We start from the raw sequence: 71,078 nt of genomic DNA, 5'->3' as shown, positions 1-71,078 counted from the left end.
CTCCCAGTATGGTTCATCGATTCCCCGATTGACTTGCGGTTTCGGAAGACTCGTGAAGTAGGCCTCTGGCCAGGTTGCAAATAGGTTGTACAAGGCGTTGTCATCGCCATCGCCGTAGTGAGGCTCTGGATCGAAGGCGGCATGATATCCTCCAGCACGTTGTTCGCCGCCATGGCGCAAACCGACTGTGGCCATGCCGCTGCTGCTGTTACTTTGAACGCAATTGGGCTGAATTGAGAGCGCAAACTATGCTTCGGCTTCTCAGCGAGAAGCATCCTACTGATGGCGACAGAGAAGTTGACGATTCATTTTACTCCTACAAGATCAAAATGGCTGGGAGAGAGGAATGAGCAGCCATCAATTGGAAGGCTAGTGGGGCCGAATTGCCTGTTTGGGAGCACCAGCCACACGGCGCCAATAACGCGGCGTCTGTAGCAAAGTGGTTCGGCGCCCATAGTCATTGCCTTCTTATATAATCCGGCTCGGGTGGCTTTGGCATTCATGTACATGAAGCCATCTCCAGTGTGGCGGCATGAAAACGCAAGTGCCGAAATACCGCGTTCGGTGGGGTATGGCACCGGCAATTAGATGGAGCGCAATGCGGTAACGGGCCGAATCGCGCTACCGGGCCGAATTTACAGCGAGTAAGGATCAGCGGCAGATGTATAGGCCCGGCCCGCGCGGGTCTCGGCAGTCGCTGTGGAATAAGATTCGCTCGTGATCCCAAGACTCGCTCAGGACCTCCACACGGTTTGCTACTCTCTCTCTCCCCGGGTGCGTCATATGATACAGTGGGACAGGATTGCACTCTTTTAGCCGGATCAGCTTGGTCTGAAACGGCCCGATTATAGCTCATGCGCATAAGACATATACCCTTCCATCGGAATCAATTGCGTCTGTACTTTGCCATGCCGTGTTTCTGCTTCCAACCATTCTCTTACGAGTCTCCTGTTGACTGCACATTTGGGGGACTGCCCCAGTGGGCTGCATAGTTTAATTGGCGCAAACTTTGCTATTAAGCGGCCAATGTTTGGCTGTCCTTGGTTGGGGGGACGGTGGGCGTGGCAGTGCTTGGATCTTACGTTTGAGGCTCCCTGCATTTGCTACCCATATATTCAATCCTGCGGACAGGGATTTCGAACCGAACACGATGTAGCTTAGGGTCCTCTACGACTATGAGTGACAGTGGGCGGCCCGTGGTATTGTCCGCCACAGATGACATGTGGCGGGTGCCGGGAAATTGAAATGGATCGTGCCAAGTTGAACAACGAGTAACGTCCGACGCCTGACATATAAGACGGCCGACAACCCTTGAAGATTTCATTCTGGCTGGGTATCGTTACAAAATTTCCTAAATCCCCTAGTTCGCATCATTTTACTCTCCCAGCGTCGCCATGAACGTAGGCACGATTCTCATTGCGGCCATCTGTGCCTCTGCCTCTGCGGCCACAGTCGCAAGACGCGAAGATGCGGCGGAGTGCCGCCAATACCTTGGAAAGTGCAGCGTTGATTCGGATTGCTGCGCGCACTTACAATGCCATTCTAGCTTCCGCTGGTGTGTCTGGGTAAGTACGCTCAACTCAGCTCGATGGCGTGGATGGGCTAGCTAACTAAAGTAGGATGGATCTCTCAGTTAGGATAGCACTATCACCCGTGTTGTGGCAGAACAATGTCCGGCGGGGATATTGGGAGGGGCCTGCTGAGTGGTCTGGAGGTTAACAGCTCCCATCGTACCGAGTTCTTCGTCGAGCATCTTGCGCAGTCAGCTCTAGACATTATTCGACTCCAAAGTTGGCGAAGGTTCTTGTTTCAAGCGCCGTGCAGTGATATCCTGCGCAGAGCATCCCCGAAACGTGCCCGTGGCACTTCATTGCTAGTAGGCCCATGCAGTAAAAGTACACATGGAACCCTGCAGTCAGTCAGCTGCTCGTGCGTCCATCAAGCCAGATTGCTGTAGCGTTATTCTAAACGTCCAGCCGCGGGCGTTCTACATCTCGGCATGCCCCTTCTGCTTTGGATTGATACTCTCCACGAGTGTTGCGTACAGATATAGAGTGACATTCCGTTTGTTTAGACGAGGAAGTCTGCTAGGCTTGGTAGCACTTCCGGGGCGGATAAAGTTGCTTTGCCTTGGCAAGGTGGCGCCGGTGATGATGGAGACGATGATGATAATTATCATTTAACGTCTAGGCGGACGTCCCTATCGAGACAAAAGACGTGCTGAGCTAGGCTCTATTTACTGCATTGTTCCCCTAGGATGGATCACCGACTGTAGGCGTAATCGATTCCTGTGTATTCTCCTTCGCTCGGGTACACGCCGCGCTGCACACCGGACGCGACTCCTCGCGTAGACGCGAAGACCGCCATAATTGATGACCCATCCAACATAGGTTCGCTTCTTTGGCGCTAAAGTGCTAGGCCCTTCCCGGTGAGGGGACTTAAGCGCCGCCCACCTCGCTGGTCTCTTGTGATTGATGATCGTGATTCACCGTTTAGGACCATAAGCGCAAGGCGAGGTCAACCCTCAATTTTGCTAGCCAGAATCTTCTTGCGCCCCGTCTCGCGGAAGAGAATTAGCTACATCTGCCCAGTCAACCTCCTACACGGCACTCGGAACCAGTCGAATAACCCCGGTGGGTGAGGGAGGGAACCGCAATAACTCTTGCGCCTTAGGCCCGGCATGGCCGACCCTCCCGTCTCTCCGTCGACGCGGCAGCCTCGTTGTTCTGCAACCATCCGCATCTTCTGTAGCTACGATCTGGCAGTCACAATCGAAAATTCGAGGAAGCGGAAGTAGTCATGCTGGAGAAGCCCGGCAGGCGGGACCTCTCCAAGTCGCGCGCCTGGAAACCAATATCTTTGCTGTCATTGCCTCGGCAAAAGGCTTTCGAGGCACATCGCTCGCCGCATCGCCTGTGCCTCGATTCACTATGGCGCCCCGGGGCCTCAACAGATCGGTGCGCTCTCAAAATGGCCGGCAATGGAGCTGATCGCCGTCCTGTACATCGCCCCAATCTACCGTCTAGGAAACTGTTCCAATAAGGGCAGGATATTTACCGGCGGGGGGGGGGGGGGGGGGCAACACTTTCGTTTCTAGAGCGCGCTCGAATCACATTAGGCCAAAACCAATTTTAAATAAAATGCAATAAAAACTAAAAACAACTTGGCTGGTATCAAACCGAGTTTTGCCGGGGGAATGTAATGTAATGTAGTTTATTTACGCCCGGAGGGATTATCCCTAAAGGGCCATAACGAGAGGCTATTTGCTCATTCTGCCATAAAAGCCGTACACCTAAGGCCCAACAATTGTTTCCTTCCTTGGCGCCTGCAGCCTCATTCCGCGATCTGACTGTCCTGCCCTGAGGTCATTCCCCCCGAGTGCCCAGCGTCCCATCCTCGGCAGCTGGAGCTTGGTCGGTCAGTGCGAGGCTGCGCGACTAGGATGTTACGCGCTTGGTTCCTGTCCAGTTGTCCAATTCATCGCAGATCCGCCTGTTCACATGTCTGCATCCAGCCTTCCTGTTGCCATTGCAAACTTGATCGTCGTTCGGACAGCCGCCATGTCAGGCTGCCATCGCTCGCCATCCGATCCAGACTTGCCTCCCAGGAAGAAAGACAAGTTCCCCATCTTAGTCCGATTGTACCGTATCATGCCTTCTCTTTCCGAGTTCCAGCGCCTGCAGCGAAATAGGAAATGCTCGACTGTCTCCGGTGCTTGGCCGCAGCTGCATTGGTCCGTCCCTGTAGCCCTGATGCTGTGCAGGTACCTGTTGAGCCTGCACTTTCCTGTTCGTAGCTGTATCAGTATCCTGGACTCCTTAGCGTTGAGAGTGTCGTAGATGGCCCGCGTGTGCTGGCCCGGAAGCGCTGTGTCAATACGTTGCGAATACCGTCCTACCCCAATGGGTATTCCTGGCCGCTGCTGTTGCTGTTGGCCGAGCAGCAGCCTCGTTCTCGTGGCTCGTGCTTGATAGCTTGCTCTTTCCCGAACGCACCCTTCCTCCGTAGCCTCGCGGGCCGCCTCCTTGGCCACCGCACCCGGGCGGAAGCCTTCATGGCCTGCCGGCGCCCAGAGCACGGACACAGGCACATCCTGCAGACGTGGCAGCCTCGCCAGTCTGTAAACCTCTTGGATTGCGCGCTGCCCGGATTGCTGTCGAGGCTGTCCCACCACTTGAACGGCTGCCCTGTTGCTGCTGACGATGACCACCTTCCTGTGCGGCAGCTTCACCGGCACGTATCGAAATGCCCATGCCATTGCCTCCAGCTCGGCCGTGTACGGGTTCAGATCCTCACGTGGGCCTAGCGTGACCGAGAATCGGGCCAACATATCTCTCTTGCCCTTTGCCGTCACATACTCCACGTAGCCCCCCATACCCACCATTCCTCGCCTCTCCGAAGAGCTCGTCGAGATCACCACGCCGCGGGCCGCTCTTGCAGCCTCCGCTGCTTCGTCTCGGTCCACGTCGCACACGACGCGGATCCGGCTCTGCCACGGTGCCATGGCAAACTCTTGTATCACCTCCAGCCGTTCTCCTGCTCCGTCCCTATACCGCATGGCCATCTTCTGCATCGGCGACGTAAACCGCTGACATATCCTCATGCTCAGCCTCGCCAGCGGGTGTTCCCTCGGAAGGGTGCGTAGGCTAGTCCACGTCTTGGCGGCAGCCCTGGTATGCCGCTGAAGCACTGGTTCAATGTTCGCCTCTGCCTCAGCCACGACCGTGGCGACGCTTCCAAACGCTCCAGTCACGGCCTGCGCTCCGACTGCTTGTGCTTGGCTTAACCAGGCCGTCTCCCTCTCCCCGCAAGCGTGTGTCCACACGTTGGAGGCGTAGTCCATGGCCGGCGCCACGGCAGCTGTGAACAGCTGTCTGGCCACCCGCGGCGACAAGCCTCGGAGTCTCTTCAACTGCATGGCGACAGATAGGCCCTTGGCAGCTGCCTCAGCGATGTGCTGTTTGTATCTGAGCTCCGCGTCCAGCACCACTCCCAGCACCTTGGCGGTGTCCTTCGGTTGAACAGTCTGTCCATCAACCACGAAGCTGCCCTGGCTGCCCCGTCTAGCCGATCTCGTGAAGTGGATAACGGCTGTCTTGTTGCTCTCGAAAGTCGCACCGCTCCGCCTGGCCCAGGCCAGGGCTCGATCGATGATGGCCTCGATCCCGGCCCGGTTCGCCGCCGCTGACTTCCCTGTCACCCAGGCCGAGTAGTCGTCCACGAAGGCGATCGCGCCCTCCGTCGTACCGATGCTCGTCTGCACAAGATCCGCGTTGAAGAAGAGGAAGAGGATTGGCGACAGCGGAGACCCCTGCGGCAGGCCCGCCTGTGGAAGCGGTTTCTGGGGGGAACGGTACCCGTTGACCTCAATGCTGGCCGTCCGTTCGGAGCAGAACGCGTCTACCCACCGAACCAGCTCCCCAGGCAGACCTCTCGCCGCTAGCCTCTGCAGCAGCCTCTCCTTGAACACGCCGTTGTATGCTCCCTTGACATCAAAGCTCACCAGGCTGAGCACCTTGCCCATCCTCCACGCTCTGTAAATGTTCTCTTGCAGGAGGAGGAGCGCTTGTTCCGCTGAGCGCCTCTTTCTCGCGCCGAAATGGTTGGCCGGCAGCAAGCCATGCGTCTCGACCGCATACGATACTCGCTCCGCCACCACCGCCTCTAGCACCTTGCCCAGCGTTGAGAGCAAGGAGATTGGTCGCCAGGCTCTCGCCGCCGTGTAGTCATCCTTGTCGGGTTTCCTTAGCGGGATGATCCTCGCGCTCCTCCACTGCTCAGGCAGCTCGCCGCTTCGGAGCGATAGTCGGAACAGGTGCAGCACGCGTTCCTTGACCACCGGCCACAGCTCTTTCCACACCATCGCCGGCAGGCCATCGTCCCCGGGCGCCTTCCACGGCTTGGCGGCCATCACCTTCCTCTCCACCTCTTCCATGGTCAGTTCCGGCCACGCCACCGGTGGTCGTTGCGACCCCTCGGGCTCGGCCTCGATTTGCGTCGGCAGCGGCGGGAAGAAGGTGCGGAGAAGCTCCTCTGCCTGATCCTGCCGGCCTATCGTTGTCGTTCCGTCCTCCTTCTTGAGAGGCGGTACCTTCTCCTCCAGGCTCGCGGATCCCCTCGTCCCCAGGTATTTGGACGCTTTCCAGATGTTGCCGTCCTCGGCCAGGAACTCTTCCCAATGCTGCCGCTTCTGCTTCCGCACAGCGTCATGGTATTCCTTGGCCGCCTCCTTGGCTTGCTTCTCCAGCTCCTGCGCTGGCGAGCCCGCCCTTCTTCGGGCCCTGGCCTGGTTCCTCCAGAACGTGTAGATCTGCCGAAGCCGGGTCAGGTCCACCGTCCACCACCGTTTCGCATATGGGCTTGGCCGTGCTCGCGGTGTTAGATCTTGTATTGCCTCGCTCACAATGCGCATGAACCGGTCAGTCTGTCCTTGCAGACCCCAGGCCGGCCAGCACACCAACTTCAGCTCCCTCGAAATCCTGTCGCGGATCGCCTTCCAGGGGGCGTTCTTGAACAGGAACCGCGGCTCGACATCCCGGCAGGGCGCGTCAATGCCAAATACCGTCTGGATGGGCCGGTGGTCTGATCCATACTCGGTCGGGTATATGGCGCATTTGACCCTCTCCTCCGCCAGCTCCTCCGTAACCAGCACCAGGTCAATCGTGCTTTCCAGCCCAGGCTTCGGTCCCTGCCACGTCTTGGTACCGCGCGGCAGGAGGCTTTGGAGGCCATGATCATTCATGAGGTCGATGATCGGCTGGCCTTCTCCTTGTCGTCTCGTTATCGTGCCTTCGCCTCCCCATAGCACATCATGACGGTTGAAATCTCCCGCCACCACCACATCCGTTCGCTCGCCTGTGTCACTGCGAAAGCGTGAGATCAGGTTACTGACCTCTCGTACCGCTGCCAGCAAGGCCGACGCGTCGTTGCATTGCACGTAGACCGAGACCACCAGGACTTGCCTGCCCTGGAGACGGAGGACGGCCGCAGTCAGATCGGGAGACGACACCGCCACTTGCTCTGACTCCAAGTCTCGTCGCACCCAGAGCATGCTCCGGATCGGCCATCCCACCGGATTGGCGACGCTCGGCACCATCTTCGTCCAGTTGCTGTGGCTCATTGGGGCCGTCACCACCGCGCCGTCAATCAGCCGCGCGTACGGCTCTGTCAGCGAGAGGACTGCATAGCCGCTCAAGTCCGCATCGTTCATCACCCCGAGCTGCACCGTGTCCCGCTTTCGCACTCTTCGGCGGGTTGCGTACTCGGCAGTTTGGACTGGACGACTCGTGGGGTCCGTTGCACAGGACGCACTTGGGTTCTACGGCCCGGCACTGCCCGTGACCATGCCCCGGCTGCGCACACTTTCCGCAAGCCCTTGGCTTCTTGCACGAGAAGGCCTTGTGGCCGAGCTCCTGGCAGTTGTAGCACTGCACCGGTCCGACTCGCGGCTCAAACACGTTAGTGTAGGCAGACTCGCCGGCCAGGTCGAAATACGTGCCGTCGAGCAGTCGTTTCGCATCGCTTCCCTTGGTCACGTAAATCACCATGGACCCGTACGCCTTGCCGCAGTCTCTCTTGCTGAGCCATGAAATCTTGGCAATCGTGACGTTGTTCTCCTTGCCGAGAGCTTCGGCAGCTCCCGTCAGAACATTCCCGTCGCTGTCCAGCACCGCCGATCGATTGACGCTGTCGACTTTGACCGGGTAGAGTTGATCCCTCAGGACACGCGCCCCCGGCACCACGACCTTTTCCGCCGCCTCCTTCACCCGCCGCAATTCCGCTTCATCACGACACACTATCCTCACCCGGTTTGTGTTCCTGGGGTCCTTGATCACTGCTGCGCATCTCCACGCCTCGTGACCTTCCCTCACCTTGACTTCTGTTTCGATTGCTCGTCGGATGTTGCCTACCTGCGCCTCGACCTGGTTTTGCTCCTCAACCCTGGACGTGTCAATCGTACAGTGCAGAGTGTCGGTGGATGAGGACGTGGTGGTGCGCATCGAAGAAAGCGACCGTGGGCTCGTAGGCTGGCTCGTTGGCGGTGTTCGCACGGCGTCTGCGTAAGACGCCCGCGGACCGCTTTGCGCTTGGCTGTTTATCGTTGGGTTCACAGACGCCTGGAGGGTCTGCAGCTGTTGCCGGACCTTCTGCAGCTCTTCCTTGGTGTCGACTACCTCTTGTTCCAATTTGTGGATCAATCGCTGTTGGTTAATTGACCCATTTTCGAGATCTTGCAGTTTTCCCAGTACCTTGGATAGCAATGACCTTTCGCTTTCCTCGTCCGCGGTTTCGCTCCTGACGACGAATGTCGACCCCGGCTCGGAACCGGTAGATGAAGATCGCCTGACACGCTTGTTCGTTGCTCTCACCGCGTCTCGGGCCGCCTCATCCCCTCCCAAGCTCCCCTTCTCACTCGGCATCGCCAGACGAGATGATCGTCTTGGTGTCGCGAACCCCGCTCGCCCCGCTTGCCCCGCCAGCCCCGCCGGCCCCGCCGACTCAACGTCCCCCTCAGTGGAACCCGTCATTGTGCAAGATTAGGTTCAACACCACAGCAAAATAATCGACAGCAATCGTCCAAAGAAGGCAATCTGACTTTTCTTCTTCGTCTTGCCGGGGGAATTGCTATACGGGCATGACGTTTTGGCTACACGGGCATGAGTCTTACACGGGCATGACTTTTGTGACATCTGATTGGATATGTCCCACTTTTGTTAGTGCATCTGGATTCCAGCAATGTGTTCATCCGTACCCGCGTCTAAGAGCATCCTGTAACGGTCTCAACTGAGTGTGTTGACAACTAGCTGAGCGACTGCAACGAGTATCCTAAAGCTAAGGAAAAAGGAAAGAAAGAAAGAAGAGAAGAGAAAGTTGCAGAAAGGAACACGAGCTTTTGAGCGGAGCTCCGGAGCTGGTGTGGATCCCGGTCGAGAGCGGAGCCGAGACCCACACGGGCCCAGCCCGTTACAATACCCCCCTCCTCCTCCCGTTTTGAGGGGGTTGCCTCGATCCAACTTTCCCATGAACCGCTTCATACTGAGCCAAGGCTGTCGTGTCTGCGACAAACTTCACCGGTTCCCACGTTGGTTCTACCCAACCAACCCATTTGACAAGCACCTTCCACTGCCGTCCCACCTTCTTCCGTCCACGAACCTCCTCTACCTCCCACAACTCGCCGTCATCCGTGAGGATCGCCGGTGGTCGATAGTCGTCCGATGTCTGCGACGGAAGCGGATCGTCCGCTGCTAATCGTAAGAGAGACACGTGGAAAACGTTGTGGACTCCAGGCGGCGTGTCAAGTCGACATGCGTGCGACCCAACTGTCTCCAGGACTGTATACTTGCCCGAAAGCCAATCCAGCTTCTTGGATGGTCGATTGGACCGAATATTGCGCAGTCGAAGCCATACTTTGTCTCCTGGCTTGAACTGGTCTGAAGGTTGCCGTCGGGTGTTGGTATTCTCCTCTTGTCGTTCCTGTGCCGAAGCCATGGCAGCTTGCGCCCATTCCGTTGCCTCTTGGAGCTGTTGCACGATGCCTTCTGCTCTGGCCACGGGCGACTTGCCGTCCATCCGCAGCTTCTCTTTAACTTGGATGGGCTCGATGTGGTAGCCGTGCGTGAGAAAGAACGGGCTCTGTCCCGTGGAGGTTGCCGTGCGATTGTTGATGGCCATGGCGGCCGCCGGTAACAGCTCGTCCCAATCGTCCTGCGCATACGTCGCGAAGATGCGAATGTATCGTTCGACCTCTTGATTAGCCCTCTCCGTGGCGCCATCTGTCTCGGGATGCCAGGCCGTCGACAGTCTCTGCTTGATGTGCAATAGCTCACATAGTCTCTTCCACATCCTGCTGGTGAACTGCGTTCCTCGGTCGGTGACAACTGCCCCAGGGATACCATGGTGCTGAACCACGTTTCGCACCAAAGCTTTGGCCGTCGTCTCTGCCGTAATATCTTTGAGCGACTCGAAAATAACGCTCTTGGACAAGCGATCTGTGACGACCATCAAGTTGGTGGACCCGTTTGACCTCGTCGGCGGCAGGCCTGTCACAAAGTCGATTGACAACTCCGACCAGATCCGCTCAGGGATGGGCAGCGGCTTCAGAAGTCCGCGCCGCTTTTCCCTCCAGATGTTACTCCGCCCGCACACGTCGCAGTTCCTCACAAATCGGCGGGCATCTGCATCTAAGCCTGGCCAGTAGAACCGTCTACTCAACAGGGACTTGAGCATGTCCCGTCCCGGATGTCCCGCGAGTGCCGAATCGTGCGTTTCCTGCATCAGTCGGGTGCGTAAGGGCTCATAATTAGGCACCCAAATCCGTTCTCGCCAACAAAGTCGCTGGCCGTCGTCGATGGAGCACTCTGACAGCATAACAGGCAGACCCCACTGCGATGGTAGTCGTCTCTCGCCCTGCTGTACCGCCTTCCGGATGAGCCAATACCGGTTGTGCTGCCTCAGGCCATCATTCCATAATCTTTGCAGCTCCTCGTCTATGAAAGGGTTCTCGACTGACTCATCTTGCTCGGCCGGCGCGTCACCAGGCTGGTCAGTGTCTCCCTTGGTGACATAACCGCTTTTGACTCTCGTCACCAGACCACCTCCCTTGATTGGCTCGAGCAATTGTACGCGCCGTCCTCGGAGGCGCTCATCTTCGGCGCTCTGTGGCATGTCCTGTTCCCGTCGCGATAGTGCATCCGGCACCACGGCTTCCTTACCCGGTCGGTGCTTGATCGTCAAGTTGTATCGCGATAGTGTCTCAGCCCACCGTGCTTGCCGCTCACTCAGCGGTTGCTTCTTCGTGAAATATTGTAGGTTGAGATGGTCCGTCATGATGGTGAACGACGCGACGCTCCTTAGCTCGGCGTCCCAATGCTCCAGGCAGCGAATGATCGCCAACAGTTCTTTGTCGTGGATTGGGTAATTGCATTCCGCCGGCGCGTTCTTCTTCGAAAAGAAGGCGACGGGTCGCATGATGCCGTCATCACCCCGTTGCGAGAGTGCGCCTCCGGTGACATAACCAGACGAATCTGTCTCGACAACTGTTTCCCTGTCCGGATCCCATTGCGCAAGGACCGGTGCGCTGATGAAGCGCAATTTTAGCTCCTCAAATGCTGTCTGACACTCCTGGGACCAGGCAAACGTAGCATCCTTCTTCGTAAGCGCCGTCAACGGTGACGCGATATTTGAGAATTTCGGGATGAACTGCCGGTAGTAATTTGCAAAGCCCAGAAAGCTTCTGACTCCCTTCACGGAGCGTGGCGGCTGCCACTGTTGGATTGCTTGCACCTTCTCCGGATCCACGCGGATGCCCTTTCCGGCTTCTACAATGAAGCCCAAATACTTCACGCTCGTCGCTTCAAACTCGCATTTGTCGATGTCGATCTGCAGTCCCGCATCCTTGAGTCGCGCAAGGACTAGTTTGACTTTCTTCCGATGATCAGCGAGTGAGCCGCTCGAGTAGATCAGGATGTCATCAATGTAGGCCGAGCAGAACTCATCGAGAAACTCCCGTAGCGTGTGGTTGATGTAGCGCTGAAAAGTCGCGGGTGCCCCAGTCAGCCCAAATGGCGTGACCAGCCATTCGTAAAGCCCGTATCGCGTGCGGAAAGCTGTCTTCCACTCGTCTCCCTTCTCGATGCGTACTTTGTGGAACGCAGCAATGACGTCCAGCTTCGTCAGCCATTTCGCCTTCGACAGCGACCGCAAGGTCTCCTCAATCAACGGTAGCGGGTAACGATCTTTCTTGGTGATTGCGTTCAACCCGCGGTAGTCCACGCAAAAACGCAACCCTCCGCCCGGCTTGCGCACAAAGAGCACGGGCGCGGATGCCGGCGAACTGCTCGCGCGAATGAATCCCTTGTCGAGTAACTCGGTGAGCGTCCTGCGTAGGACAATCAGCTCTTCTCGTGACATGCCGTATAACGGTCCCCATGGCGGCTCTTTCTCTTTGCCGTTTGCATCCCTCTCTAAAATAATCTTATGATCTGAGCCGGGTCGATGCGGTGGCAAGCGGTCTGCCTGACCTCGGTCAAACACCGACAAATAGTCGTGATAGTGCGTCGGCAGCTTCTCTCTGGCGTCGGTCTTCTTCTTCGGCGCCAGTGCCTTCTCAATGTCCGCTAAACTTGCCGAGAAAACGCGCAGCCCGCGCTGGTCCTGTTTCTCCTTCCTCGCTCGTCGGACAAGCCCTGCGAAGGTCGCTGCTGGCTGTCCGGACAGTTCGTATCGCTCGTAGCGGTTGGGGTCTCTTTCTTTGACCCAATGATCCTGTGAGCCGATGTGCAGTAAGCCCTTCGAGGGGTAAAGGGCAACGTCCTCCTTGTTCATCCAGGTTCGCCCAAGCATGACTTCATCAGTCTGGTCGGGGATAATGTAGAAGAAAAATCGCTTCTTGCGGTATCCATCGATGTCGATGTCGGCGTAGGTCACGCCCCGGATAACGCCAGGCAACGACGTGCTTACCTCGTCCAGCGTTCGTGGCGTGATGGGAATACGCGGCAGGCGCGCCTTGCGGACTAGAGCTTCGTTGACCGTCCCGTAGCACAGACAGCCGGAATCGACGTGGGCGGTCGAATAATATTCTCGGTTGATCCCTATGTTGACATAGAAGGGCGGGCTGTCCATTTCGCGCTCCAACTGTTTCCACTCTGCCCGGGCCTGCTGGTGCTCCTGGCGGCGATTTTGGCCAGGAGCTATTCGTTTCCCAAATCGTCGTCCGAGGCAGTCTCATACTGACTGCTTCGCTCGTCCTCTTGCTCCTGGTGGTCTCTCGTCTTAAGTTCGACCCTGGCAACCTTTGTTTTGGGCTGTGGACGCTCCGGCTTCCCCGCTGGCTCTGGCTTCCCAGCCGGGCGCTCCCGCGGTCTCTGAGTGCAGTATGCGGCTATATGGCCGATTTCGTCGCACCGGAAGCACCTCCTCTCGTCTCGCGACCAACGCCTACTGTCCTTACGTTCGTCTTGTCGAGCACCAGTTCGTCCTATCTTGGTAGACTCCCAATCCATTTGTTCCGGGCTCTCCGTCCTCGATGATAATGCCAGCTTGGGTTGGTGGTAATGATTCGTATGTCCCCAATTCGGGTTCGCTTTCCCGGGATTTCCAACCTTCTCCTTCCTGTTCAAGCCGTCGAGCCTAGAAGATACTTTCTGTAAGGTCTGGACCCAGGCTGAGTACACTCTCCGATCTAAATCCGTATAGACTGTTGCGAGACGTAGCTGCTGGTTGAGTGCCCCTTCGAGGTAACTTATCTTGACATCCTCCGGCCAGGCCGCACCGCCCGAATCGGCCAATTCTCTCTCGAACCTCGGCAGGAAAGTAGCGAACGACTCGTTCTCTCGCTGCCTGAGGGTCCGCAGCCTTTCCATCGCCCGCGCTTTTGCATTGGGGTCCCCATAACACTCTTCCAAATATTGGAGGTAATGATCCGGATCCGACATTCCGTCGTTCCCTCCTGCTTCCACATACGCTATGGTCATCCGCTGCGGTGCGCCACCGAGCCTTGCATAGATGTAGGCGAATTGATCGGCCCTGCCACCTATGGCTCCTCCATCCACTCGAAGCTTGTTCTTCATTTCGCTGAGCCAGGCACGAAATTCCAGCCGGTTTCCTTCGAACCGCGGGGGATCCGGCAGAGTCGGTTTCCTCTTGGCTGGCGCGACTTCAGTCAAGTTCGCTCGACTGCCTTCCGACTGTGCTGTATCGACGGATGGTGGCGCGCAGGGCGTCTCCGTTGGCGTGGCGACAGCTGACTGGAGAGCGCGGATTTGTGTTCTAACCTCTTCACGGTCTGCTTCGCGTTCTGCACGCAACGCTTGCAGTTGTTCCGACATTTGGCTCATCATTTGCATGAGCATTTGGGAGGTTCGCTCCTGCGAGCCTCCATCGTGGTTGTTAGCCTCCATCGGGGAAGCTGTTCGTCCGGTCGTTCGTATCGAAATCTTTCGATTCAGGTCGGGTGTTTCGATCAGGCGAGATGTTTTCGATTCGGCTCGACTTCCTATCCCTTCCTGGGATCTTCTGCTACTCGTGGTGCACACGAGGCCTCTGCAGGTAAGCTGTGCTCCGTTGCCCCTAGGCAAGAGCCTTCCGCTACTCGCTATCCGAACGAGGTCCTAGCGGGAATCCGATACCGCACTGCTCGCAAGCAGTCTTCTGCTACTCGTGTGCTGCACGATGTCCTAGCACGCATCCAAAGCTCGGTCGCCCACAGGCGAGAGCCTTCTGCTGCTCGTCGCTTGACGAGGTTTTCGCAGGAACCAGTACTCAATTGCTACTTGCGCAAGAGTCTTCCGCCAATCGTCGTAGATGGCGGGCACGTGGGCTAGCCGCGGCTGCCCTACCTCTGCTGCTCCGTACGGGACGAAGTTACCAGCCTTCTGCTCTACCGGCTTGAACACTCGGCAAGCCGAGCAGGAACCCAACCAAATGACTCCGGTCAAATGGTTCTCGCCTCTCCAGGCACTCTCCTGCGCCGCCGGTCACGCACACTGAAGCGGTGCCGGCGCTGCTATTCCCGCTTGACGCGTACGTCGCGCGGCGAACTCCGCAGCGTATTGCCAATGATCGAGATCAATGGTGCGCTCGTGGAAAGGAGCTTTAGGATAATGTAACGGTCTCAACTGAGTGTGTTGACAACTAGCTGAGCGACTGCAACGAGTATCCTAAAGCTAAGGAAAAAGGAAAGAAAGAAAGAAGAGAAGAGAAAGTTGCAGAAAGGAACACGAGCTTTTGAGCGGAGCTCCGGAGCTGGTGTGGATCCCGGTCGAGAGCGGAGCCGAGACCCACACGGGCCCAGCCCGTTACACATCCCTTGCCCAGAAAACAATGCGACGCGATCTAGTAGTCCACATCTGATGGTTACAAGCCTGGCAAACGATCCGAACCTTGGTGGTAGATACTATTACTATGCCTCAATCCTATCTTCGCACCGCTTCATGGCGCAATTCAAGAAAACGAGCACGAACACCTAGCCCAAGGGAGGAACCGCGTCCTCCAAAACGACGGCGGCACTCACGACAGAGCACTCGCAGCCCATCAACGACTGTGGATAGCCCGCAGTCGGCTGCTAGTGCCGCAAGTATTGGCCAGTACTATGGATTAGGCGACGAAGATGCGCTCGGAAATCTTTTTGCATCTTATCCGCAGTCGTTCACAACCGCGCCGCACCCCCACGGGTCGCAGGGGCTCCATGAGTCGTGGTGGGAGCTCCGTTTCGACCATGATATATATCTTTCGAACGATTTCCTGCCCGCACTGCCGCGATCACAGCGAGTTAGAATCCCTATACCTGGGCCTGAAACCGATCCGTTTGCGTCCGACTCTCCGCCGCACTCCGCTGCAAGCCCCCCGCACGCGACGGGGGCTGGGTTCAAATCAGCCTTGCAGTTAGCACGTGAGGTTATCGGCGAAGGGAAAACACTGACCACAGAACTTGCTCGGTCCTATGAACGCGTACGCCAATGGCGAGAGAGGTGGGGTTGGTCACCACTCACGTCCGATGCATACGAATCGCCGCCGCCGTACTCCCCGCCTCGAGTCCCTCGACCAAGATTATCCACTCAGTCTCCCGAGGCACCATCGACCCCACGGCTGGTCGAACACTCTCAATCTCAGCAATCATCGTCGCCCACTCCTGATCCTATCCCAAATCCACCAATCCCAGGCGATCCAGCGCCGTCGGCCGAAGTGCTCTTCGACAGGGTGAATGACTTCGCAAAGGCCCATGGATTTGGTATTGTTCGACGGCATGCCTACTCACATAAAGGTCGGAAGATCAGATACTCAATCCAGTGCGACCGATTCGGGAATCCTCGAGCTACTGAAGGCGCAGGGATCCGGCAACGCAGATCCCGTAAGTGTGGTTGTCGGTGGATGATAATTGCCGAGGCAAAAGAAGAGGGCAAGTGGCTTTTGCGAGAGCACGCAAACCCTGAACACAGCCAGCACAACCACGGCCGCAGCATCGGGCCATCAGCACATCCTTCCCATAGGAGGCTCACTGCAGCCATTAGGGCTACCGTTGAATCAACAAGCCGCAGAGTTGGGATCCGGGCCCGAGATGTACGGGCCGTCGTCCAGGAGCAACATCCCGAGACTGTTTTCACGCGGAAAGATATCTACAACGCCAGAGCCTTCATAAACTGCGACAAACTCGATGGTTATACGCCTACCGCGGCTCTCATTAAGCTCTTTGACGAGAAGAAAATTCCCTACCTTGTTAAGTGGGCCGACGATAATTCGAACCGCCTTCTCGGTATTGTGTGGACATTCCCCTACTGCCTCAAAATGTGGCAACGATTCCCGGAGGTTATGAGCTTCGATAATACGTACAACACGAACCGCTTTAAGCTTCCGCTGTTCCAAACGACCGGGCAGACTTGCTTAGGATCGGTCTACAATGCTGCATTCGGCTTGATCGACAACGAGCGACGGGAAGGATTCCAGTTTCTGTCCGAAAGCATTCGGCAATTGACAGAGCGGCACCTAATCCGACCCCCGGACGTTATCATCACCGACTTCGACGACGCAATGAAAGCCGCCCTAAATGACCAGTTCCCAGAGGCACAACAGCAGCTGTGTATCCATCACATCATTTCTAACGTCCTGCTTAAGGCGAAGCAGAAGTGGGTCGCAGACGCCGAGTCTGACAGTAGTAGTAGCAGTGATGATGCCCGCGATGAGAAAACGGCCTCTGCACAAGCGCACGCAAAGCTCAGCCCCAAAGACCGACGGTTCATCCATGAGCCAGTGCCGGAGGATATCCCTCATAGCTACCGTGGCGTGCTCATGATGTGGAAGCATGTCATGTTCGCTGAGACGCAAGAAGCTCACGAGAAGGCGTGGTCCGAGCTATGCCGGGAGTTTGATGACCAGCGGGCTATCCTACGTTACCTCCATGGAACGTACATGCCCGTTAGGGCTCAGTGGGCGCGTTGCTTCATCCGCAAATATCGCAACTTTGGCATCCGTGTCACCTCTGGTACAGAAGCGAGCAATAACAACGTCAAGAGCTACCTTCTGAATGGCATGAGCAACCTCTATCGGCTGGTTGAGGCGATCCAGGACATGCTAAGCGACCAGGAGCGTGACTTCGCTCACGCTAGCGCAGAGGACGAGGTGTTGACTGCCCGCAGGTATCTCGGCCCAAGCTCAGAGTACCTGGGTGATTTGCCAACCACGATCTCGTCCAAGGCAATTGGGCTGATCGCAAGACAACATCGGACAGCAGAGAAAGCAATGTCGACAGGAAATAATCCATTTCCTATGTCATTGGGAGAGTGTAATGAGGACTGCTCAATTTCGGTAGAGCTTGGCATCCCTTGCTGTCACAAGATTTATGCCAAGATGGGAGAGGGAACATCTTTCAGTAAGTGGGACGTTCATCCGCGGTGGCACTTAAGAGAGTCGAACTCTCGAGATCGGTACCGGCGAATCCTCGACCCCAAGATTACCACTGCTCTTCGCGGAAGGCCCAAGAACACTTCACAGGCTGTCCCGGCGCGGCTGGATATCGGGACGGGCAGCCAGACTGGCATGGCTCATACGCGACCCAGGCACTCTAAACGGCCAAAGCAAGGTGCAGGGATTCAGCACGGCACGACACGGGCCAGGCATGCTGTGACCCAGCAAGCCAGCGGTCAGGCCACTCAACAAGCGACACACCCATCCCAGCGCCAGACACGCAGACAGTCCTCTGTGCTGGGAACGGGAAGAACAACAGGAGTGCGTGCGAGCGGACGCAGGACACAGCCAAGCATACGAAGAAGAAAGAATCAATGGGAGCTGTTGGGCAGTGACAGCGATGACGAGGTTCTTCCTTCTATAGTTGTCAGACAATAGAAAAACAGAGAGTTGCCTGGTTGAGTCATGGAGCCAATTTTACACGACCTTCTTGAAGCGCTGCGCGGTCGAAATTTGGATAGGCGAGTTGTCCGAAACCGTCAAAAACCAGTTTGCTAAGGTTTCAGGTACTCATTCTTTGTCAAGAATGTACCTGGCGGGCTGTCCAATTAGATGTCACAAAAGTCATGCCCGTGTAAGACTCATGCCCGTGTAGCCAAAACGTCATGCCCGTATAGCAATTCCCTTTGCCGGGGGAAGTTATAATCGTTCGCCTGTGATGCAGCGCTGCCCTTCAATCAATCCATACCAATAAAGGGAGTCGAGTTTCAATCAAGTCGAGCCCATGTCTCCGAATCGAGGCAGACGAGGAACTCCCGCCTCCACGTCGTATTCGCTAGGAACTCTCAGAGAAGGAGTTCGGCTATCTCTGGGCAGTGTGGCTAACCTTCAATCAAGTTCAATTTCGGCTATCAAACTCGATTGGTTTTACTCATCTCAACTTGATTGAAGCTTGACTTGACCACTCAGCGAACTCGATTGACAACTTGTCAAGTACTTGATGGACCATGCGTAATCAGGTATTTCGTATAGACCTTGTTGTGTCGTAATTCCGCACAAAGTCTTGGACGTAATCCAACTCTTCTACAACATCTCGGCTTCAACTATGTCATGGCCTAGGCCGTTGCGCCTGCCGGTAATAAGCTCACCACCATCAGAGAATACCCGCTCTGGCTCTGCGCTCATCGCTGGCGTACTGAAGATGTTAAGAGCAAGCTTGCTAAGAATGGGCCATACCCGACGTTGGTCCAGCCACCACGCCAGAGAATTCTTAACGCTCATGTCGTCCATCGACAGCACCTGCTTTATCCATATTTCCCACTAACTCTTCACCTTTCTCCTCTTCCCACGACGTGGTCGATCTGTTGTATGGCCCCGAGCATCGAATCCGTCGTCAATCGTCGGCGATGAAGCAGGAGAGGTCTCAGCTTGGTCCATGTGCTCTGTGACAACCGTGACTGCAGCGAAGTGGTCGTAATATGCAGTGAGCCCCCTCTCTGCCGACTTAATCCCAATCCTCTTCCGTCGTGACGCGGATTTTTCCAGCGGGTATTGGCGCTACGCCCACCTCAGGAAGCGCTATGCTGAGTGTGAAGTGGTCGGAGCTAGTGGCTAGATGGTCCTCCACGACTGCCTCCGACAACGGTATATTTGAGAAGGCAAGGTCTATGGTATTCCCATGCGGGTTCGTGGGCACTTCGGTCGGATTGAGCAGGCTGAGACGATTCTCTGCTGCCCAGTGAGCGATGTCGTCGCCACGGCCATCGAGACGACCGGTCTGCCAGCTGTATTGTTTAGCGTTGAAGTCTCCAGCTACCAGGCACCTACTCGGCGGGCTCCACCTCAGAATGATGTCAAGAGCTCCGTCGAGGTCAGGCTGTCGGTAGCAGTTGACTATCGTCGTATTGTTGATGGTGAGCCAGAGAATGTCACGAGTTGTCGCGGGGCGTCGTTGATCAGCCGTTAGGCCGGGGCGTCGCCGGACGTAAGTCATGACTCTCGGTCGGGTGGTAGTGTTGGTCCAGCTATCGACCAGAGAAAAGGTATCATATGCTGGGTGAGTTTTAGTGAGACAGCGGCCATCTTTAGCTTCTGTCCACAGCTCTTGCAGCAGGACAACATGGTAATGCTCGGAATCTGCAAGGGCAAGGGTGCAGTCGTGTGCTGGTGGGATCTTGCCCACGTTCGCTTGGAAGATTCGCAGAGTCTTCCTGCCGTTTTGTGGAGTACGGGGATGTCTCGTCATGGATCTTGCGCGATGGGGTCGATACGTCGCTTCTTGGAGGGAGAGGCAGGTCTGCTCGCGGGCCGAGGAGTCGTGTCCACGATGATAAATGGCGGGGTTATAGTCATGGTTGGGCTGAGAGTCGAGGTCTCGCTCTCAGCTCTTGAAGTGTTGGCTTCAGGCTCGATTTGGCTGTCGTTGGGCTGGGGAGCGCTGGGGGGCGTGCTGCCGGGCATGCTGCCGGATGTGCTGCCGGGCGTACTGCCGGGCGTGCTACCTGGCGTGCTACCAGGAGCAGAAGGGCTAGGGCGGTCGTTCGTCTCAGGAGCGCTCAATGGCGCCGGTCTGGGTGAGGGGTTCACGGTCTGAGGCGATCCTCCGTCCGGTTGTGAGAGCGCGTTCGCCTGAGCCTTGCCTTGCCTTAGCTGGGCCGATAGCTGGGCACCCATTTCTCGGACGCGGGTTTTCTCCTCCTTGGTCAATCGGCGGAAAGCGCCATGGGATCGTATGGGACGTGCCGGGCATTTCAGGAAATCTGTGGCATGCGGTCCGAGGCAGTTGCCGCACTGCTCCGGCGCTACGCAAGAGGAGTCGTCGTGTCCGGCCTTTCCGCATCGCTTGCATGTTGGTCGGCGGTCACAGCTATGTCGGGCGTGGAAATCCCAACATTTGTCGCATTGGCTGGGCACGGTCGGTTTGTCAATGTATCGGGCCAGTCTGCTGGAGCCAAATAGCCTCCAGGGTTTCTGGGTGGGCTCGAGGAAAGATACTATGAGCGTCTTATTTGGAAGGTCATTTGAGTCGTGTCTGCTCGGGCGAATGCTGACGGGTGTCAGCCCGGTTTGGCAGGCAATTTCGTCCTTGACTGCTGTGTCGTAGTCGGCTTCATTGCCCTGCAGGTCGGTGAGTCTGCGAGGGCAATGGGATACGACGTAGGTGTACCATTTCTTGCTGACTTCGACGGATTTCGCGCCCAGGTCTTCCGCCCATTCGGACTGGCGCTGAACGATGAGATCTCTGGTGGTAGCGTCCGCGGTGCGAATAGCCCAGCCCGAGTTTACGGGAAAGGCTGCCGGGATTTGGTGGAGGTCGATGCCGGCTTTCGCGGCGATGTGGGTCCGGATCGTGTACGATTCGCAGTTCCTCGCCGGTGCTTCGGCGTCGAGTCGTACGAAGACCCGGAGGTCATCTTTCGGTGGGGCGGGGATTGGTCGTCCCTGGAGACGTATGTCGGCTGGTTGTTGTGGTGCGGGCGGCGGGGCCTCAGCAATGGGGGTGGTGGCGTGGCCCGCAGGGGCCTGGAAAGGACTGTGACAGGCGGCAACGCTGCTGTACGTCGGCGCCGCCACGGGCGGCAGTATCGAGACACATTGGCGCCAGAAATCGAGGAAGCTGGTGGCGAATTGGTTCGCGAAGGTATGCTCAATTGCAGACGTGAACTGCTTCGCGGCCTGGTCGAATGATTCGCAGAATGCATGGAAGACTGCTAATTTGGCGTTGTAGGCATCCGTTTGCTCTTATGCGACCCTGTCGGCGCCTTCGACGATGGAGACGGGCTCCAGGATGGGTTCTAGCGAGGGCCTATACGACGCGGATGCAGGCTGCGCGCCTTCTATAGCAGTAGAGTTGGAGAGTCGGAGTAGAGGCGAAGACGGCGTCTGAGACAATCGCCGTGGCGCCGGCGAGACTCCGATCGGTCGGTCCACGTCCGGACAAACTGTTTCGGATCTGGGCAGCACGAGCCCGGCCGGCGAAAGTAAGGGGAATGTGATTATCCAGATCAAACGGATCTGAGCCGGCATGCGAGCCCATGGCAGTTGCCATGGCCGCTGCCAGAGCCAGCGCAGCGCGCGGCCCGGAGAGTTAGAGGTGCAGATGTCAAGCAAATTGGTGTGAATTACGGCTGCATGCCAAAAAAGTATGATGACAAAGGAAGGCTTCCGTTGGCCAGATGTGGAGAAGAGCTGACGGAATAGGTTAAGGCCTCAGAGAAGGAATGGTGGCGCTGCGATTTGAGTCATCAACGCAGACATTCCTCAGGCTCGTGCAAAAAGAAAGTTCAATCTAAGCCTCCTTGGCCCGCTATCGTCAATGTATTTATGTGCCGGTTCATCACCATGTCCTCCGAGCTGTGTCGCACTTTGTCAATGTCACTACCATGCCAGCCAACCGTTGATCAATCGGGTTTCACGTCCAAGCATGAGACAGACGCACAGAAAGACCCGTACTGGCTGTCTGAAGTGCAGGCAGCGACGCATCAAATGCGATGAGTTGAAGCCACAATGGTCCGCTGCCGTCCATTGACCTGGGCTATTCAAGACCTGGGGAATTAACTGGTTGAAACTAACGCTATTAGAAGCACACCATGTCAGAGGCTGCGAAGTACACGACAGCAACCTACGGGATGCGACTATGAAAAGAACTTCGCCGGTGGGAATACCAGTCGTGAGATAGCCAGCACATTGGCCGACCCCTCTTTGGCGGGATTAACCTGCCAGGTTGTCATGTCTGCAATGTCCGAATTTGGGTGGCCTACATCAATATCGGAGGATGAGAAGGCGATGCTCTACCACCTCTGCATCGTACGAAAGCAGATCGAGTCGACGTTGAGCCGCGGTTTGGTGGTCGGGATTAGGCAGTTTGCAAGGTAGCTCAGGCCACGTTTTACGTCGAACTGAATCGTCACTGGCTAACGGTACATAGCTCTTTAGCCATGGCCGGAAGCTTCGAGCATCTGCGCCATTGCTTGTGTGGCCTCGGTGCCAGCCATCTCAAGAGTCTGACAAAGGCAACTACGGTCGCTGTCGTTGAACGGCGGTTCCGAGTGCTGGCAATCCAAGGGATGATCGGAGGGCTGCGGGTTTTGGAAAATTCAGCTCATGGAAGCTCTCCACAAGTTGCTCACAGCCTAGTCGCATCGTCGACTATCATGGCTTGGTACAGCGCGGATCCGTTCGTGATCTCTGACCCCCGCGCTGAGAGCCGTACTCATCCTTCTCAGGCAGGAATATGTCGGTTTTCTGAAGGGCATCGTCGCGGTCAGTGTATTGTCCACGTACAACACCTCGATTACACTGACGGTACAAAGCTTAAGTCGCGGAGCCACCTCAATGCAGGGGCTTTATCTACGGCTTCCCAGCCAACACCACCGCCACAACCCTTGCCTTTAGGTCACTCTGGAGACAAATATATCGAAGCGACGGCCAATTCTTTGATGGCGCTTTTGAAGTGCAGACTGGACAATGAGCTTCAGTTAGCCGCAAAGGACATGGCCAATTTTCTTCACAACCTAAGTCGTTCGCTAGGGAATTGCCAGTCATTTGAAAGTCAGCTACGTGCTGTTTTCCCACTTCGGAACTGGCTACGGTTCGTTCCATGGGCACCCCAACGGTTTGAGTCTCAAGACTTTTTGATGCATTTATATCTTGCCAACTATGAGATTGTGAAACTCACTGCAGCGCTCGTCCTACCCGGAATCGAATATCCCGTGGGGATGGGCCAGAGGCGGTCCGGGCTGGGCCGTTTCAAACAGCTCATTCATGAGACTATTAATTCAAGATTTCTGGATGACGATAACATAACGAATTTGGCAAATGTGTACGCAGCATGTATTACATGGCTCGGGGCGGCGGAATTACTCCTTTGATAAGGCAATACAGAAGGTCCGGCCGCGTGAGTCAACTGCGACCATGTCGAGTACCTGCATCCGGTATTTGTTGGTCTTATATACATAGTCCAATGTAAGGACCTCCGGATATGACTTGAATTATGCCAGTGACTCCGGTTGAGCGAACCAGTACGAGGTGACCCTGTCGTCCTAATCCAACTGCATGCAGTTCCAGGACCTCTCACACTATCAAGCTTGTTGGTAAGAGGCCCCATGGACGTTGGACCCAGGTAAAGGTCACGCTTGAACTTCGTTGTGTGCAGTTGTATATATCTTGCCGTATCGCCGACCGAGAAGTGTAATGTTCTGGCGTAGGTATGATATGAAATCTCTTGGCGTTATGCTAGCGCTGGTGAGATTGCCAACGAGAGCCTCGTCGGCTTACGAGAGGGCACGAAGCACCGGATGCACGGAAACATTAGGGTTGGTTCGTGGTTGTGTAGCAAGAACTGACCGCCCGGGCGATGCTTGATAGGCCAGCGAGTCCTATCGAGGCTCTCCTTTGCAGTGATGGAGAACGGGTATATAAGTGCTCGTGCGCTGGTCAGTCGCTGCTGGTGCTGCCAGGGCGTGTTGTCTTTGCTTGTGTGGGACCCAGGCAGGCCTGCACGATCACACACATAGATGACGGTACGTTCTCAAAAAGCAGCGACTGTGGATCTGGCTGTCCTGAAGGCACAGCCCCGAGGCGCTTGCTATGCGTTGATCAACGCCAGCGAACCTCTCACGGATGGGATTGGCCTTCATGCGGTAACCAGCCGTCTGCAATCGCCTGGCTTCGTTTAGTGGCTCCATGTCGTGATTCCGGCCGCGTCGGGCCGTGAGAATGTCCATGAATTACGTGTACGGTAAACGGGTGCCGCCTTAATATTTGTATTGCTGCAAAAAATGCTAGCAACAGACGGCACCGGTCGATGCTGCACAGCGCCGTGGTGCTGATTGATGTTGTTGATTTTGCTACGGAAAATAAATACACCCCCGTGCCTGCCGCAGAGTCGGACCGTGTCGCACATAGAGCAAGCTTCATATTGCATAACATCTGCACTGAGAATATTTGCCCGCGGAAGCCGATGCTATAATCCGTGTGTTAAGGTCGAGCGCCTGCACGCGTTGTGCTTTGACTTCGGTCGAGGTCAAAGCTCAAACACTGGTTGCATATATTTGCACACCAGCTTCAATTACAGGGACTTTGCACCACAAAGCAAATATTTCCTTTGTGTATAAAGAGCAGCGCACTGTCGTGCGCTTGCAGATAGCTCTTCAAGATAATTCTCATCAATTACACGATGCCAACTGTGATCCCTGTGGAGCCAATTGTCTGACAGACCGCCCGCGCTTACTTTAGCGACATGGGACCCGGGCCTGGATGACCCCTCTTCTCTCTCTTCCGATTAATAACGCACTTGGCGCACCAGCGTCCGCTTTCATCGCCGCCACCGTAACACACAGCGACTCCAGGGCTGCAAGTATACTGTATGACTCTACAGACATCTAGGCAAAAGAAGCCTAGATCAATGAGCCGCAAGCGGAGGTGCACACCAAGTGCAGTACTTCTTCGACAGCGAGCGTCCCGCGGCCCACTCGCCTCTATGGGGCAGCCTCCGGCCGAGTGGCTGCTGTGCTGTTCTATCCACCCCCCTCGAATTCGACGACTTGTACATCTTTTGCACGATACTGCCTCTATTCCTCGTCACGCCCCTCTTGCTTCAAACAGCACGGAACTCGGCCTTGGCGTCTGGACGGATGATCTCGAGTCGCTTCCTGAGGCGGTAGGCAACGGCACGCGCGCGAGCTTTTTCGGGCTGAGTAAAGGCAAAAGAGCCGCCGAAAGGGCCGGCGGGCGTGCTGTTCCTGGCCGTGCCGATGCAGACATTGGTGGTATTGCCGACCGTGCCAGTACAGGTCATGCCCTGCGGCATCTGGACTTTGACTTGGAAATCGGTGTTCGTGGCCATGGAGAGCCCAGCTACAATGCCTGGGACGTTTTGCGTGATCCGAGCGGTCTGAAAGGCGCTGGCGTCTCTGCCGCCGGAGGAGGGGTCGATTTTGGCCGTTAGAGGGCCGGCGCCGTCCTGGTTGATCTATGACATGTCCGGTCAGTATGCCGGAGGCAGTGCCGATACCCTTGCCATGGTAGTGCGGCTGTCATACCTGGCGATAGGTAACGGTCACCTCGCCGCTGTCACTGCAGGTAGGCAGGCCTTGTGCCTGTCCCTTGCCCGCCGTGGCAGCGACCATATTCTCGACAGGCCTGTTTGACTTGGTGCCCGAGCTGCCCCCAGTGCCACCGCCGAGCAGGCCGCCCAAGAGGCCGCCAAGTTGGCGTTTGCCCCCTCGGCTCCTGCGCTGTTGGATGCCCTTGAGGCCAGGGAGGCTATCCTCTTGGCCGACGGACGAGGCAGGGCCATTGTTTGTCGGCGCAGCGGAACCCTCCATGACGGCGTTGACCACCTTGGCAGGATCGACGGGTCCGTTGCCCTGCGTGCGGCCGAGTGGGCTGGCTTGTCCTCTGTCGATCTCGCTGTTCCGGATGATGGAGGTGTCAGCCTAGGCTCCGCACCTGTTTGTGGAACAGTTCCGGCGGGTACCATCGGCGACTATTCTGTTGATTTGGTGCGGCGCTCCTCTCATGAGTGGGCAACTTGCGATGTAACATACGTGCCGAGAACTGAGGAAGACTCACTACTAAGCCCAGGCATTACAACGCCATTGGCACCCGTGATGGAGGTGACGACGCCATGCGCCAAGACGCAGGCGGCGAGAGCTACGTAAACGAAAGCGTACCGCATTTTTACGGGTATAAAGCCACCAGTGCTGCAGCGACAAGAGATTAGGGAGCCCTGCAAGAGAGAAGCGATGGAAGCAAATGGACTGCACTCTGAGAGATGGAGCGGGAGATGAGGCGGGAGATGGAGAGAGCTGAGAAACCTGAGGTTGGGCGAGCCGATGGTAGCCAGCGAGCATCTGGCAATTTTATAGACGATCTAAAACGCATGGGCTCTTCGAGTTTCAGTCGTCTTTCCCAATGTGCGTGCCCTCTTGGGTGAGGAAGGGGCATGCTCGGGACTGCCATGGAGCAGCCATGGGGCGTGCCAGAATGTTCAGGCCCATGGTGAGGGCAGAAACGAGATGCCCACGAGTCGCTCGTTTCACATCGATCCTTCCGTCCACAGTCACTGGGCGATGGTTGCACGCAGGTTTGCTGATAGGGCCCGGTCACGCGCAAGCAAGATAGACAGAGCAGGGCAGCGCCGAGAGTAGTTTCAAACAGAGTGATACCTGGCCTGAAACATGGACGATCGAGGGTTGGGGGATGCGAAACTATAGAAAGAATAATGTTGCAACGTGTGAAACGAGTGCGAGGAGGGAGGGAGAAGGAAAATGGGAAAGGGAAAATGACAGTACCATGTCCGACATACCATACGGAGCAGAGACATTCTCGAAATTTTCGGGCACGCCATGCGGAGGAACCACAACCGATGGCTTTTTCCGTGCCTCTGCCCTGCCTAGGCATCGTGGCTGAGAGCGTTAGGCCGGGGAAGCGGGAGCAAGCATGGGCAATGTTTAGTAGCATCTTCGCCTCACGGCAGTCTGCCCATCGCAAAATGGGGAATGATGCCAGGGTGCGACGGGCACTGATATCTAGGGGAACACGAAAGGTTTTGGAAGTGGTAGAGAAGGCCACTAGAGGCCCATTAGGTGTGGGAGAAGGTGGCAGCGGCATGCCGGTTTGTGGGGAAGGAGCGGTGGGCGTAGCGTGAGGTGTTATTGCTGAAACGGGAGAATGAGGTGATGATTCCAGTCATGAACGATTCAGTATATTCATCTTGACGCGACAAGCCAGCCTGAATCGTTTGGGCTTCGAGAAGATTCAAAAAATTTACTTGAGCAAGGCGAGAAAACAGTGCATCGAGATTTTGGCATGTGTCTCTGTCTATCGGGTCTTTAAAATTGTAATGGCTAGACTGTCTATATCGTCCAGGGCGCTTGACATGTCCAAGCCGAGTGTAGAGGCCTTGGCTCACAACTCATCCCCACGTCTTCAGGCGGGAGGAAGCGAGCGCTAGGAGCTGGCAACAGGCATTGGGAGGTGAGCTATAGACCCAACCATATCGACGCCACCACTAGTTCGGCCCCTGCCGACTCCGAGGGGTGATGTGGCTTGGGGGGAGGTCCGTGAGAAATGGCACCACCGTGCGCGTCCCCTGTGAGCACCCAGCAAATTGACTATCGTGTTACAAACTGTTATTTCACGGGTAATTCCCCCATTGGCGGTGCCTTGCCTAGAGCAACTCGGTTCACAAGACCCTTATCACTATTTTTGCGCCGTTCCTAGGATTTTGGGACAGGGACAAGGAGAGGTGCTGGTGATTCGTTGTGCGGAAACGATGGTTAGGCGACAACAACTAGGCCAGCTATGTATGTTTCACCGTGGCTGTAAATGCGCCATGAGTGTTTAAGCTGAAATGACTCACGATCGGTCCGACCTTGCTCTACCTTAAAGTTTAGTATGCACGGTACGGGTAGATCGTACGGTATTACAGGGGGGTCCGTTTTGACTGTCTGTTTTCCGATCAATAAAATCGGAGAGCAAAGGCTCTGTTTGGGCTGTTGGTGGGGCTGGTTTTTTTCCTCCGCCGAGGATGGAAGTGTCTGTACCCATGGACTCCCTCAAGTTTTTGGTCGGCAATTCGCCGGATATGACTTATGCCATCTTGGAAGCTCTTATGGCTGTTTGCAAGGCCAGCCCATGCCATCCTGAGTTTCTTTGGTCTCTCTTCGTCTGGCACGGCGCATTTCTAGCTGTTTTAAGTCTAGGGGCAATTGGCGAGGATACAAGAGGGGCTCAAACAGAAACCGACACGACCCCACTTTCAGCCAACATTGGACGCATTGTGATTGGACGCATTGTGAGTACGGGGCTCAGAGCAGTTTTCATCCTTCGTTATTTGAGATTCTGTCGAGTGTAGGGTGGTGATCCATCATGGTGGATGCTGAAGTGGACGCGTCGGTGGACAGGCGGTTTCCTACGCTGCAGCCACGGAAGGAGCTCAGCGCGCTGTCCATTTCGACTCTAGCGAAGCCGACCCGCAGCCCGGCGACGGCCCCGTCTCAATCGCCAACGCCGCCGACAAGCTCGTTGTCGCCCAGAACGAGGTCTATAGCGCCAAACTAACCGTGTTCAGGGCATTCTGCTCCTCATTCGACGACACAGCGAAGCAGTTCACTTCTGGACCCGCACTTCAATTCGCCCAGAAGTTTTCCAGCAGCTTCCTGCAGTACTGGACTGATGTACTCGCCGGCACGCACACCAACCTCCCTCCGACGAAGCCCTCCTACGCAGCTGCCGTCGGCGCCAGACGTGCAGCCCCAGCTGCTGCGGGGACCACCGCAGACCCTGTCAGCGCAGCTCCGCAGAATCAATGGCAACAACAGTTGCCCCCGCGTCGTCAGGGGCAACGCAAACCGCTGCCTCCACCGACGGACGACTTCCGGGTCTTCGCCCGCCTCCGCCCCGGCCATACCGCCGACATGTCTCGAAGTTTCGCCGTCCGGACCCACATCGCCGACAAGCTCGGCATCGCCCGGAGCCGCATCCCGGAAGCCCACCCTTGCAAAACCGGATGGGCCATCCGCGCCGCTGACGTGGCAACCAGGGATCTTCTGACTGAACGGCAGGCCGAGTGGGCTCCGGACATCTCCGCACAGATCGTTGAAAAGCGACAGGAATGGTACACGTATGCGGTCCAAGGCTGCCCACGCCGCTTCAATAACATCTTTGGCGAAGCCATCGACGACGAGAAGGCGATCCGAGACGAGGTCGCCACGCAAACCGGCCAAACCCCGGAGAGGGTGATAACTGCGAAGCAGGACTCGGATCAGCGCCCGACCCGGACCCTCATCATATCCTTTTCCAAGGAGGTCAAACACTACTGGCGCCTTTTCGACACGACGAGCTATGCGAGACTCATCGTCAAGACCAACCCGCCGAAGCAATGTGATAATTGCTGGGACTACCATTCACGCTACAGCTGCGGACGCCAGGCACGCTGCAAGAACTGCGGCAAGACTGGCCACGCCCAGGACACCTGTACAGCCACACAGCAATGCGCCAACTGCCACGGGCCGCACGCGGTTGACTTTCCCCAGTGCCCGGCTCGCCCCAAGAAGGTGAACGGAGCATTCCACAGCCTCAATAGGCCCGAGAAGAAACTTGTCCAAATCATGGGCAAACGACTGTTCAAGCAGTTTACAGCGAAACCAGCATCTCCACCGCGGGATCAGTCCACGAGCCTCGAATCCGACTCAGCGACAGCGAGTGACACTACCTCCCCGTCCAGCCGGAGCACACCGACGACAAGCGACGCAAGCACACCGGAGCCTACGATGCAAAATGTTGCACCACGCCCTAGCGAGACACCCGCTGCCTCCAACAGTCAAGCATCGCCGACTCCAAGCACTGAAAGCTCCTCCAACGGTAGGCAAAACACTGCAGCATCGGCCAGCCCCATCAAACCCACTTCAGCTACGCCCATGAACTCCGCCGTTTCGGTACTCCTTCGAGCGTCGTCGGCACGCAGCGACAGAAGTAATTCTCCGCCCGTGAGGCAGAGCATCGAGATGTCTGAAGAACCGAACGAGTACGTTGGGAATGGCCGAGCACCACCCGCAAGCCCCTCGCCCGCGAGATCCTCGCTGAGCCCAGCTCCCTCGGTCTCCACGCCCACGCCGTCGCTCTCCTCCACGTGCCTCCTCGGAACTCCGGCTCCTGAGATTCGCACCTCCAGCCCTCAGCCAACCACTTCACCAAAGAAGCGCCGCCTTGCCTCCCCAGACCCGCCTCTATGAATAGACGACCTAGGCGACAACATCGTGACCGGCGACCCTTCCGGGTGTTCCAAGCCAATGTCGGCAAGAATGGCCCCTCGCACGATTGCGCACTCGCCCTTGCTGACGCAGAACGATACGAGGTCATACTACTACAGGAGCCCTGGACGCAAGTCCGTGACTCCCGCTGCCTTACCAAGACACACCCGGCGTACGATACCTACTCACCGGTCAGCACCTGGGAAGACATCGACACCCGACCGCGCGTCATGACATATATTCGCAGGGGCTCCAGACTCTTGGCCGACCAGCAACGTCCCGCGCTCTCCCGAGACATTCTCTGGCTCGTGGTCAATGGCGTCACTCTGGTAAACGTATATCGGGAACCGAACGTGGACACCGCCCTCGAAGTCCTGTTCGCATGGCCGATCCCTAGCCAATGTATTATCGCAGGCGACTTCAATGCGAGACATCACACGTGGCAGATTGGCCCCTCCCACGGCCACGGCGGCATCATCGCAGAATGGGCCGCAGAAAACGATCTAGATCTCCTCAATCCGATTAACACACCCACGAACGCCCACGGCAATACCATAGACCTGGCCTTCTCGAATATTCTCCTAGCCGAGGCGACGGTGGAGGACCACCTTGCCACGAGCTCGGACCACTTTACCCTCAGCATCTCTCTCCCGGCTCTCAAGCCGGCAACGCTCCCGCCTGGAAAGATTCTTCTCGCGAGCGACGAGGAACTGAAGCGGTTCACGGAGCTGGTTGTATCAGGGGCCACAATTATTCCCCAGGCAGCAACGACGGCGGCAGATCTTGACCGGCTCGCGGATGCAATTATAGACCTCATACAATCCGCAGCTCGTGCGGCCGGCCGGCGATCTCAACGTAGACCACGGAAGGCCCCGTGGTGGAACGAGGAATGCGCAGCATCTGTCGCAGAGCTCCGCTGCGTCAGACGAGCATTCCCACTCGGCTTCAACCGCGACGTACAGCTCGCTCGCCGCGACCTGCGACGAGTGGTGCGACGCGCGAAGCGGGCATACTGGCGCGAACTAATTGATGGCGTGCGAAGCGACAAAGACGTTTTTAAGATCACGCGATGGCTGAAGCGACCCGGGGTGTTCCGCCCTCCCCCTCTACAGGTCGGCGAAACAATCATTGAAACTCAAATCGGCAAGGCCGAGGCCCTACGACACGCTACTCTCGAGCGCAGAACTGCAGACGACGACATCTCCGACCCCTGGACGCCGTCAGAAGACACCCTACCCATCCCCTTCTCGCCCAATGTCCCCATTTAGGAAGTCCAGGACGCTCTGCTGCGCACAGGCAACACGTCGCCAGGGTCGGACAACATCACGGTACGCCTGCTCCGAACGGCATGGCCCGCTCTACGCTGCCACATCCAACGCCTATATCAGGGGTGCCTGTCTCTTGGCTATCACCCTCTGAGGTTCAAGGAGGCCGAAGTGGTCATGATCGAAAAGCCAGGCAAGCGTGATCTTTCCAAGACACGGGCCTGGAGGCCAATATCACTGCTCTCATGTCTTGGCAAAGGACTGGAGAGGCTTATCGCTCGCCGCTTGGCTTGGGCCTCGATACGATACGGTATCCTGCATCCACAGCAGATTGGCGCCCTTCCAAAGAGGTCTGCCGTCGACCTAGTCGCCGCCCTCGTACATGACATCGAAACAGCTCTGGCCAATAGCCAAGTTGCCACGCTAGTCACAATGGATGTACAAGGGGCTTTTGACACCGTCATGCGCAACCGACTTATCCTCCGACTCCGGCAGCAAGGGTGGCCGACGCACCTCGTCAGATGGACCGGCTCCTTCATGCAAGACCGCTCGGCCGCAATCAGATTCCAAGACGTCAAAACGCCAGCGTCGCCTCTTCGGTGTGGCCTTGCTCAAGGCTCACCTGTATCCCCGATTCTCTTCGCTCTGTACATCGCCCCGATCTACCGCCTCGGGAACTCTGATGGTCGCTTCGGCTATGCAGATGACACAGCAATGCTGCGCACCGGGCGAACGCTTGAAGAAACGACTGCTCTCGCGTCCCGAGATATGGAAGAACTTCTCGCTTGGGGTACCGCCAACGGCGTCACCTTCGACCCGGACAAAACCGAGGTGATGCATTTCTCCCGGAAGAAAATCCCCTCCCGCCCATCCGTATTCCAAGGCGGCACCGAGATTATCCCCGGAGACGCAATGCGCTGGCTCGGGCTCTGGCTCGACCGCAAGCTCTCCTTCAAATTCCACGTGGACGAATGGTCCGCCAAGGCCAGGCGAGTGGCCAATCTCCTTAAAGGCATCGCAAACACCAAGCACGGCCCTCTTCCTCGCGCCGTCCGCAGAGCAGTCAAGGCATGCGTCGAACCGACCTTATTTTACGGCGCAGAAGCGTGGTATCCCGGAGAGACGGCGCCTAGCGTTGCGAACCCGAATCGCCTCGTGTCGACGCAAATAAAGCACCTCGTGCTACGTCTGGACAAAGTCCTGAGACACGCCATCCGAGCTGCCCTTCCCGTGTGGAAGACGACCCCGATCCCAGCCATGCACCGCGAAGCTGGCACGCCGCCTGCGACCATCGCACTCGCCGCTCAGCAGGTGCGTTTCTCGGCGCGCTTGAAGTCTCTCGACGGACGACATCCCCTTGTTAAACGCGCCTCGCGGAAAACCCCTCGGGCGCCGCACACTCGGAACCCCAGCTCGACCCGTCGTGCCAAGCCAACGTTCCAATCAAGGCTACAACGCGCCGACCAACTCCTCCCGAAATGCCATCGGCCGGCGCTCCTGCCGCGCCATTACTCCGACACAGAAGCCAGCCCTCTTCAGACTGCAAACAAAGCCGAAACCGCTGTTGACTTCCTCGAATGGCTTGGAAACGCCGCCGCAGCCACGCTCATCGTCTACTCCGACGGGTCGCAACTCCCAAACGGCGCCGTGGGATTCGGCTTTACAGTACACCGGGATAAGCAATCGCTAGTCCAAGGATCGGGCCGCTTAGGCCCATCCGAAGTCTTCGACGCTGAGGCAACCGGCGCCCTAGAAGGCCTTCGGGCCGCCCTCCGCCTGGGCGACACTCGAAGCGAAGTCGTGGTCTGTACCGACAATCTTGCCGTAGCCAGCTGTCTGCGAGGCAATCCAGCCGACTCGTCGCAGGACAAGTTCACTAGGTTCCAAGAACTGGCGAGCTCGCACGGAAACGTGCACGTCCGCTGGATACCAGGACACACCAACATACCGGGCAATGAGGAGGCTGACGGCCTTGCCAAGGCAGGCTGTTTGCAGCCCGAACCGCCAGGAGCCATGCCATCGCTGGCCCACCTGCGCCGACTTGCGAGGCAGCAATCGAGAGACGCCTTCAAAGCTTGGTGGTCGACCGAAGCTCCAGAGTCATACAAGCCTCTGAACCTCGAGGCGACCACAAGCTGCCCCCCGGAGCTGGCGCTCCCCAGAGCAACGCTCCACAGTCTCCTAGCGGCGAGATCTCGCCACGGAGACTTCGCCGACTACCACGAGCGATTCAAGCATGACGACGCGCGTCTTGACTGCTCATGCGGACGACGCAAAGCACCAGAGCACCCGTTCTACTGCAGGAAAGTACCGCCACGGCTCCGGATGAGGCTGACCCCCTCACCGGCCGAAGCGATACATCATGCAGTAGGCAAGGGCTTCAAAGCCTTCGTCGAGATGACGTCGGAGAGCTCCTTCTTCCAAAGGATCTGCCCGCGCCATTAGGCGAACAACCACTCCCTTTCTTCCTTTTTGTTTTGTTTGTATGTTTTTCAATTGCTGGTCACGGTCGAGCGTAGGGCGTGGCCTCGCCCTCCACTCGGCTGAGGCCCTCCACTCCGGTCGCGAGACACAGCCGGTGAGGAAAAGCCTTCCCAGGCCCATTAGTAAGATGGGCGACGACAGCGAGATATCGCCGCATGCAACTCTACATCCCGCGGACGGGTGCGAGGCTCCGACGAAAGAGCGCCTTGAGCCGATGAGATGCTAGATGGTGTTTGTTTTGAAATGAGGACGCGTTGGCGGAAACTGCGGGGCGGCCGAAATGAGCGCCGTTGGTGCCTGAGGCAGCCACAATTCAGTGACTGCTAACCTGGACCAACGGGCAGGACCTTGGCGAAGCACAGCGGTTTGGAGCTGATGTCAATTGTAGATAGACTCTCATCAGCCTAGCACGTCCTTTGCCCCGATAGGGGCTTTAGCTTAATAGCTTCCCGGACGTTAAATAATATCACATCACATCACATCACGACGCGTCGGTGGATGGGGGCTACCCCGCGACGACAAAACGACGCGTGGGGCGGCCCACGACCAACGCTCGCGATGCGGCGAGACAGTTTGAAGAGAAGGAGCTGGCGGTGAAGCGCGTGACTCGACAAGCGACACGGGCAGTTGCGAACGACAATGGAAACGGACAGACGATTGTCGTGAGGACAGCAGCAAGCAGCGGCGGCGATGGAAAAGCGATGCTCCAGCGCGTTCTGGAGCTGCTGGACGCGTCGCGCACCGAAATGAAAGAGATGAGACAAATCATCACGGAACAGTTCGAAACCATCAAGAAACAGCAAAATTTGATTGAAGAGCTTCAGAAGCAAGGAGAAGACACGAAACGCGAGGTTCATGATGCAAGAGAGGAACTGCGCGATGCCAAGGAGCAGTTGAAGCAGGCAGTCGAGCAACTTGAAGCAATCACGACACGCGTCGCGGAGTCCCCACAGCCATCGTACGCGGATGTTGCGCGCTCCCCTCCGTCCTCGCAACCAAGCAACATCAGGACCCTTTCAACTGGCAATACAACGCCGTCTAGCTTCACAGACACCTTCTACTGCACTATCGATACCTCGCGTGTGGGAGATGGCGAAAACGACCAGGTTACGGCTGGGGCCATTCGCAGCTTGGCCGAGGAGGAGATCAGGGCCGAGCAAGGCCAGCCCAACTGGCGCTGCCGGGCCGTGATCAAGGATTCTAAGAAACCCAACCGCGTCAAGATTGCTTGCCGAGACGAAGCAGAGCAGAACATGGTGAAACGCATTGTGGAAGCCAAGCTGCCACAAGGTGCCAGAGTGCTCAGAGACGAGCTCTACCCCGTCAAGGTCGACCATGTCAACCGAACAGCCGTCTTGGACGACTCGGGCGACATCCGGCTGGGGGCTGCAGAGGCAATTGGGAAGGAAAATGACACGCAGATCGCCAAGATTGCGTGGCTGAGCAAACGCGACGTCCCGAAGGCGTATGGCTCAATGGTGGTGTATCTATCCAAGGGGTCAGACGCCCAGAGGCTTCTTTCGGAGGGCTTCTTTTACGCCGGAGGAGAGTCGGGCTATACCGGAGTCTTCGAACGTCGCCCTCGTCCCGACCAGTGCTACAACTGCCAGCAGATCGGCCACAAAGCTTTCCAGTGCAACAGGAGCCAAACTTGCGGCAAGTGTGCAAAAGAGGGACCTCACCACAACGCTTGCAGTGAGACAATCTACAAGTGCGTGTTGTGTGGTGGACCCCACGAGTCATTCAGCCGAAACTGCAGGAAGCTTTACCCATCTCCAAATGAGTAACACGCTTCGAGTGATCCAGCACAATGTGGCAAAGCAAGGCCCGATTCAGGATAGTCTGATGAACGACAGTGAAATTGAGAATGCAGCGGTGCTGGCTATTCAGGAACCGCAAGCAAGGATAGTCAAGGGTCGCCTACTGACGACTCCAATGGGGCACAGCAAGTGGACGAAGATGGTGCCCCCCACGTACGCTAAGGGGAGATGGGCGATTCGAAGCATGTTGTGGGTCAGAAACGATTTGGATGCGGAGCAGGTGCCGGTCGAGTCTCCGGACATGACTGCGGCGCTGATGCGGCTGCCGGATCGCCTGGTCTTGATATTCTCTGTCTATGTACAGGGGAGTGAAGAGCAGGCGCTTCGGGAGTCGTGTGATACACTGCGGCGGGTTATCACCGACACCAGGCGGAATGCAGGTAGAGTCGTAGATGTGGTGATTGCGGGCGACTTCAACCGCCATGACCAGCTGTGGGGAGGAGAAGATGTTGTGCCAGAGCGATACGGGGAGGCAGATCGGATCATTGCGCTGATGAACGAGTTTGCACTCAGTAGCCTGCTGCAACGGGGCACGAAGACGTGGCACAGGGGTGTGCACGAGTCGACAATTGATCTGATACTGGTGTCGGAGGACTTGGCAGGCTCGGTCATCTCCTGCAAGACCCTGGCCTCGAACCACGGATCGGACCACGAAGTCATCGACACGGTATTTGACACATCAGTCCCGGAGCGAGAGATGCCCGAGCGGCTGCTCTTCAAGAACGCGTCCTGGAACGATATCAACAGGCGAGTAGCCGCGGCCCTAGGAAAGCACCCAATCGAAGGCACGGTTCAACACCAGACGGACAGGCTCATGTCGGTAGTGTTGGAGGCGATGCATGCCCTCACACCCAAGGCGAAATCATGCCCCCATGCGAAGCGTTGGTGGACACAAGATTTGACACAGCTGCGACAAATACACACGTATTGGAGGAACCGCGCGAGGGCGTCGAGACGCGGAGGACAGATCTCGGAGCATCTCGAGCGTACGGCTCGAGGAGCTGCGAAGCAATATCATGACGCCATCCGACAACAGAAGAAGAAACACTGGAACGAATTCCTAGCGGACAATGACAATATATGGCAAGCGGCGAAATACCTCAAGTCGGGAGATGTCTCAGCGTTTGGCAAAGTCCCACACCTTCACCGGAGCGATGGCTCCAGGACTACGAACGTGAAGGAGCAAGCCGAGATACTGCTAACCACCTTCTTCCCTCCGCTACCGGAGATCATCGAGGAGGAGGGCGATAGGCCAAAGCGCGGCGCGGCAGTGCCCATGCCAGACATCACCCCGGCTGAGATTGAGCAACAGCTCTTCGCAGCAAAGTCATGGAAGGCGCCCGGCGGCGACGGACTGCCCGTTGTGGTTTGGAAGCAGCTCTGGCCCAGTGTCAAGCACCAGGTGGTTGCGCTGTTCCGTGCGTCGCTTGAACAAGGTACCCTGCCCGAGCAGTGGAGGCACGCCAAGATCATTCCCCTGAAAAAGCCAGACAAGCCCGACTATGCAGTAGCAAAGGCGTGGAGGCCGATTTCGCTGCTGTCGACACTAGGCAAAGTCCTGGAGTCGGTGGTTGCGGAGAGGATCTCTCACGCGGTCGAGACATACGGTCTGTTGCCGACGAACCACTTCGGAGCACGCAAACAACGGTCCGCTGAACAAGCCTTGATGCTGCTACAAGAACAAATCTACGCCGCCTGGCGCGGTCGGCGCATCTTGAGCTTGGTTAGCTTTGACGTGAAAGGAGCGTATAACGGAGTGTGCAAGGCCAGACTCATCCAGCGCATGAGGGCCAGAGGCCTCCCGGAGGGTTTGCTGCGATGGGTGGAGGCATTCTGCTCCAACCGCACGGCCACGTTACAGGTTAACGGGCAGTCAACAGATGCGCGGATCCTTCCACAAGCAGGCCTGCCGCAGGGCTCTCCACTGTCGCCGATTCTTTTTCTCTTCTTCAACGCTGATCTCGTGCAGCAGCAAATTGATTGCCACGGAGGCTCTGTTGCGTTTGTGGACGACTACACAGCCTGGGTTACTGGCCCGACGGCGCAGAGCAACCGTGCAGGGATCGAGGCTATCATCAATCGAGCGCTGGACTGGGAACGACGCAGTGGAGCAACGTTTGAAGCAGAAAAGACGTCCATAATCCACTTCACCCGCAAGGCATTCAAGTTCGACACTCACGCATTCGCCATCAAAGGTCAGATCGTCGAACCGAAAAGACACGTCAAAGTGTTAGGGATGATCATGGATTCCAGCCTTAAGTACAAGGAGCATATGGCGCGAGCATCCGCCAAGGGCCTGGAGTCGGCCATGGAGCTCCAGCGGCTTCGTGGCCTCTCACCAGCCACAGCGCGACAGCTGTTCACGGCTATGGTCGCGCCTATCGTAGATTATGCCTCCAATGTATGGATGCATGCGTGCCGATACAACCGGGCCGGCCCGATCAATCGAGTGCAGAGGGCTGGGGCGCAGGCAATCGTCGGGACGTTCATGACCGTTGCCACCAGTATAGCTGAAGCAGAAGCACACATCCCAAGCGCCCAGGAGCGTTTTTGGAGACGAGCCGTCAAGATGTGGACCGACATGCATACTCTGCCTACGACAAATCCACTGCGTAACGCGACGAAGAGCATCCGAAAGTTCAAGCGGTTCTGTCGGTCTCCCTTCTACGAGCTGGCGACAGCACTCAACGACATCCCGGTCGACGAACTGGAGACGATCAATCCTTTCTCTTTGGCTCCGTGGGCCGAACGGATCCGGACGATCACTGACGACGATGACGCAGCGACAGGCACAGAAGCGGGCGCGGACGGGGTTATGCATGTAGCAGTGAGCAGCTCAGCCCGTAATGGTCTTGTAGGGTCTGGTGCGGTCATCGAACTGTCTACTACAAGTGGACAAGGAGCGGGACTTGAACGCCACTCCTTCACCCTTGGCCTGAGGACGGAACAGAACCCGTTTTCCGGAGAGTTAGCGGCCATTGCGCAGGCGCTCAGGTGTTTACCGGAGATAAGAAATCGGAGCGTGGAAGTATTGACAAGCAACAAGGCAGCCGTCCTGACCCTTCGAAACCCACGACAACAATCAGGCCAGCAGTATGTCGACTCGATACACGAGACCATCGGCGTCTTGAGAGACCAGGGAAACGCAGTGACAGTTACGTGGGTGCCCGTCAGCAGCGAGCATGGGCTCCTGAAACTAGCCAAGGACGAGGCACGGGAGGCCACGCGCGAGGACGCGACTCCCGCAGCCAAGTTCCCTGGAGCACGATCAACGACGCTGGGCATCGCAAGGGCAAAACAGCGGGCGGACAACAAGATCCCCAGCAACGTCGGGGATTACACCAAGAGAATAGACGGAGCACTACCTGGAAAACATACCCGCCAACTGTATGATCAATTAACATGGAAAGAGGCCAACGTGCTGGCACAGCTCAGGACAGGCATGGCGCGACTCAACGACTACCTGTACCGCATCAAAGCAGCAGCGTCGCAACAGTGCGCTTGCGGACACGCCCGAGAAACAGTAGATCACTTTCTCTTTCGATGCACCAGATGGACAGCATTTCGCACGGAGATGATGCAATGCACAGACACACAGCGAGGGAACATTTCGTTCTTCCTGGGAGGCAAGCAACGATCGGACAATGAGAACTGGGCACCAAACATGGAAGCAGTGCGCGCCACGATCCATTATGCGTTAGCAACAGGGCGATTGGAGAACACGCGACATTGATGGGTCCTCGCCGGACCAGCCATTCACTACTAACCCCTCGCACATCACCCGTGCATCCAACAACAGGCACCGCTTCAGCCGCCGTAGATAGGACTCTGAACACTTGAAGAATCGCCTTCAAGCTTGCTTGTTAATAAATCACACACGGGAACAGGGCGTCATGACGAAGAGGAAAGACAAAGAGATGGAGATGGAGAAGGTATGGGCTATTTTGAGGCTTCGTCAAATTTGGAAGCGAACATGTAATTAAGCAGATAGTTGCTCTATTGGCCAGCTGGCCACCGGGCGTAATCAACTAGTGAGTGAGTGTACCATGGACTTTAGTGGATATTGCTCGTGCTGGACAGTGCATTTTGCGTCTATGTGCGATGTCAAAATGCCCACAATTCCCAGGGAGAACGTCACAAGCCGCCGCCGCTGCCGTACTATGCCCGGGTCCGGCGCGAAAAGTAGACTGCCATCGATTACAAATATGCTGAACTGAAAAAGTGGAGGAAATCTTTAGGTCGAGGGCATGCCCAGCTGGGCGAAGGCCGAATCATCCATCGACGGGCTTTATTATCATTGCGTGAGCGCAGGCTCGCCGCTGCTTATAAATCTACATCGCTAGCCTAGGAGCACTGACTTGAGGGGAATGACTTTCACCAGCTCAATCCACAGACAGCAAGATTCTACCGTCATTTCAGTTATTCCTTAATTCCATCTTGCATCCCAGACTGACCTCTGCTCTTGGGCCATTCAGCTACTTGCCCAGTAACATGCATTCATTCAGCTTTCTTGTCGCCACGCTTCTCGCGACAGTTCGTGTCCAAGCCATAGAAGACGGATGCAATAAAGGTCCTTCATGTCTCAAAGAGCAGGAAATTGCTGCAAGATGTATGTCAGTATACATCAACACCAACAAAGACAACGCCAGCCGTGTGCAATATGCCACCTGTCTCTGGAAAGAGCCAGCCTTTCGCGAGGCACAGGATAGGTGCATCGACTGCAAGAGGGAGATGACGATTTTCAACGCCGGCGAAGCGCTTTTCCACCAGACATCGCAAAAGAAAGTTCGCGACGACTTCCTAGAGAGTTTTGACAGCACTGCCCACAAGACAGATGTTTGGACTCGCTATCTCGCCCTGGAGAACACCCAAGACTGGCAGGAAGGCTGGCAAAACTGGACCTCCAAATACGACACAGATTCAAAGATAAAAGCCAAGTTGGAAGAGCTGGGCAGAAAATATCCCTCTGTCAGCGGGACCGCGATCGCTAAGCCCGTAACAGCCACGGAGATACTACACCCCGGAAGTACTGTCAAACAGAAGATGGACGCAAACGGCACCGTATTCGTGGTGCAGTGCCTGGAGTTCAAGCATGTCATTCTCTCCGAGACCATCATTGTTAAGACAAGCTACGTCAAGATTAGCAAGGGGCTCCGCAAAGCGACCAACGAGGAGAAAATGAAGATGCCCCAGATTCCTCGCGACAGCCCTATGATTGCTCCCACTGAGCTAGACAAGGCACTCAGCAAGTCCGACACCCTGACCAAAGTCACCACCGCCAGTATCAGCGGCAAAGAACTGCTTCAGGAGGTTCTTGACGGTAAACTGTCCAAAGTAGAGGCGGCCGAAAAGGTTGAGTCGACGGACGCATTAAAGCTCGAAGTGCCTCAGGTTATGAAGGTGAAAGCTTCGACCGCCAGCGACGTCAAGAGCCAAGCAGGTGCCGGATATAGTGGCTGCAAAGCCCGCGGCGGCGCGGCAAAACGCAGCGTTGTTCGTCATTGGTAAGGTAAGAAGGGGCCTTTGTGGGATTATGGACCTCTGGGAGTGGAATTCTCAAGGCCACAGCTGCGGCGATCGACTACGCTCGCGCTTCGGCCCCAATTTCAGAGCCTTTCTTTGCTCCGTCATCTTCTAGAATCTAGGGTGTTTGCTATAGTTGCCCAGCTATTTCTGGACATTGCTTGGCATCGCCACCGGCTTCTGTACTGTTCTCTTATTCGCTTCTTCCGTTTGTCGCACCACAATGGTGAGGCTTTGGGTGCGCCAGTTTCAACATAGGACAATCAGTCAGATCTAGACGCTTCCGCAGCGCCTCTGCTAAGAAACATCAGTTCAGTAATGAAACTGTTTTGTATCACTCCATAATCCCGATTCCGACGTAGCAAATAACCGTGAGCCAGAGCACATCAACACAGTACGGTGTAGCTTCCACATTCGCTCCGGCTCCCAGATCGGCTCATTTCTGCAATCGGAGATAGCCTGTAGCATCCAGCTCCTCACTAAGCCGTGGGATTTTCAGTGGCCATTGAGAGCACGTGCAGCTCGGCGCCCATCATAGCCCCAACGGCCGCTCAAATCAAGGAATTTGGAGGTCTCCCTCCACTCGAAGTTCTCGTTTTTACTAACTTGTTACTAACAGTGAGCCTTTGCGCTCCCGCGTTACGCTGCAGCTTGGGCTGTTCGGACGCAGCATTGCCTGCTTATCCGGCCCCGCCGCTCGCGATCGTTCCGGCAAATATACCCTTCAGCTACTTGGGACCATGCAGTCTCAGCTACCTTCACGGTTTGCTATCGCTCCGGTAGAGCCTGCAGCGTATGTTGGCCGGATTATATTGGTGCCTCCAGCCAACTGGCCAGCTTCCCATCGCGATCGTTCGGCCGCGACGGCGTCTTGGCTCCGATATCCATGATCTACTGCATTCCGAGGTTCAAACGCCCGCGAACACTCCGGGCGCCTCCCTGGCGCCCCGACCGACTTCTGCAAGACTTGTTGCCCGAGACACGATATTTCTTTCAGCAGATTGGGCTGCTGCTGGTGCCGCCGCGGGGGGCTTTGCGCATAATGATAGACAAATCGCCCGCCGAGCCGGATGATACACCAGAGCTTTCGTCGGTGGCCCTAGTTTGAAACAAGCCTACATTCAGACAAGATCGTCTAAGCTGCCGTACGTTATCGGCTCTTTGAAGGATTTTCCCATGATTGTAGCCGCCACCGGAGCTACTGGCGGTCGGAGAAGGCGCGCCTTCTGGGCTTTTGAGAGCGGAGCGTGATTACGCCTGCTGTACCTGTGCGAGAGGATTTTTAGCTTGGTCCGGCCTTTCCCCGCGCAGCGGAATGCCCCTTCGCCGACGTGACGCCGTTATGCCGCGCGCAGGCGGCGCAGGCACGGTAGGGCCATAACACACACGCGCGTGCGTGCGCTGCTGAGCGGCATCTGATCCACTCCAAACAATAGATCTGTCATGAGGTTTCGTAACAGCGCATGATCGTGATTTGCATTGTTTCGGGCGCGAGGCTTCGTTCTGCTCATGTACGCCGGTCTGTGCTTTGTTCGAAACAGCTCCACTAGCTCAACCCGTCACTACAACGTCGCCCCAATGTGGGACTGCATCTTGACGCTGGAGCGAAATCGAGTCGGTCCGAAGCAGAATGCGATTATCCACCACACCTGTGCAAAGCTCACAGCGGACATGTTTCGTTTGTGATGGCAGATATTCAAGTCGCTGTGGCCAGGTCTCAGAAGTGAACTGCCTGCAACATAGCGAAGAGGCAACGAGGCAAATAACGGGGAGACTGGTTCGGCGTGACGTGCCCTCATGCATAACATGTTTCACTCCGCAGGCTATGTGCGCCATCGACAGCAAAACCCTTCGTACTAACACGAGCCCGACAGAGCCGGCGAAGACAAGGGAGGTCACTAAAGCTTATAGACAACCCGGTTGGATGCGCGAGTAAAGTCTAGTAGTCTCTTGGGTGCGTCGTACAGGGGGTTCCGAATCAAGCGTCCGCGTTTTTGTGTCTAGCTTTGTCCGAAATGGGATCCACAATGCGTTGTTCAGAGCCACGTCGGCCAGATTTGGGCGGGAGTTCCATAATTTACACCCACAGAGTTGGGACACTTGAATCGGACCCCACTATACGGCCATGGTGATACAGATGTAACACATCGTTGCATGGTTCCGCCGTATGGTCTGTCCGTCCTACCCGGGCGTCAGGATCTTATCGACCATGGTGCTTGCTGGTCCACTTGTGCGCGACGGGTGATTCACGTGACGAAACCAAAGTGGCGCAATATACATACGCTCGGACGCCTGAACTTTATCCGTTTCGAAACACCCATTATGGGCAAGAAGCGGCGCTAAGCGCGAAGTATTCCCATTCCAGTATGTTGTATCCTGCTATTTGGCCCGGTGTGTCAGCCTCAGTCGAGCCCCAGTCCAACCTATGTGTCCCGCCTCCCCCCCACCCCGATTGAAACGGCCACTGGCACGCACCTCTATTGTACAGCCAGCGAGACTCAAGGAAATTAGCTTTCTCCAGCATGGCGAGAGAAAACAGGACGACTGGATCTCGTCAATTGTGACAGGTTACTTGGACTTCGCGAAAGAGTCCCCGCAGCTCGATGGTCGACGCGTGACCGCGGAAAATCACATTCACCACGCGGGCGACACCTTCATAGCTCTCTGCTCTCAAGTCATGACTGAGACCTTGCTCGCCGGTGGGTATGGGTTGATCTTTTTCCGTAGGGTCATCGTCGGCATGATGCGTTGCCCCGGAAGAGAGGCGCACCGCCTGGCAAGAGGCGGTGTAAAGGTGTTTATTACGTTCTCGTGTCAGATCTTGGTTCCTCGATTGAGCCGCAGCGCGGAGAGCACTCTTCTCCGGTACGGGTGGAATGCCCAATAGATGACCGGGGTGAGTAGCGGCAAACATGTCCCGCGTCGGTGCGATGGACTCGTCATATAAAGCCCGTCGCGGAAGATCCTCTTTGCTATCGGCAGAGCCCAATTTATCGGGTCGAGACATGCGGGCACGAGATCAGCAAGGGCTGACGCTCGGCGGCAACGTATAGCTTCGCCGCAGCGGCGTTGAAACTTCGACGACCCGCCGAGAAGTCGGTACGACCGTTGGCCGAGAAACGATTCTGAGAACCCGACGCTGGTTGAGAGCCACCAAAGCAGCTCAGACTTGATTGCTTCTTGATTTACTTGTTCGACCGGAGTGTTGCTAAGGATCGTCTCTGTAGGCGCAGCGAGCACAGCGTACATGTAGTTACGCGGAACGGTCGGCTTGATGCTGGCAGAGGCCCGAGGACCACGGCCTTGCATGCTTCTTACAGCACAGACTTCCCGCAACGTCACTCGAGACGTTTGATGAGGACGTTGTTGACTGTCCCCGTAGCAGGTAGGCGAGTCGGGGCTTTGTGGAGGGCTCGAGAATTCCCCGACACCAAAGCTTCCCCGACACCAAAAGCTTCCGCGACGGCGCAGATCGGCCGAGCTATGCCGCAAATTGCAACGTCGAAGTTTCGGACTATTATGGGCAGATTTGATGTACTATTGCTGTAGGCACGGGCCTTTCTAGATGCCCATAAAGATATAGTAAAATGGCCTGTCGACTGAGAAGTAAAACGCGGACAACTGATAACGGAATACCCGGCCGAGGCCGAGGCCGAGATCAGGTGACACACTGTTACTGTGAATTTTGCACGAAATCGGGGGATCGTGCACTCCGATTTTCAAATTTGGCACGGCGTTCAAGCACACATAGCTACATGTGCGGTATTTTAGGCGCACGAAGGCATACCCATTGTGAGACGCATAAGCCCACCGAGTTCTCCATTATCGGCGGCGCATGAATGTGGCATCATGCACCCATAGAGCTGCACAGGGTGCCCTTCTTTGATCTAGGCGATGGACGAAACAGTCCCATGAACCGCTTGGGTATATCATGAACAGCTCCGTACTAGATACCGCCACAGCAGACTAGAGCCCCCACGTAAAATAAATTTGCCGAATGGGCTTACGCTATGGCAAGATGTATCGCAAGTCAAACTCGGAACATCTAGTGTCAAATCGTGGTGTGGCACAAACGCTTAATCAAACCAGTGAGTGGGGTGAGGTGAGTGTAACACACCATCACATGATTATCCTCACGGCATTCATGAACCGACGTCGGCTTCAGCTACTGTTGTTCCATGGCAAAGCTCAAGCACAGTACATTACACCACTGTGCAGCATTCAGCGCAAGATTATTGAGGCACCGTTGTCCACAATATTAGGTTGTGATTCGGGGCTCAACGCATGAATAAGTTCATTGACTTTCGTCCCATGGCAACATTGCATTGTGTGACCAAACAAGAAAGTTCCCATGTATAGTACTGTGCTGAACGAACTGCCGGGGACCTCTTTGTCTCAAGCAGTCTCGTAAACTGACGGGGTGAATGAATGACTGTTTTTTTTTCTTTTGGTACATATTTAGGACCTGACCCGCCACGACCATTCTCGGTCAGTCTTATCGTATACGCCACGTAAAGCTAGCACAACATTTCCCAACACATATCATTTCAAAAGATACTAAGATGAAGACATCTCAAACTCTTCTTTTCACATTTGCCGTCCTGGCAACTTCGGCCCCAACTTTTGGTATCCACGGCGCCGTCCAAAATGACTGCAACACGTGCGGTGGTAAATCAATTCTGCACCATATAGACAGCAAAGTCGGGAAAATGGCTTCACTTAAGCAGCACCTGTGTCTAATGATCCCGTTCTGCCATAAGAACGATGCTCCCAACACAGAGGGCTCATGCGAATCGGGAACATCGAACGGTCCGTGCCGCACGCCGCCCGGAGAGACTCCACCTGGACAGATGCCGCCTAAAGATATGCCGCCGGGAAGCACTCCGCCGGGTAGCACTCCGCCTGGACAGATGCCACCTGAAGATACGCCGCCGGGAAGCACTCCGCCGGGTAGCACTCCGCCTGGACAGATGCCACCTGAAGATACGCCGCCTGAAAACACTCCGCTTATTCCATCGGCGGGGACACCTTGTGAACACGCGGACAGCCCCTGCAAGGCAGTTTTGCCACCGAATAGCGATACCTCGTCGACAAATGTCGGCAAATCCGATATACACTCAAGCTCTAGCAGCAGTAGCTCGAGCGCGTCCAGCGCCGGCTCGTCAGCGTCAAGCTCATCGAGCTCTAGTTCCAGCTCCGGCTTCGGATCGGGTTATAGCGTGAGACCTGAAGAACCCATCCACAGGCCCTCTGAGAATGTGGTAGGCCTGGAAATAGCGACTGAAAGTACAGTTGATGGCGATAAAGAGAAGAACGATAATTGCGGGGTTTGTCGGCTCAAGTCGATCCTAGCCCGTGGTCTTCACCCTCTGTTGGAGGTGTCCGGGTGGTAATCATCTACGATTGGCAATTGATACACGGGCGTAACGCCTTGACTACACGAGCGTCCCTCTGACACGAACTACCGGGGCTTGGGGGTGATCGAGTGACGCGGCGGCCGGTCGGGCACGAGCGCGTCATGGGCAGCTGCGGACGTGGTTGACACTAGATACCGTGGGCATGGGTTGGGGCCGTGGGGAATCGATGCCCCTACACCTTTGGGTTAGCTGAAGGGGATGGGGCGGTGGCAGCTCGCTTCGATGGACGTAGACAAGCAGTGTAACATCTACCGGAGTTGCATTGTCGAGGGAAGGAGGATGCTCTGATGTAACGGGCGGGGCCGTGTGGGTCTCGGCTCCGCTCTCGACCGGGATGCACACCAGCTCCGGAGCTCCGCTCAAAAGCTCGTGTTTCTTTTTGCAACTTTCTCTTGTTTTCTGTTTTTCTTTTCCTTCCTCCTTAGCTGTAGGATACTTGTTGCAGTCGCTCAGCTAGTTGTCAACACACTCAGCTGAGACCGTTACATTATCCTAAAGCTCCTTTCCACGTTTGCGCCATTGAGCACGATCATTGGCAACACGCTGCGAAGTTCTCCGCGCGACGTACGCGTCAAACGGGAATAGCATTGCCGGCACCGCTTCAGTGTGCGCGACCGGCGGCGCAGGAGAGTGCTTGGAAAGACGAGAACCATTTGACCGGAGTCATTTGGTTAAACCTGCTCGGTTTGTCGACTGCGCAAGCCGGTAGTGCAGAAGGCTGGTAACTCCGTCCCGCACGGAGCAACAGAGGTAGGGCAGCCCTGAGACTAGGAGACTAGCCCGAGTGCCCGCCACCTATGTTGGTTGGTAGAGGACTCTTGCGCCAGTAGCGATAGAGTATTGGTTCCTGCGAAGACCTCGTCCAGCGACGAGCAGCAAAGGGCTCTCGCCAGTGAGCGATTGAGCGTTGGATGCCTTCTAAGACCTCGTGCGGAAAACGAGTAGCAGAAGACTGCTTGCTAGCAGTGCGATATCGGATTCCCGTCAGGACCTCGTTCGAATAACGAGTAGCGGAAGGCTCTTGCCTAGGGGCAACAGAGCATTGGTTACCCAACAAGACCCCGTGCATCACGAGTAGCGGAAAATCCCAAGGGGGAATAGGAAAACGAGTCGAATCGGAACACCCCTCGAACCATAACATTTCGATATGGACGACCGGGCGTACAGCTTCCCCTACGGAAGCTAACAACCACGATGGTGGCTCGCAGGAGCGGACCTCCCAAATGCCCATGCAAATGATGAGCCAAATGTCGGAGCAAATGCAAGCGTTGCGTGCCGAACGTGAAGCAGATCGTGAAGAGGTCAGAGTGCAGATTGACGCCCTCCGGTCAGCAATTGTCACACCAACCCAGACACCGCATTCACCACTACCGGTGGACACCAATCAGCCACAAAAAGGAGCAATTAGCTCGGCCGATACGGATAGGCGAGCCAAGAAGAAGAAGCAACTCTCCCAGATCCCCTGCGGTTCTCGGCAAGACTGCCTCAAAGACAGAGGGCTCGCGTCTGGTGCTCGTATCCGGTTGGATGCGTCTCGCATTCAACTGGTCCGCAACCCGTCTGGGTTCCAACACCGGCCGAGGCTGAGACTCATCGCGCTTCAAATGCCAATGAGGGTGAAATTGTTCAAGCAGAAGACTTCGCCCCTCTTCCCCTGATTTTGCCAACATGTGCGAACATGGGAGCCCGTGAGAGGATGTAAAAGTCTGAGTGCAAGAGGTTTTCTCCGACCTTTGGAGCAGCTGTAGCTGCTCTAGCACTTTGCGCAAGGCTTGATGGGTCACCCAGCCCCGTACGGGCTCGAAAAGTGCTCCGGAGACTGCTAGTGGTGTCCGTACTTGCTGCGAGACTCGCATATGTTGGAGTTCTTTCAGTTGGTTTGAGATGACGTGCTTCATTGCCTGCCACACATCGAAGAGGTCAAATGTGGACGTCTTGATATGGGACTTGATCAATGAGTGAATGCCTTCAGCTCTGTTTCCACGTGGATCAGCTCCTATTCCGCTCCAGTCACCGCACGCTAATACCTGCCTTGACGTTGCCACATTGCCAAAATGTAGGTGCTTATCCACCCACGCCTTGACGATCATCTCCTTGTGTGGCTCAAGCCAATACATCTTAATGTAGCCCACTGACTCAAGGCATTTGCTGCTATACTTGAGCTCAAAAGCAGTCAAGCGCTCCTCGAATATCCTTTCGTCGGGGGATGCCACGATCGAGTGCCAGATTGTGTAGAATTCATCCCACGTCTGCTCCTCTGCTTGATCGGGGGACTGAGCTGCCTTCGGTGCGAAAAGTGGGCGATAGTACTGCAGATCAGTCGTATTAATGTGCCACAAACAGAGGAGCGCTTTGGATGAGGAGAACCAAAGTGCAGCAGCGTTCATCGCCGCCATGCATCTATCAGTCAAGATTACCGACGGCAGCTCACGCTGATCAAGTGACCTGAGATGTTCCAGCGCCCACGAGTAACCCTCTTCTGATTCGCCCGAAAGGAAAGCAAAGGCGATGCAGAAGGAGCGATGACAGGAATCGACTCCCACCATATCCAACAGTGGCATGCGGTGTTTGTTTGTCTTATAAGTGGAATCCAGTAAGAGGACATCCGGGTTGCATTGTAGGTAAGCCACCGATTCGGGGTGGGCAAAGAAGATGGCATTCAGTCTGCTGTCCGGGTCTAAGCGAACCCGGCACCAGAAGCCCTCTCGATGCAATGGTCCACCAGAGCCTGGATGCTACTTTGGCCTTCACGAATATCTCTTCTTGTCGCCGCAATGCGGTTATAGATGTCGCGTTGGCTCGCGATAGTCCCAGAATGGTTATCAAGGTAGGCTCGTATATCACGCGGCGTAGCGCCAGACGTGGCAAGGTTTGATTGCGAGGGGCTTGCGGGTGGTGCTAGACCATTCCCAACATACTCGCTCGGTTGTTCAGACATCTCGTTGCTTTGCCTCACGGGCGGGGAATTACTCCTTTCGCTGTATGCCGACGAGGCTCGACTAGTGGCCAAGTCTGTGGAGGTCGTTGGGATAGCTGGAAAGGGCTTGATGCTGTGGCTAACGCTGGAAGCGCTTTCAATGCTCGGAGATGGCGATGATTGACTGTTTGGGGCAGCTGGAGCGGCCGCAGAGGCAGCGGGTGTCTCGCTAGGGCGTAGTTCCACGCCATGCATCGCAGGCTCCGGAGTACTTGCGTCACTTGATGTCGGTGTGCTTCGGCAGGAAGTGGAGGTCGTATTGCTTGCTGTCGCTGATTGGGATTCGGGGCTCGCGGATACTTCCCGCGGAGGGGATGATGCCGGTTTTGCTGTGTGCTGTTGGAAGAGGCGTAGGCCCATGCGACAGACGCGATCCTTCTCGGGCCTGTTGAGGCTGCGCACTACTCCGTTTATCTTCTTGGGACGGGCCGGGCACAGGGAAAAGTCGACCGCGTGCGGTCCGCGGCAGTTGGCGCATTGCTGTGTGGCTGTGCAGGTATCCAAAGCGTGTCCAATCCTACCACAGTTCTTGCAGCGTGGCTGGCGTCCGCAGCTGTAGCGAGAGTGGTAGTTCCAGCAGTTATCGCATTGCTTCGGGGGTCTGGTCTTGGTGATGCGTCTTGCGTAGCTTGTTGTGTCAGAAAGGCGCCAGTAGTGCTTGACTTCCTTGGCAAAGCATATGATCAGGGTCCGGGTCGGGCTCTGGTCCGAGTCCTCTTTCGCGGTTATCACCATCACTGGAGTTTGGCCCGTTTGCGTGGCGACTTCATCTCGGATCGCCTTCTCGTTATCGATGGCTTCGCCAAAAATGTTGTTGAGGCGGCGGGGGCAGCCTTGCACTGCGTACTTGTACCACGCCTGTCGCGTTTCAACGATCTCTGCGGAGATGTCTGAAGCCCATTCAGTTTGTCGCTCAGTCAGAAGATCCCTGGTTGCCAAGTCAGCGGCGCGGATGGCCCATCCGGTTTTGCAAGGGTGGGCTTCCGGGATACGGCTCCGGGCGATGCCGAGCTTGTCGGCGATGTGGGTCCGGACGGCGAAACTTCGAGATATGTCGGCGGCATGGCCGGGGCGGAGGCGGGCGAAGACCCGGAAATCGTGTGTCGGTGGAGGCAGCGGATGGCGTTGCCCCTGACGACGCGGGGGCAGCTGGTGTTGCCATTGATTCTGCGGAGCTGCGGTGACAGGGTCTGCGGTGGTCCCCGCAGCAGCTGGGGCTGGGTGTCTGGTGCCGACGACTGTTGCGTAGGAGGGCTTCGTCGTGGGGAGGTTGGTGTGCGTGCCGGCGAGTACGTCGGTCCAGTACTGCAAGAAGCTGCTGGAAAACTTCTGGGCGAATTGAAGTGCGGGTCCAGAAGTGAACTGTTTCGCTGTGTCGTCGAATGAGGAGCAAAAGGCCCTGAACACGGCTAGTTTGGCGCTGTAGACCTCGTTCTGGGCGACAACGAGCCTGTCGGCGGCATTGGCGATTGTGACGGGGCCGTCGCCGGGTTGCGGGTCAGGTTCGCTAGAGTCGAAATGGACAGCGCGCTGAGCTCCTTCCGTGGCTGCAGCGTAGGAGACCGCGTGAAGCGGCGATGACGGCGTGTATGCCGTCCGCAGCGCAGAGCGTGAGACGCCAATCTCGCCCTCACGGGTGGCGGGGCTGTTGCGCAGAAGGGCGACACGCGCTCCCCTGGCTAAGCCGGAAGGGGTCCTGGGACCCAGATCGAAAGGATCGTCATCATGAGGCGGGCTGGACGAGGCCGATGCCATCGCCGCCGCCGCGGCCGGTTGCGCAGAGCGCAGGATAGGCGGATTACGGTACTTGTTAAGGAATAAGGTGTGTATTGGCCTCCTTTCTTAGCAGTTGCATGCCAAGAAAGTAAAAATGCAGGGAAGGATGTCTAAAATGCCCATCAGGTAGAGGTAGTATCGGTATCCGCTACCCGGTTGCGCCAAAGGTTTTCCTGTTCACCTGTAGCGACATAATACATTCTGGATAGGGGTCTAGGAATACGACATGGCTTCTCGTTAATGCACGAAGTAGCTTTCACGAGGAAGGTAATGGCGGCCTGGACGCTCGACAGCAAGGTTATACGGTCAAAACATCACGGCTGGCCTCTGAGACTGAGGCAAATGGACATTCCCATTACTATAGCTTAATACTATTGCTTTCGGTCAGCCACTTCACAAGCTGCTACGGGCTTCGGAAACTCAACCCACCGCACCGCCGTGCAGTCCGGGATTTATAGTCTCCCAAAACATACCACTAAAGCCGAGACGACAAAACATGCAGAACCACAAAACACGCAGAGTAGTTTGGAAGGCACCATGGCATCCAAGGCACTTATAGCTCTAGATGTTGGCCTCAGCCGCCCGGTGGCTGACAAGTCTTTTGGGGAACTCGTTTCGCAAGGCCAGATTCGAAGTGTGGATGTGGGTGGGTCTGCTCGAGGGCCACATAGGTATCGGCGGCGTGACCGCGCCGGCCGCATCACCTACAAGACGATTGTCTATCGCAAGTGTGTCGGCAGTGAAAGTCCCAGCACTTGTTGCATTGATTAGGCGCGCTAGATCTTTCAATGTACCTGGCAAGACGACTGGTTCCGAAGAGCCTCCAGGGCTTCTGAGTCGGTTCGAGAAACGACAGGGCATAACGCCACGAGATACATATACCTCCTCCGACTGATCTCTACACTTGTCGCACCTAGATCCTCGGACCATTCTGCCGTTGGACGATTAGGTCTCGGATGGTTGCGTTGGTCGGACGGATGGCCCATCCGGAGTTCACTTTGGAGGCGGCAGGTATTTGGTGGAGGTCAACGCGGGCTTTGGCGGCGATGTGGCGGGAAGTCGGACGAAGACCCGGAGGTCTTCTTTTGGTGCGGCGGGGCCTGGTCGTCCCTGGGAACGGGAAATTGGCTGTTGTGATTCTTCTTGTTGCGGGGTCGCGGCGGCTAGGGGAGCGTGCCCCCTAAGCTGCACTCGTGCGATACCGCCAGCAACGACGCTGCTATAATTCGGCGTAGATCCGGATTCGAGGCCGGAGAGTGACGTCCTCCAGAAGTCGAGGAACCTGTTAGGAAAGTATTGCGTAAACTTGTGTTCAAGTCCAGATGTGAATTGCTTCGCAGTGTGCTCGAAGGATTCGCCGAATGCTCGAAACACCGCCATCTTGGCCTAATGAGGATCTCTTTCATCCCCGACGAACTTATTGACTGCAGCCATGACGAATACCGGTGGTCGCGTTTCAGACTCGCCGGTGCCGGACGGGTTCGAGATGGGTCCGCGCCGCGGCCCTTCCGTAGCGGCGGCGTTGGAGATCAAAGGGATCTGAGCTGGCATGCGGGCTCGTGGCAAGTGCCATGGCCGCAGCCGGGGCCAGCGAAAAGCGCTGCAGCAGAAATTGACGTGCAAATGTTAAGCAAATGGGTTAGTTTAGCGCCACTTCCTTAGCAGCGGCATGCCAAGAAAGTGTGGTGACAGGTAGGTGAACGTAGCGACAGACGATCCGCTACGATCGAATGCGGGGTGTTCGGCCGGATACCTAGATTGCGCTAGGCCGTTCTCGTCGTCTTACTCTACGCTTTAACCACATCAGGTTGACTCGCACCTTCCTCCCGGTCTTGCCTGCTCCCAGTCCTTCCATCTAGAACAGGTAGGTTCCTCACCGCCAGTAGCGAAAGAAAAGCTTCAATCCCAACTATCGTTGCACGTGCCCCCGACCAACGAATTTTTTACTTCACTCAGCCCTAACTCCTCTGATAAGACGGAGCATCTGCCGTCGGGACAAAAACGGTTCAGTATCGGAGACTTGATTGTAGGTAATTGCGATGGAATTTCAAGAGATCATCGACCTGGAGCGAAAGAGCCGTCCAATTCAGTGCGATTGAAATGGTTGTGAGAAGGTATACAGTTGGCCTTTGCAGCAACAGTCCAACATGCTCTGATGTTTTTCAGAACCTCACACGGAAATCAGATCTCCAGAGACATTATCACATACATACAAACCAACGCCCATTGAAGTGCAATGTCAATGGATGTCGCAGGAGAAGCATCCAGAAGAGCGCCCTGAAGGTACACATTCGAGCACATACCGGAAAGGCAAGCGCCAATATGAAAGTGGCCATGAGCGTTGTCTCAGAACGTTGGCCTCTGTCACCACCTCCCCAGGGGAAAGCTTACTGGAGTCTTGAAAAAGGTTTTGTTGAAAAAAATGCTATGATGGGACATCGGAGGAGATCTTACCCTCTGGAGCTCCAGTTCATTTACTCTTTCCGGAATCATACCCTCAAATCTGCCGGCCGCGACTTATCAGCGTTGTCTTGTCGGTCACTTTCGACTTTGCTGGAAAACAGAGGTCACCCCTCGTATCCTAAGTCTCGCCAAGCACACACCAAGCAATGTTTCGGACTCTCGGAATGCCGTCCAGTCCAGGCACTGGAGGCACCAGGCTCAACGTGGTGCAGTTCTACGATGCACCGCCATCGCAGCATAGGAAACTCGGACTGTTCAGATACATCGTTCGCCGATGCTATTCGAGCGCAAAACTGGTTCGACCCGCAGCATACTGCAAACCATACGCCGTAGAATACTGCTGTAGCAGCGACAGGCCATGATGTCTCCGCGAGGCATTCTTCTTGACCAGCTAGAACGAGTGGATTGACAACAACCCCTGCTTGTGCTCGACAGCCCATCCGCGCCAATAAAATGGCCATGGGGAGGCAACATTTCTGCTTGACGTGGCTATGCGAAGCATCCAATGAGGGGTTGGAATATACCATAGCTTCTATGTCGGGCTAGCAAGGCTCTTTCTGGCGGCATCACAGGGGTATCCAAATAAGGGCAACGTCAATCGTCTACGTTGCATAAATGAAGCCAGCCAGATTGCTTACCAACTTCTGCCGTATTTTGTTTTGGGGCGCAGGCTCAGGACATTAGCCGTTCTGCCGCTAAGCCCATTGTTGAAGTTGCGGAGAAGATCGGAAGGCGGAAAGCAAATATAAATGCTTGGCCGAGCATATATGGTGGCCGAAAACATATGGGCGCTAGTAACCTGCACAATAGGAGGGAACTGAGATGACACGGATTTTCTTGCGAAACAGCTGTTGCGGTATTTTATTTGCGGGCCAGCCTATACCAAGCGAGCTAGACAAGACCCATACGAATGAAGAAGCTCATTGTAGTATCAAATGCAGGAACGCGGCGAAACAGATACTGAGAGGCGAGAGGTGATCGAACGATTCGTGTCTACTAGTGCCCGTACCCGACAGAAGAGAAAGTAGGAGCGATTTTGGATGCATTGTTTTCCTTATGATCTCTGAGGCATGCCGCAGTCCGGGTCACATCGTAGAGACGAAACAGCCTCAGCCACCTGGGGTCAGTTCTCTTCGATGAGCGAAACGGTCACACCATCTAGCGCCTCGAGCTTCTCGAGCGCCTGCTTGCTCATGGGCCTGGAATGCCGCGTCAAAGTAAGTTTCAATGCCCGGTACAGCTGAACACAGCCTTTGTGGAGGAACAGCACTTACGGGGTGTTGCAGATGGGGGGGAGCGACATGGTGCATATCCAGAAATCAGTCCCAGTATCATTTCGAATAATTCTGCGTACAGAAGTCAGCCAATCTTGCAGCGACGGACTTTGAGCATCCAAACTAACTCGTTGGTCGCCTTTTCTGTGTAGTAGTACGCCTGTGCGTCGCGGAAGTGGTACTGGACTCGCGTGCGTTCGTTATGCGAACTGGCGAGGCCAAGTGCCATGAAGAGCGGGCTAGCCAAAAGAAGAAAGTTCATTGTGTGTCAAGTAATCTGGATCAAGCATGTAACTATTCTAAGGGGCTCCTTCTTAAACGAATGAATTTGGGCATCATGGCACCTTTTATGTCGCTCAAGCAAGGTTAGCTATGGTGCACAAACGGGCCACTTCACTGGCCAACGAATAAGCCACTTTGGGATTGGCAATTGACATCCAGAGCGTTGTTACACGGCAGGATGCGAGTTGCATATTGTTGACGCATCTGGTGAGTGGCGAAGTGGCCTGATCACTGCGCAAGATCGCGCCATTTCTCAGGCCACTTGCAGCACTTTCTTAGCCAAGAACTGGGACAGTGACTCCCTCTCGAGAATACACCAAGAGCCTTTGGGGCTTCGCATCTTGGCTTCGGCATCAATTTCATCGTGACCATGTATCAGGAGAGAGAGCATTGATGATGCAGAAACTGCATTGTGCCGGTGGCCGTATACACTCTACGGTTTCTTCCTCTAGCTTACGTTGATTCGCAGGCATGGTAAAACAAGGGTAACTTCATTATTATTATTAGGCAATGTAATGTAATGTACTTTATTTACGCCCGGAGGGGTTATCCCTAAAGGGCCAGAACGGTGCGCTATCTGCTCATTCTTACGTGAAGGCTGTACACCTAAAGCCCAACATTTATTAGGCAATGTAATGTAATGTACTTTATTTACGCCCGGAGGGATTATCCCTGAAGGGCCATAACGAGAGGCTATTTGCTCATTCTGCCATAAAAGCCGTACACCTAAAGCCCAACAATTGTTTCCTTCCATGGCCCCTGCAGCCTCATTCCGCCATCTGACTGTGCTGCTCTGAGGTCATTCCCCCCGAGTGCCCAGCGTCCCATCGTCGGCAGCTGGAGCTTGGTCGGTCAGTGCGAGGCTGCGCGATGAATGGCAATTGATACCCGGGCATGACACTTTTACTACCCGGGCATGACTTTTGCCACATCTGATTGGATGTGACCCGCTTTTGTTAGTGCGTCCCGGCCCGCCGCCTGCTCAGATCTGTACCCATAATGCCCCCCTGGTGATAGACGCGACACGATCCCGCCATCCCATCCCTGGCTAGCCGTCCATTGTCAGCTCCTCCTTAGTAGGCGCTTCACCATGTCCAGACGCGAGTATTCCTCGTCAGAGAGCGAACTAAGCCGTCGAGACCGAAGGTCTAATACGAGCGATCAATCCCCGCCAAAAAGACAGCGTCACAACCAACGAGGCAACTTGGCCTCGCCGACTCCTTCCCATAGCCCGCCATCAACCGATAGCACCGCGCGCATCAGCCGATTCTACGGCATTGGTGACGAAGGTGCGGCAGGAAATCTCTTTGCGTCCTATCCGCAAACGCTTACGACATTCCCGCGTCCGCATGGATCCCAGGGAGACCTGGAGTCATTGTGGGGGCTCCGTTACGACCACGAAATACATCTGTTGAATGACTTCCCACCTGGAGCGAGACGCTCGCAGTGTGTCAGAGTGCCTATACTTGGCCCTGACCCGGTTCCACTACCCTGCTATTCTTCGACGCAATCTGACCCAACTTCCTCAACGGCGACGGCGGCCGAATTCCAGTCCGCGCTGAGCTTAGTCCGCGGGGTGATTGGGGAGGGTAGAGTACTCACTGCAGAGCTTGCTCTATCCTACGAACGGGTGCGGCAATGGCGAGAGAGGTGGGGTTGGTCACCACTCAGCTCGGGTGCTTACGAGTCGCCACCGCCATACTCCCCAACGGCGCTGCCGGCCCAGCGTCTCGAAGTGTCACCCGAGGCCAGCAATGAGCTTTCAGAGCAGTCATCGTCGCCTAGCCCTGAACCCATTCCGAACCCAACGATCCCGGGCGATGCCGCGCCGACGGCCGAGATTCTCTTTGACAGGGTGAACACGTTCGCAAAGGATAATGGGTTTGGCATTGTCCGAAGGCATGCCTACTCCTATAAAGGCCAAAAGGTCAGATACACGTTCCAATGCGATCGATTCGGCGAAGCTAGGCCTAGCGGCAACGGAAATCCCGGAAATGTGGCTGTAAATGGAAGGTCATTGCGGAGGCGTTAGAGGAGGGCATGTGGCTTTTGCGACAACCCTCCAATCCCGAACACAACGAGCACAACCACGAACGCAGCATGGGACCATCGGCCCATCCCTCCCATCGGCGACTTACTGCGGCAATAAGAGCTACCGTTGAGGAGACTAGCCGCCGCGTTGGGGTTCGGGCTCGCGACGTGCGAGCTGTTGTTCAGAAGCAACATCCCGAATCTGTTTTCACGCGAAGGGACATCTACAACGCCAGGTCTCGAATTAACCGCGATAAAATGAACGGATATACGCCTACCGCTGCGCTTATCAAGCTTTTCGACGAGAGGCAGATACCATATATTGTCAAGTGGGCGGATGATGACCCGAACCGCCTTCTTGGTCTTGTCTGGAGCTTTCCCCATTGTCTGGAAATGTGGAAGCGGTTTCCCGAGGTTATCAGCTTTTACAACACGTACAACACCAATCGCTTCAAGTTACCATTGTTCCAAGCAACCGGACAGACCTGCCTAGGCTCGGTCTTCAATGCTGCTTTCGGCCTTATTGACAATGAGAGACGTGAAGGGTTCCAGTTCCTTTCCGGGAGCATTCGACAGCTCTTGGAACAACACTCCATTCGCCATCCAGATATCATTATCACCGACTTCGACGACCAGATGAAAGCTGCGCTAGATGACCAGTTTCCTGAGGTCCAGCAGCAGCTCTGCATCCATCACATCAACTCCAACGTTCTGCTCAGATCGAAGCAAAAGTGGGTTGCTAATAGTAGCCAGGACTATAGCAGTTCTGCTAGCAACGATGGGGATGCACCTGCCCCACAAACGCACGTGGAACTAAGCCCCAGGGACCAGACGTTCCTTCATGCCCCAGCAGCCGAGGCTGTTCCTCATACCTATCGTGGTGTCCTTAGCATGTGGAAGCTTGTGGTTTTCGCCGAAACTGAGGATGCCCACGAGAAAGCATGGGCAAACCTATGCCGGGAGCTTGATGACCAGCGGGCTATCCTACGATACCTCCATGGAACGTACATGCCCGTTAGGGCTCAGTGGGCGCGTTGCTTCATCCGCAAATATCGCAACTTTAGCATTCGGGTCACGTCTGGCACAGAAGCGAGCAATAACAACGTCAAGAGCTACCTTCTGAATGGCATGAGCAATCTATATCGGTTAGTAGAGGCGATCCAGGACATGCTGAGCGACCAGGAGCGGGACTTCGCTAACGCTAGCGCAGAGGACGAGGTATTGACTGACCGCAGGTATCTCGGCTCAAGCTCAGAGTACCTGGGAGATCTGCGAAACACGATCTCGTCCAAGGCAATTGGGCAGACTTCTCAACAAGCAGTCACTTATCAAGCAGTACTGATTACTGATTGATACTGATATGGTATCAGTATCAGTACGCCCCTAATCAATCAATCAGTAATCAGTAACTCACGTGATTTCGTGATGTTTGCCCTGATACTTGTCGCGACCAGCTGGGCGGCCGCGAAGGTCAGATCTGACGCGTCCAACTACGCGTGTGAGAACTTCGCGACCCTGGCAGTGCTAGCGCGTGATAGATCTCGCAGTCATCCTGCGATGCACCGTATGGTGTGGCAGATATCTTCCTAGCAGAAACTATCGAACCGAAGAGTGTGCCAGAATTAGATGCCCCCGTAGCTGCAGTAGGGGGTCCGACTGCCTCTGTTGGTGTCCCGCGAGACGAGTTAATGCAAAGGTTGCAGCCGGGGCAATGTTGCGCAGGTGAAGTTAAGAAGTACGAGCCTCGGCATAACAATTTGGTGGGGCGTGCGATGCGATACGATACGATAATTATTTAACGTCCGGGAGCTACAGTGATAGCTGAAAGCCCCTATTGGGGCAAAGGACGTGCTAGGCTGCTGTTTCTAATGCACAACGATGCTGCTGGATCGGGTTATATGGCGGCTGGTTTCTCGCCTGTTGTGTAGGTTAGCGGCCACAGGCGGCTTGCTGCCTGAGGCGCCATCGGCCCCGTCAGATGGACCGGCTCCTCATGCAGGACCGCTCGGCCGCAATCCGATTCCAGGACGTCACAACGCCAGCGTCGCCTCTTCGATGCGGCCTCGCACAAGGCTCACCTGTATCGCCAATCCTCTTCGCTCTGTACATCGCCCCTATCTACCGCCTCGGGAACTCGGATGGTCGATTCGGCTACGCAGATGACACGGCAATGCTGCGCATCGGGCGAACGCTCGAAGAAACGACTGCTCTCGCGTCCCGAGACATGGAAGAACTTCTGGTTTGGGGTGCCGCCAACGGCGTCACTTTCGACCCGGACAAAACCGAGGTGATGCACTTCTCTCGGAAGAAGAGCCCCTCCCGGCCCTCCGTATTCCAAGGCGGCACCGAGATCGTCCCTGGAAATGCAATGCGCTGGCTCGGGCTCTGGCTCGACCGTAGGCTCTCCTTCAAATTCCACGTGGACGAGTGGTCCGCCAAAGCCAGGCGAGTAGCCAACCTCCTCAAAGGCATCGCAAACACCAAGCACGGCCCTCTTCCGCGCGCCGTCCGCAGAGCAGTCAAGGCATGTGTCGAGCCGACCTTACTCTACGGCGCAGAGGCGTGGTATCCCGGAGAGGTGGCGCCTAGCGTTGCAAACCCGAATCGGATCGTGTCCACGCAAGTAAAGCACCTCGTGCTACGTCTGGACAAAGTCCTGAGACACGCCGTCCGAGCTGCCCTTCCTGTGTGGAAGACGACCCCGATCCCAGCCATGCACCGCGAAGCTGGCACGCCGCCTGCGTCTATCGCACTCGCCGCTCAGCAGATCCGCTTCTCGGCACGCCTGAAGTCTCTCGACGGGCGTCATCCCCTTGTTAAAAGGGCATCGCGGAAACCGCCTCGAGCGCGGCACACTCGGAACCCCAGCTCGACCCGACGTGTCAAGCCAACGTTTCAGTCGAGGCTACAACGCACCGACCAACTCCTCCCGAAGTGCCATCGCCTGGCGCTCCTGCCGCGCCGCTACTCCGACACAGAAGCCAGCCCTCTTCAGACTGCAAACAAAGCCGAAACCGCTGGTGACTTCCTCGAATGGCTTGGAACCGCCGCCGCGGCCACGCTCATCGTCTACTCCGACGGGTCGCAACTTCCAAACGACGCCGTGGGATTCGGCTTCGCAGTACACCGGAACAAGCAATCGATACTCCAAGGATCGGGCCGTTTAGGCCCATCCGAAGTCTTCGACGCGGAGGCAACTGGCGCCCTAGAGGGCCTTCGGGCTCTCCACCTGGGCGACACAACAAGTGAAGTTGTGGTCTGTACCGACAATCTCGCCGTAGCCAGCTGTCTGCGAGGGAACCCAGCCGACTCTTCGCAGGACAAGTTCACCAAGTTCCAAGAACTGGCGACCTCGCACGGAAACGTGCAGGTCCGCTGGATACCAGGACACACCAACATACCGGGCAATGAGGAGGCTGACGGCCTCGCCAAAGCGGGCTGTTTGCAACCTGAACCACCAGAAGCCTTGCCATCTCTGGCCCACCTGCGCCGACTTGCGAGGCAGGAATCGAGAGACGCCTTCAAGGCTTGGTGGTCAACTGAAGCGCCAGAGTCATACAAGACTCTGAACCTCGAGGCGACCACAAGCTGCCCTCCAGAGCTGGCGCTCCCAAGGGCAACGCTCCACAGCCTCCTTGCGGCAAGATCTCGCCACGGAGACTTCGCCGACTACCACGAGCGTTTCAATCATGACGACGCGCGCCTTGACTGCTCATGCGGACGACGCAAAGCACCAGAGCACCCGTTCTACTGCAGGAAGGTACCGCCACGGCTCCGGATGAGGCTCGCACCCTCACCGGCCGAAGCGATACATCATGCAGTAGGCAAGGGCTTCAAAGCCTTCGTCGAGATGACGTCGGAGAGCTCCTTCTTCCAAAGGATCTGCCCGCGCCATTAGGCGACCAGCAACCTCTCCTTTTCCTTTTGTTTTTGCGTTCTGTGTTTCTTCAATTTCTGGTCACGGTCGAGCGAAGGGCGTCGCACCGCCCTTCACCCGGCCGAGGCCCTCCGCTCTGGCTGCGCACGCAGCCGGTGAGGAAAAGCCTTCCCAGGCCCATCTGAAAGATGGGTGACGACAGCGACGCAACGTCGCATGCAACTCTACATCCCGCGGACGGGTGCGAGGCTCCGACGAAAGAGCGCCTTGAGCCGATGAGATGCTAGATGGTGTTTGTTTTGAAATGAGGACGCGTCGGTGCGAACTGCGGGGCGGCCGAAATGAGAGCCATTGGTGCCTGAGGCAGCCACAACTCAGTGACGGCTAACCTGGACCAACGGGCAGGAACTTGGCGAAGCACAGCGGTTTGGAGCTGATGCCAATTGTAGATAGACTCTCATCAGCCTAGCACGTCCTTTGCCCCGATAGGGGCTTTAGCTTAATAGCTTCCCGGACGTTAAATAATATCACATCACATCACATCACATCACGCCATCGGCCGATTTCCCGCCGCCTCACCATCCTCAGTGTCACACACTTAGGTAGGAAAACCGTGGGCAAAGGAATGCTTAATTTCTATCTGATACTGGCATGAAGCTGCTGTTCTTATACCTGTGCCATTGAGGCCGTAGACATGACTCACTGTAGGCAACGGCGTCGTGCCTGCAGGCTGCACCTGTGCAGCCTGAAGCCATACCCGGTTGTTGGCCTTGACACCTGAGGCTCGTTCTTGCAACACTCAGCGCGTCCTCATTTCACAACAAACACCATCTAGCATCTCAGCGGTTCAAAGGCGCTCTTTCGTCGGAGCCTCGCACCCGTCCGCGGGATGTAGAGTTGCATGCGACGTTGCGTCGCTGTCGTCACCCATCTTTCAGATGGGCCTGGGAAGGCTTTTCCTCACCGGCTGCGTGCGCAGCCAGAGCGGAGGGCCTCGGCCGGGTGAAGGGCGGTGCGACGCCCTTCGCTCGACCGTGACCAGCAATTGAAAACATACAAAAACAAAACAAAAAGGAAGAAAGGGAGTGTTGTTCGCCTAATGGCGCGGGCAGATCCTTTGGAAGAAGGAGCTTTCCGACGTCATCTCGACGAAGGCTTCGAAGCCCTTGCCTACTGCATGGTGTATCGCTTCGGCCGGTGAGGGTGCGAGCCTCATCCGGAGCCGTGGCGGTATCTTCCTGCAGTAGAATGGGTGCTCTGGCGCTTTGCGTCGTCCGCATGAGCAGTCAAGACGTGCGTCGTCATGATTGAAACGCTCGTGGTAGTCGGCAAAGTCTCCGTGGCGAGATCTCGCCGCGAGGACAGTGGAGGGTTGCTCGGGGGAGCATGAGCTCTGGTGGGCAGCTTGTGGTCACCTCGAGGTGCAGAGGCTTGTATGGCTCTGGGGCTTCGGTCGCCCACCATGCTTTGAAGGCATCTCTGGGCTGCTGTCGTGCCAGTCGGCGCAGGTGTGCCAGTGATGGCACAGCCCCCGTCGGCTCAGGCAGCAGACATCCAGCTTTGGCGAGGCCGTCGGCCTCCTCATTGCCTGGTATGCCGGCATGTCCTGGGATGCAGCGGACCTCGACGTCTCCGTGTGCTTTTGCCAGGTCCTGGAACCTGGTGAAAGCGTCCTGCGACGAGTCCGCCGGGTTCCCGCGCAAGCAGGTGGCCACCGCAAGGTTGTCGGTGCATATTACGATGCTTGTCGTCATATTAACGGCCGAAGCTAAGGCGGCTTGTAGGCCCTCCAGGGCCCCGGATGCCTCTGCATCGAAGACCTCGGCCGGCCCTAGTCGGCCGGAGCCGTTGGTTATGGGTCGCTCGTTCCGATGGACCGTAAATCCATAACCTACGGCCCCGCACGGCAGCTTTTACCGGTGAATCTGCAACACCAATATCGGGTAGGCTACCCAAGTCCTCTGCTTCGTTCTTCATCGCCCTATTCTCAGATCATAGCTTATCGAGTTGCTGTTGTTGGATGTGGTGAGTATATACCGTGTTCTGCTTATAATTTGCGGCAGAGAAATACTACGACAGCACCAGAATGACGATGAGACGGCTGGAATGTTACGATATAGGAGCTTGTCGTGGCTTTGTTTAGTTTGTAGGCCGGAAAGCCTTGCAACCTGTCCAATTTGTTGGTGGTGTCCTTGCACCTCCTGGGTTTTGACACATTCCTTAGATTAGAGCGTTGCCACATAGCACCTCTAGTGTCAGTTATCCGATGCAACTGTAATTGTGCACGTCCTGTAGCAACATTATCACAGAACGAGCAAAACTCGTTGCATCTCCCGATCCTCTAGATCCACTCTAGTGTTATTGTGGAGTTATGCAAAGAGACGCGTTGGTGGCCGATGTATGCTCTGCTCGTCTCTTCTGCTATTTACAATAATGAGCCGTAAGCGGAGCTGCCCATCAAGTATGCTACCTCTTCAACGACGAGCATTGACTCGCCCTCCATCCGCGCGTCATACGGCTGAGCTGCTGCTGTAATTTCCTCGACGGCTAGTGAGTGTCCATCTGCGTCAGCATCGCTGCTAACAGACTTCGCCGGATATGAGAAGATCTAGTGTCCGGTCATACAACGGCATGCTCTCCTTTCCGTTCTGCTTCAGAAGTCACTGATTCTGGAGCACTGGGCGTAGAAGATCCCTGATTAACCGCTGCCGCAGGGCTAACCGCTGGATTTTCGACGCAGCGGGTGTTGTCTAGGTCATCCGTCGCCCTGATGCAGTCTTCAACTTCTTGATCATTCTTGGCCTTGCATGCTTCCCAAGCCCAGTCCTGGGCGGTCTTGCATCGTCCAGAGGCACCGTCGGGCGACTTGGGGCCTTCCGTGAACTTAATACTGGGATCGGGTGTGCCGTCCGAACCGTAGTTGTCAAGCGCGGGTCGTGGTTGTGCCGCTGTCACAGGTCGTTCAAACTTTGCATTACCCGCCACCCAGCCGCCATTATCCCATGCTGGCTGTGGGGCGGGGCCGTCATGTTTGCTTGGATCATAGGTCCAGCCGCCATTATCCCATGCTGGCTGTGGGGCGGGGCCGTCATGTTTGCTTGGATCATAGGTCCAGCCGCCATTATCCCATGCTGGCTGTGGGGCAGGGCCGTCATGTTCGCTTGGATCGTAGGTCCAGCCGCGACTTGTTAACCGTTTGGCGCTGGTGTCGTGCTCCATGAAAGGGTTCGCCGCTGGTGACGTCGCTACACTGGACGGGGCAACGATCGATGCAGGCGCAGCGAGGGCGGAGACGGACAGAAGTGCCAGCTCCAAGATGTATCTCATTTTCGGCAAGTGAACTTTTGTATAAAGCAGGTTTCCAAATGGCTAATATATTGAAGGACGTGTTGTCAGCTGCATGCGATTGATCTGGGTAGACAAACTGGCGGCAGGCTTGCAATATTCGCTTATTTATACCCCGCGTTGGTATCCGCGTGCTTCCGGGGCCGCGACTGACTCGTCATCTCAGCTTTTGGTGACGTTAAGTGGAGGTCCTTAGGTCTGGGGGCCTTCTTCACGTATCCCGGCTAAGTTCACTTCATTTATGCACTGTACCGTCACTTCGGCTGATAAAAAGCTTATGCAGTGTGGTGGCGTCGTGCGAACCCACCGGTGTAGGCGACAGTTGTGGAGATTGGCGACCTATCATCCCCGTTGGTGTGCCCTGCTTTTCAAGCTGTGCTGCTTCAGTCCTTCCTGAACATCGTGTCAATATGCGTGGATCCGGGAGTAATATGTAATGTAGGACGACGCCCTGGAGGCATTCAGCGCCATGAATGGCACCTTGCTCCTTGCATTGCATCATTCAAGAGACGCAGTTGAGTGGTTTTTGCAGGCAGTAGTGCAAGTATAGTACAGTATATTACAGTGTAATGCGACTACGACGCTATTGGTTTCGGCGATTCTCGGATGAATGGTGGTCTAGTTTCATGCGCATAATTGTGCGAGCCGTCCTATTCTGAAGGGACATTGTCGTACATTGCTTGTCGCCTTTTTACATTACAATCTGGGCTTTATTTCACACCAAACTGATGGATTGAGTCTAGTTTGACACGGGCACAAACCATACATCCGGTGCATACAATACTGTTCCGTATTGTACACGAAACCGATTATTGTAGTCAATTCCCTACGGACGGAGATTTGTTTGAAACCTCTGCGATCCCGGGCAAAGAGGCTCGTAGGTATCACTGGTTGTTTTTGTCCACTTGAGGTTGCAGTACAGTATAATAGTTTCTGGCCATCTCCGAATTCTGCTTCAAACGTCGCACATGACTTGTCAATCATTCGCCTATTCTTTTTTCCTCCCCACTCCGCGGTTGAAGCGTAGTTTAACCAGTACTGTACTTGGTATAGATGCCCAGCAGCTGCTGATGCAAGAGAGCGTCCCATGCCGGGCGCTGGAGATACATGTGCTAAATTCAGTCTGAATGCCCCTTACGCAAGTAACTAGTCCGGCCATCGAGTAAACTTTAGCTGCGAAACTGGTCTACATGCAGCATCACTGCAGCAGCATCACTGCAGCAGCATCAGGTGCCGGAAAGTAGCGTCTGGCCGGGCACATGGCCCCCTCAAACTAGCGGTCCGCCTTTTAAAACCCATGCCTAAGCAGTGCGGGGATTATGTAATTGGCGTGTGAACCAGCTGATCACGCATGGACGTGACGAGTTAAGAGTCTTGAGGTACGGCACTAATTGAAGGGATTCGCGTTTGTGCCCTTAGTTGACGTGCTAGTCGGTCTTTGCACAATCTCAGGGAACAATTCTCGTACAACCGATTAGTAGCGCGAACGACAGTCTACATGGCGGTTGACCCTGGCAGCTGCAAATTTGCCGTTACTCTGCTTCGTTAGATCCAGACGAGCCGTTGATTCAGTTGTATCAGAGCGGACGGACTGGCTCGACAGCTTGGTGCCTTGAAACACCCGGCCAGGAATTCGCATCGCTGGCGTAGAGATCTATCCATACCGACTCACGCATGTTGACACGACGGACCGAAGCCCCGTTACGAGGACTCATGATTGGTGATGGTAATGGTGAAACCAGAGAGTTGGCTTTTCAAGGATCAAGAATCTCGGAGCATGCTTGATGTGTCGATGCTGCCCAGCCATGCATGTCGGTGTCGCCGAATTACCACATAAACGACGTTGAACTTGCCTTGGTAGGAAGTATTACTCAGAGAAACGCGACACAATATGCGCAGAAATATGGTGCCAGCGGACCGGGCTGTTCGATTAGTGGTATAGATACAAAGATTGTGAAGAGCAATACAAGGCCCCGAGACCAGAATAAGGTATAAGAGAGCTTTTGTGCCTTGGCCCTGCTACCCTGACCTAGCCGTCACATATAGGCACCCAGAGCCAAGGCGGTTCCTAAGACATGCAATCCGAGCAGCGCTTCCCATCTGGAAGACCACGGCCATCCCTGGCCTGCATCGCGAAGCGGGTATCCCGCCCGCGTCCATCCTGCTCGAGGCTCAAAGGATCGATCCGTGTCGCACATAGAGCAAGCCTCATGTTGCATAACGTCTGCACTCAGAATATTTGTCCGCGGAATCCGATGCTATAATCCGTGTATTATGGACGAGCGCCTGCACGCGCCGTGCTTTGACTTCGTTGAGGTCAAAGCTCAAACACTGGTTGCATATATCGCAACACCAGCTTCAATTACAGGGACTCTGCACCACAAAGCAAATCTTTCCTTTGTGTATAAAGAGCAGCGCACTGTCGTGCGCTCACAGATAGCTCTTAAAAACAAGATAATTCTCATCAATTACTACGATGCCAACTGTGATCCCTGTGGAGCCAATTGTCTGACAATCCGCTTCTCGGCACGCCTCAAGTCCCTGGACGCATGACATCCTCTCGCCGCGAGGAATTACCCGGAACCTGCCCGGGCATACCATAGCTCGATCAAACGCAAGTTTCTCGTCGAGCCACAGAGCCAGAAGACCAGACTCGAAAGTACCGATGAAATCCTCCCGAACGGCGCCCGCGCGGTCCTTTTGGTGCCTGAGGCAGCCACAACTCACTGACTGCTACCCTGGCCCAACCGGCAGGAACTCGGCGAAGCATAGCGGTTTTGGCGCTGATGTCAGTTGTAGATAGACTCCCATCAGCCTAGCACGTCCGGCGCCCCGATAGGGGGCTTTAGCTTAATAGCCCCCGGACGTTAAATAATGTCACATCACATCACATCACAAGTACTAGACATCTCGAAGCTCCTTCGACCTGATTGATTGACGGCAACACTTAACTTGACTTGACAAACTTGACTTGACGAGAAGTCAAACTTCATTGAGGCCTGTCAAGTTTGAGCTTGATTGTTAGCCACACTGATCCCCACCGTTGAATGCGACGATTGCGCGATATCTAAAATAAAGCGACAAGTGCAACTTCGACCGCGCGATGTTGGATACATGGCAGGCGACAGGCTAGCCATCGACTTCCACGATCTCTCGCCAAGCCTGGAAGGGCAAATCATCGCATTGCTTGTCACAGACAGATAGTCGGGCAGGATTCGGGAGTACTATCTCTCCACACATGCAGCCATAGAGATTAGGACCGCCCTGCAGGATCTTTTCGGTTACCTGGAAAGACAGTACAGCATCAAACCAAGAGTGGTTGAATGCGATGGCGAACTGGGACGAGGTAGCCACTACATGCGAAATCGATCCGCCGCGTATCTCTTCCTGCGCTCTCTCAACCTTAACAGTAGAGAGCTCAGCATCACATTATCCAGCTCAAAACGGAGGCGCTGAGGTCTCCGGGAGAATCATCAGGACCAAAGCACGCGCAATGAGAACAAGTGCGCGGCTACCATCATACCTGTGGATCGAAATATACCGTGCCGTGGTCTACCTATACAACAGAACACCAAAGTACATGTACAATTGGCGGATTCCCTACGACCGGTTCCATACCTACTTGGCTCCGAGAGATGGGATAGTAGTTGACGACCGCAAACCATACCAGGGCCATCTACGAGTATACGGATGCAAAGCGTTCGCAATGACTCGAGACGCCCTGGCTGGCACCAACAAGAGACAAAGACTGAACCCTAGAGCCTGGATCGGTTTCCTTGTTGGATATCAGTCCACCAACATATTCAGGATCTGGAATCCGCAGACCGAAAGAGGAGTCCCGACGCGGGACGTTCTCAATGAAGACGAGCGTTTCAATGGCGACCTCCAACAGTTGAAGGACGATCTACTACATTGATCGCGATGAGCTAACGAATCAACTTAACCAGGTGGATATACCCGAGCCCGAACGGACCGCAATGACGGAAGAAGACCAAAACGGTGCCTTTATACCCCAAAATGAATTGGGGAGGCCTTCATGAGGAAGACGAGGATGTCGAGTACCAACTCGGCTGGGTGGATCCCGCTTTCCATGGGGTGGCGGGAGACACGGGAGCTGAACAGTCGGAGGTTGGACTTGATCACCCAACCGGTACCGACGAAGGCTCTGGAATTTCCGGGGTAGCGGAAGCCGATCGGCGATTACCAGAAGGCGGCACGGAAGACCAGCCAGAGGGCGGCACCGATTACCAAGCCAAGAATGCTGAGGACCGATCTCGGCCGTACCCAACCCCTGTGTAACTTCGCCTACATCGGGGAGACGTGCCTCCTTTGCCGCGAAGTCATTTGGAGCTGGCGAAGCACCCAGTGGGCACTCTCTTCGAGGAAGCAGAAGCAGAGCATCTTCACAGCCACCAAGAGATGCAATCTTGGTTCGAACTGTCGCGACAAGATCCGCAAGTCAGAGGAAAACAAATCCTTGACTGCATGTGGGTCTACGTCTACAAGTTTGACAAGCACGGACAGTTCAACAAGTGCAAAACACGTCTGGTAGTGCGAGGAGATCAGCAAATCAAGCCCATTCATGAAGAGGCCTATGCCGCAACTCTTGCTGGTCGGTCCTTCAGGACATTGATGGCGATCGCCGCACGCTTTGACCTTGAACTGATCCAATACGACGCCGCTAATGCGTTCGTAAACGGAAGGCTAGAGAACGATGTATTCATGCGCATGCCACCGGGCTATAGGAAAGCAGGAACCATCCTGAAGCTCCAGAAAGCGCTGTACGGCCTAAGAGAGTCGCCGCTTCTGTGGCAGAAAGACCTCACGGCCACGCTGAGAGGGCTTGTATTTGATACCGTTCCCCACGAACCCTGCTGTTTGATAAATGTTCAAAACCAGAGTTCAAAGAAGTCTGAGCGCAAATGCACAAACCTAATTCGAAGCAATTTAAGGAGCATGTGATCAGTGAAATATAGTATCGTTTCATGTTGCGAGCGCGTCATGCCGAGCACGGCTGCCAGCCTCCATTTGCCCAATACTGAGTTGAGAAAGAAGGACTACCGCCGCGGCGAATCGAGAGTGAGCTCATATTTAGTTCAAGGTCCAAACAAGGGGCTAAGATAGGTGAACGAGCGACCGGGAGCGCCGTGGCGGTAATCAACCAGGGAGGGCTAAGAGTCCGAGGAAAACTGTTGCCCTAGGCCGCTAAAACGACAGGCAAGCTCGTGAGTTGTCATGTATATATGCGCCGCCTTGGCGAAATCGTCGGAGCCAATGTATGTAGATGGTCCCTCAAAGTTGGCAGATACCAGCTCTAATATCGGTCAGTATGGAGTGCATTCACGAACCCCGAGAAGCCCAAGAAAGTGGCAAGAGCACGCATCATGCTTTGCAGTCGGGGCTCATACCCATCGTACGCTCCTCTACCGAAATTCGAAAATGACATTGAGGTGAGACGCAATGGAGACCACACGAGACACGCCAAGCGCGGTGGTTCCCACCGCATACGTTGCATCCGGGGCTCCTCATCCCGCTTAGTCCGAGCGGTGCATTAAACGACGGAACCTCCGAACAGCGTGGGCAAGGTCCGTGCGCAGCCAGCTGCAATTTCTGCCTGTAGCAGCTGACTATCGTAGTATAGTTGATTCTGAGTCAGAGGACGTCACGGGTTGTCGCAGCTTGCCGTTGATCGGCTGTTAAGACGGAACGACCCCAGACATACGCCATGACCCTCGGGCGGATGTAATTTTGGTCCAGTCGACTACCGTAGAAAAAGTGTACGCGGGTTGTGGTTTTGTGAGACAGCGGTCTGCTTTATCTTCTATACACGGCTCCTGCAGTAAGACGACATCGTTCTTGTTGGCAGCAGTCAGGGCGAGGCATAGTCGTGCGCCGGTGGTGTCTTCTCGACATTGGCCCGGAAATCGCCAATAGTCTTCCTTGCGGTCTGGCTTCTATGGCGGCCTGTCATACGGGTTGTGGCTCAATTGGCATGGTTGACTACATTTCTTCTAAGTGAAATTCGACGTCTACTGTCGTCGCTTTCTGACTTGGGTTTGTCACTACTCTGATGTAGGGGTGCTGTAACGTTCCCCGCCTAACCGATCAAGTCTGCGTGTGTACATGTGTCGTAAGTGCCGGTGCAGATGGGAACTCATTCACCGCCAGTTTGGGTGTTCTTTGTGTGTTCTTCAATTGCCTCAACTGCCATCCAACTGCGTAAATAGACGATGCCTTGAGCTTCACAAATCCACTATAAACAAATGATGGATCGGTATGCCATGGAAATACTGGGGCAGCAGGCAGCCAAATCCAGTCAGCCCGCCAATCGCCTCTCTTATTGTTCGCTCTCGTAAATTCGTGTAGCACGCACCTCTGCCTAATGCAAG

At 55.8% G+C, this 71,078-nt stretch overlaps 4 protein-coding genes across 4 annotated transcripts; 1 reads left to right on the top strand and 3 right to left on the bottom strand.

The window, feature by feature from the left end:
* Positions 1-24,994: 24,994 nt before the first annotated feature.
* PLICBS_000085 (uncharacterized protein) lies at positions 24,995-25,724 on the bottom strand (the record flags this gene model as incomplete). Its single annotated transcript, XM_065599519.1, has 2 exons — positions 24,995-25,369; positions 25,440-25,724. 2 exons carry the CDS (start codon positions 25,722-25,724, stop codon positions 24,995-24,997), a joined length of 660 nt encoding a protein of 219 aa, XP_065455591.1.
* Positions 25,725-40,335: 14,611 nt separating this feature from the next.
* On the top strand, positions 40,336-41,232 carry PLICBS_000084 (uncharacterized protein; the record flags this gene model as incomplete). Its single annotated transcript, XM_065599518.1, has 1 exon — positions 40,336-41,232. The coding sequence occupies one exon, from the start codon at positions 40,336-40,338 to the stop codon at positions 41,230-41,232; it is 897 nt and encodes a 298-aa protein (XP_065455590.1).
* Positions 41,233-55,003: 13,771 nt separating this feature from the next.
* Positions 55,004-55,416, bottom strand: PLICBS_000083 (uncharacterized protein; the record flags this gene model as incomplete). The annotated part of the gene is made up of 3 exons (XM_065599517.1): positions 55,004-55,079; positions 55,155-55,226; positions 55,283-55,416. The coding sequence occupies 3 exons, from the start codon at positions 55,414-55,416 to the stop codon at positions 55,004-55,006; spliced, it is 282 nt and encodes a 93-aa protein (XP_065455589.1).
* Positions 55,417-64,065: 8,649 nt separating this feature from the next.
* PLICBS_000082 (uncharacterized protein) lies at positions 64,066-64,671 on the bottom strand (the record flags this gene model as incomplete). The annotated part of the gene is made up of 1 exon (XM_065599516.1): positions 64,066-64,671. A coding segment is annotated over one exon (606 nt), but the record flags the coding sequence as incomplete, so codon positions are not given.
* Positions 64,672-71,078: the final 6,407 nt, after the last annotated feature.

This window comes from Purpureocillium lilacinum, assembly GCF_023168085.1.
Source record: "Purpureocillium lilacinum CBS 284.36 DNA, scaffold_1, whole genome shotgun sequence".
NCBI classification, from domain to species: domain Eukaryota; kingdom Fungi; phylum Ascomycota; class Sordariomycetes; order Hypocreales; family Ophiocordycipitaceae; genus Purpureocillium; species Purpureocillium lilacinum.
The sequence above is the reverse complement of the archived record's forward strand: the minus strand, read 5'-3'. Positions and strand labels throughout refer to the sequence as shown.